The 63,388-nt window shown below is 38.6% G+C and overlaps 3 protein-coding genes and 2 pseudogenes across 3 annotated transcripts; 1 reads left to right on the top strand and 4 right to left on the bottom strand.

The window, feature by feature from the left end:
* Positions 1-21,204: 21,204 nt before the first annotated feature.
* On the bottom strand, positions 21,205-22,877 carry LOC132277424 (uncharacterized). Its single transcript, XM_059779285.1, has 3 exons — positions 22,738-22,877; positions 21,691-21,742; positions 21,205-21,627 (listed from the first exon to the last, which is right to left on the bottom strand). The coding sequence occupies exons 1-3, from the start codon at positions 22,875-22,877 to the stop codon at positions 21,205-21,207; spliced, it is 615 nt and encodes a 204-aa protein (XP_059635268.1).
* Positions 22,878-24,347: 1,470 nt separating this feature from the next.
* On the bottom strand, positions 24,348-24,866 carry LOC132277423 (uncharacterized). Its single transcript, XM_059779284.1, has one exon. It carries the CDS (start codon positions 24,864-24,866, stop codon positions 24,348-24,350), a length of 519 nt encoding a protein of 172 aa, XP_059635267.1.
* Positions 24,867-27,196: 2,330 nt separating this feature from the next.
* Positions 27,197-29,197, bottom strand: LOC132277422 (probable disease resistance protein At1g61310; annotated as a pseudogene).
* Positions 29,198-30,206: 1,009 nt separating this feature from the next.
* LOC132277421 (small ribosomal subunit protein uS2-like) lies at positions 30,207-30,918 on the top strand (annotated as a pseudogene).
* A 17,860-nt stretch (positions 30,919-48,778) lies between these two features.
* On the bottom strand, positions 48,779-49,722 carry LOC132278686 (calcium-binding protein CML38-like). Its single transcript, XM_059780533.1, has one exon. It carries the CDS (start codon positions 49,515-49,517, stop codon positions 48,912-48,914), a length of 606 nt encoding a protein of 201 aa, XP_059636516.1. The 5' UTR covers positions 49,518-49,722; the 3' UTR covers positions 48,779-48,911.
* Positions 49,723-63,388: the final 13,666 nt, after the last annotated feature.

Here is a 63,388-nt window from a genome sequence, read left to right as displayed (position 1 = left end):
ATTGTTTCTCACTTAAAAAGTGATGTAGATGTCTCTATGTTTATAACCCAACTTCGTATTATGTCTCATCTTTCTCTCACCCCACTGAATCTCTCTCTCTCTCTCGACTCTCTGTTGTGTTCTGCAGACCTTCTCAAACCTTTCTAGGTTGTAGATCGGAGCTCAAGATCATCTTTTCAGTTTTGATTCCTCTCTCTTAGATTTCGAAGGTCAATATTGGACTCTCTGATGGTTGTAATTTTTCGGTAACACAGAGCAGAAGATTCATATATATATATGTGTGTGTTAATCTGCGATGACATTTTGAACTTTTTGATGAGAGGAATCAAAAAGAGTTTGATTATGGGTGTCCCAAATTTTTTTTCATATTGATAAATGAACATTGGTTGTTTGGGTGATGATGGTAACACAAGGACCATTAATATCTTTTCATGCTCATAAGGGTATTATGATCATTAAAATAATAGTGTGCGCCACGTGGGTCACTTTAATTCCAAGATCCGATCGGAGCCTCACCGGAGTAAATTGTAACAAAAATACATAGTTGATGGGTCAGTTATAATTTTAGAAGTTCAAGGATTAGTTGTTGATTTCCCCATAGTTTAGAGGTGCTTTTTTTTTTATCTTTTACCCTATATTTTATAACAAATAAATCTGGAGAGATATGCGAGAGAAAAAAAGAAAAAGAAAAAAGGTGGAATCTGTTGGCAAGAAACAAGTGGAACACCTTACCCTTTAACCAAAAAACAAAAACACAAGAAATAAGTGGAACCATTCGTGTCAGTCTTTGACCGTCAACAATTTCCACGTGTGCACTTAAATAATACACGACCTTTTCATTTTAAATTCGAGTTTATCCATCCATAAGATTGGAAAAAAGAACATACCTCCCTCTTTCTTTCCCTTTAGAGAAATGCTAAAAGACTCGACTACTGTTCACCCGATATTAGCCGACACACACTTGTCAAATGCAGATTGGTATAACTGGGGAGACGATTTTTCCCTTTCTTGACGCAACTTTACTTTCTCTCATCTCCCTTTTGATCCTCTTTCTCCATTCTCTCTCCGGTGGAGAATCCTTCATCTCTCTCGGACTTTTCCCTTCTCCCTCCCTTCTCTCTCAGTTAATCACAAGTTTTTTTTTGCTTTCTTGTGAAGACCCATTTCTTCCAAGTTCATCATCGCCGGGATTTCACTGTCGGCAACCATAAGCCTCCGGCCGGTGCTTGTCTTCTCCATCGTCGGCGTCTCCGTTGCTGATCTGCTTTCTTCTCCATACTTAGACTCGCCAACCTTGATTGTATCGAAACCATCAAACCGTCATGGTCGAGGACCAAACTCACCTCCACCACGGTAGACCCAGTTCCGCCTTTGCTATCCAAACCAGAGGAGACCAACACAATTCCGGCGATGAAGTGAGATGATGGCGATGCCGCGATGAAGTGAGATTATCTCGTCGGCGATGAAGTGAGATGATCCCTCTGGTTTCACAGAATAGTTGGGTCGGCGATGAAGATCCGGAGATCTCGATCTTGTCGTGATGGAAGTGGCGGTGGCGAGCAAGAGATGGGCTGTGGTGCTGCATCGATTGCGACTCGCGGCGGCGTGATGGCAGTGAGTTTGGGCTTTGGAAAACGGTAGAAGCTTACTGTGAGGACGTTGATGGCGGCGCCGGCGAAGAGGGAGATGGCTGGGTCCGATTCGGTCATGGAGAGCCGGTGAAATAGATCCGGGTCTTGGACTTGCAGCGCGGTATGCTTGCGGCAGCGATGCCCAGTTAGATGGTTCGGATGGTTCGCTGCACCGGCGAGGAGCAACTGGAGATGGGCAAGCTTAATCGGCTGTGGATGGTGGCTGGAGCTAGTGAACAACAGACGAGGGAGAATGAAAGATGTGAGTTTGATTCTTACAGATTTTGTAGTTTGCAGAGAGAGAGGATGGGTTTACCGATGGTCGCGGAATTTTAGCCCGAAAGATGGGTTCGTTGCTGATTGTTAGAGAGAGAGAGGAGGGAAAATTGCCACGTTGGACAGCCACCTACGCAGTTAGTTTTGTTCGGGTAAATAGTGGTCGGGTCGTGTAGCACCGCTCTTCCCTTTAAGCCCGAAGCTTCCCCTACGCGCTGCAAACTCAGCATCTTATCCCTGCACACAAAAACAACAGGCGCCCATTTCTCTTTTTAACCGACTTAAACTACCAACCATATTTTCTTATATATACACATACAACCATTTTTCTTTTTGACTAGAGGAGTGTTCTTTTATTTGAACAAAACGAGAGCATCTCCAATTCAATGCTATATGTGCTATCATTTCTAAAATATAGCAAGTGATGATAAAAATGGGTTCTTCAATTTCAATGCAATGTTATATGGAATGTCGAATTTTAACTTTGCCAAAATTTATGCCATTTATCGTACAAGAAATAGCTACTGCTATTTCAGAAAAAGCAGAGAGAGAGAGAGAGAGAGAGAGAGAGAGAGAGAGCGATGGAAACCGAAAGATATGGGTTTTGATTTTTTGAAGAATCTGAAATGATAAGCCGATATGGGTTCAGAGAGAGATATATATATATATATATATACATATATTTAAAAAAGATCATAAAAAATTTCACCAAATAGGATTTAGTTTGCAAAATAAGAATTACAGACCTTGATTGGTTGATTTAGAAAAAAAATTAAAACAAAACCAATACGTAAAAGTTAGCAGTTGCAGAAAGAGAGGGGGCAAGCTTAAGAGTTGAGAGACAGCTATCGAAGCTTGCGAACGGCGAACCTGAACTGGAACAGTGGGCGATGGGAACTGAAAGATATGGGTTTTGAACTTCTGATTCTTGTTGATTTTATAGTTTACAGTTGCAAAGAGAGAGGGGGGGCAATTTCAGAGTTGAGAACGAGAATAGAGATGGAGGCGATTGGGGAGGCTAAAATGATTTGCCCTAAAAATATATATAGCGATTTGGGAGGCTGAAATGATTTGCCCTAAATATAAATATATATATAATCAAATATATATAATATACATATATACATATATAATATATATAAATTTTCGAAAAAGAAAAAAAAATTATATTATAAAAATTTATATAATAATATAATCAAATATATAAATTGATTTGCCATAAATATATATATATATATATATATATATATATATATATATATATATATGGTCTTTTTTTGATCAGATATTTTAGATTTTTGATTCTTTTTAATTAAGTTTAATTTTAGTTCCCTTCTAATGTCTACAACTTGACTTAGAATGTTCCTAATATTAACATTACGGATGCAAATATGAATGGTGGGAATGGTAGTTGAAACCTCCTTTCTCACATTAATCTTTGTTTCGTTAGATAGAAATAGATGAAAAGAAAGGAAATGAATTTTTTTTTTTAATATTTTAAGAGTTTGATTAGTAGAAAAAATAAAATAAAATAAAATTTTGAGAAAAATTACTTTCCAAAACTACCTAATTTTTCAATAATATTTTCTTCCAAAAAATACAAGAAAATTTTGATTTTTTGAGAAAGTTTTGTGAACTTACAATATTGCCCTTTCTTTTATGGTAAGTTGCATGCTTTTCAAACTATAAAATAGTAATTTTATATAATTTTATTGCAAAATTTTCATGCTAACCAAATTAATGTTGGAAACTTAATTTTCTTTCACTTCAATTCACTTTATTTTACTTTCACTTTCCACCACTAGTTTCACTTTATTTTTAATTTTGTTTGTGTTATATTTGCTAAGGTAATACATTACATTATATTACATGAGTGACGTAATATAATTATTAAATAACATAGGTAAGGAAAAGAAAATTTTGCTTGAAAATGGAAAAGCAACCCAATTTACAATTGCTATACAAATGTAAGTTTCCATCCAGTATTAACATTGTCCTTTTATTTTTTTATTATTACTATTTCTTGGTGAGAGAAGTACTATTAAATCCGATTTTTTTTCTTTGATTTTAAAGGGTTCCAATTTATTTATTTAATTTTTTAAAAATAAAAATATTATATATTAAGAAATCAGGGTATAAAACTCAAATGGTGTCTCCTCCTAGTCCAAAATAAAAGTTTAATGGTTTGAGTGCCTAAAAGACAATAATGAGTAAGTATTTAACAACTAATAAATAAGTGTGAGACTGCAAATGTACGCACTCCTGAATTGAATTAACATAGACCATACTACAAAAGTTCACTACTGATCCATTGGATGGACAAGAAAATCAATTACTACTGTACTGGAACAATCATATTGTTGAGAGACAACAAGTCACGAAAACATACTAACGAATTGATACTAAACTATTATATTTCAGCTTATTTATTTATTATTATTATTATTTGGATTTTCAGTTTATTGTCTTGCTACATTGTAAGCTGAATCACGAAAGCAAGTTGTGATTGGTTATTTTTTATTTTTGTTTTTCACATTTCATCTCTTGTGTTTGGGGCCAGCAACGTAGCAGCGTTGGCATAATCCGGGAGGTAAGTTCTTAAGGTATGGCTTTCAAATTGCATTTTTAACTTAAATAGTGCATATATTGTGAAGTCCATACACGTATTCTTAAAAAAAATATATATATTTATCTCAATATAAACGTCACATGGACGGGCCCTTTTCTCATTTATTCAATCTCTTGTTAACAAAATGGCCTTTTTTTCATATATTGGGCCTCTGTTCATTGGACAAATCCAAAGGTAAGTGCGCAATCTATCGTTAACAAAATGGTAGATTTTTTCTGGTCCTTTCTGTTTTTGATCTCTGGGTTTTCCCAAAAGATAATAAGTGGTTAGGACCAAAAAAAAAAAAAAAAGTGGGTGTTTGGGACACAAATTGTTCATGAACTTCAACATTCATTAGCAGTGAAAAATGTGAGGAACAAAGAAATAATATTATTATGTGATCGAGAGTGCTATTAGCTACATCGGCAGGTACCTAATACACGAGAAGTTTTGGCACAAAGCTTTATTTGGCCTATACATTGCAACAACGGTGATAAAAATGATCTAAGAGAGCTAAAACTAAGAAGATCAATAGTGCTGCTATAATCTGTAACAGAAATCAATTGTGGCAGGCTGGTAGCAGTAACAGCATAAATGACACTTTCGCTTTCCACTTCGGCTTCGATATCTGCTCTCTGGAGGAGACTACAAAAAAATAAAAAGCAAAATTGTTATTAAACAAAACACACGCACCCTTAAGCTTTGCAAGTCAGGACTATTGTTGAAAAAACTTGTTTATTGTTTAATTCATGGAAGAAGCGAAACTACGTCATTTAATTTGATTAAGAAACCACTATTTATTAAGTATATTATTTTATAAAAATATTAAATTAAAAAAAAAATGTATATAGAAATTATTATTAATGTATTTGGACATATATATAAAGTAGCTAGTAATATATTAGTATATTTATCATTATTGTTAACATTATAATTATAACTATTTTGATCAACGGGAAAAGGGGGAACAAAAAGAAGCAATTAACCATAGAGAGATTTTTACGGACTGGTGAAATAAGGTAACGTCTTCTTCCTCAAAAGTATAACGACAATTGTTTGAAAAGAGGAGAGAAAACATATTGAGTTTCTTTATTCTCCCATTTTAAGTCATTCCACCACTTTTTATTATCTTGAATTGATTGTGAAGATTCAAGAAATTTTCTTTCTCTAAATTGACAGAGTTTCATTATACTTCAAAAATTTCGATCCCTCTTTCCTTCATTTTTCACCTATTTATAGATTGTTTACAATGTTCTAGAAGATCCATAATTAACTTCCTCCATTAGGCCCATCATCGAGGCTTTTATATCCATTGATCCATTCGTCTTTCAGGCCTTCAGCTTCACTCTTCGACATTGGGCTTGCCTCATGACAGCTTGATTTGGGCCCATGCCATTTGTCTGGCCCATTCTTCATCATTTAGGTTAGATCCGGCCCATGCCGTCTTTGGTATCCTCATCTGCCCCCATAATTACTCCCTCATTAATTAGGGTGTGAATATCAATAGACCTAATGATGACTTGACGGCTAATGATGATTCAACGACTCGAGACGATCACGTGGGGCATCGAGCGGTCGGCCTCGGAATTAATGTCTTTGAAATTTGAATCTTCTTAACTCTCTGACGTCTCGGTTAACGGGACCACTTCCCCTTTGTAAACCACTCTTCATATCCACATCTTCCCTTGTCGTACCCCCCACAAATCATTGTCAATCGATTTCAGTTTGTCCTTTCAAGGCAACTTGGATTTTTCTAGTCAATCCAAATACTCTCTGGCGAATCCAGTGAAAGGTTCTTCTTTCTCAATCCTTTTGCAACATCCCTCACTGATCTTCATCTTCTCAAGGTTAGTTCTGTTTTTTCTTCTTAAAGTATTTGCACATTTTCCCCAAGGATCATTGTACACACAAATTTTGTAAGTCTGCAATAGAAACAAAATATGGAGCAAATAATATAATTTTATTAATTTGAGAAACTGAGGTACAATCCTCTGTGATATTCTTTACAAAAGAAAGAACTGGTCCTCTGATTAAATCTCCTTTTTTTTTGTTGGTTGGTTGGATCCAAGGGCTGCACAGGCTTGATCTTGAATCACCGTGGAATTTGATGAAGAATGGCACGTCTTTGGCTGTACTTGTTGTTGATCATCGTGGAATTTGATGAAGAACGACACGATTTGATGTGCTTGGTGTGCTTCGCTTTTGGGTTTGGATGTTGAGGATGAGAGTTTCTGTATTTCTCTCTGGAATTCTAGATTTTTGAATTCTGAATTTGTGTACCCCTTCCTTCTTCCTCCAGGCTTCTATTTATAGGCTTCTTGGATTAATAGGATGATGACACGTGTCATCTCTTGATAAGGATAAAATTATAACTGAGCCGGGCCGGTTATATTGTGATAATTATCCTTAAAAATAATTATTCCAAATATTTTTTATTTAAGAATAATTATTCTTTTTATTTAACCATTTGGGCTGGGCTAATTAAATAATTTAAGTGGACCAAGTGTGGGCCAATTAAATAACTTAATTAAATATTAGGCCCATATTTAATGGGTCCATTTATTCAAATCAAAGTCCACTAAAATTTTAGTGTCTACAAATTGAAGTATCCAACTTCCTTCTTCCTAACTTTTTTTTTTTTTCCTTCCTAATCCCACTTCGGAAATTTTACTTTCCAAATTATATAAATCCCTTGCCTATATATATATCTCACCCAAGTCATAGGATTTTGACATCAATTTCAATCAGCTCTGAAGGACTTGTAAGATCCCAGCCTCTAAAGATTGTGTGGGATTGCGGCATCTGCTTAAACACATAGGTATGACTGTTCTTCTTTTTTTTTTTTTTTTTTTTTTTTTTTTTTTTTTTTTTTTTTTCCTCCTCCACGCTTCCTGTGTTCACGGGCATGAATCATTGTTCCCGAGCTCAAAATCCGATCTTCACCGTTCAGATTTTAACACATTGAGTTGTAAATCTCTCATCCAAATTTTAGCTCGATCGGACCACGGACAAAACGGAATCGGACATCTGATGAAATCTGGGCAGAATAGAAAAAACCTGCGTTTTTCTACCAAAATCCGGTTACTGTTCACGGGCACGAATCACTGTTCCCGAGCTCAAAATCAGATCTTTACCATTCAAATTTTAACTCATTAAGTCGTGAATCTCTCTTCCAAATTTCAGCTCCATCGGACCACGGACGAAGTGGAATCGGACGTTTGATGAAATCTGGGCAGAATAGAAAAACCTGCATTTTTATACCAAAACCCAGCTACTGTTCACGGGCACGAATCACTGTTCCTGAGCTCAAAATCTGATCTTCACCGTTCAGATTGTGCGTCACTGAGTCATGAAGCTTGCCTTCAAATTTCAGCTCGATCGAACCATGGACGAAGCGGTATCGGATGTTTGATGAAATCTGGGCAGCATAGAAAAAACCTGCGTTTTTCTACCAAAACCCGGTTACTGTTCATGGGCACGAATCAGTGTTCCCGAGCTCAAAATCCGATCTTCACCGTTCAGATTGTGTATCATTGAGTAATGAATTTTTTCTTCAAATTTTAGCTCGATTGAACCACGGACGAAGCAGATTCAGACGTTTGATGAAATCTGGGTAGAATAGAAAAAACCTGCATTTTTCTACCAAAACCCTGTTACTATTCAAGGGCACAAATCACTGTTCCCGAGCTCAAAATCCGATCTTCACCGTTTAGATTGTGCATCACTGAGTCGTGAACCTCTCCTTCAAATTTCAGCTTGATCGGACCACGGACGAAACGGGATCGGATGTTTGATTAAACCTGGGCAGAATGGAAAAAACCTGCGTTTTTCTTCTCTTTATTCTTTTACTTGCGGCTAACTTCTCTCTCTTTTTATACTAACTTCCTTAGGGTTTTCTTTTCCCTAAAGGCTGGGCTTTGGGCTTTTAATAAAACCCACTTGGACTTTCCTCCATATAGAAGGAAATAAACCCAACAAAGAGATCATTTTTTTTTTTTTTTTTTTTTTTTTTTTTTTTTTTTTTTTTCTCTTCTCCACGTTTGCTGGAGATCAAATTTATTTTTTTTATTTTTTTTTTCACGCTTGTTGGAGAACTATTTTTTTTTTTTTTATTTTATTTATTTTTTTTCAGGACTTGATTGGATATAACAACTTGATTACACCAACCGTATCAGAAATTGGAATCTTCCTTCTTCACAACATTGATCGAGCTTCAAAATTTGTGTCTTATTCCATCATGGTGGCATTCAAGTGTTTTATGAAGCAAAATGTGACTATTTTAGAGAGCGAAAATTGTCGAAGAAACCAAGGAACCACATTAAGCGTATTCGTTTCACTTCTTGGTCGCGATGCCATTCATATGCCTGATCCTGAGAATAAACATTGTTCTTCTCATTGGACACGCAAGGCTACAGGCGACCTTACCAACTTTGGTCTTGATCACATTAATGAAGAATCCCTTGTCTCGGAGGCCTTGATATTAAATTCTCCACTTCATGAAAGAATAGTTGAGGAGAACCAGTTTTCACTATTGGGTCACAATGTTCAAGTGAAGAAAGTGTCATGGAGTATTCCCTATACACTTTCTGCTGAATTGCCATACACCGAATTATATTGGGAATGGTTAGAAGATGTCTTGGCGCACTTCAATGACTTCTTATTAAAACAAAATCTATATGGTTATGGTGCTCTATTCGCCTCCCTGTTTTCATATGATCACTATGAAGAGGTATTCAAAGCATTCCTCGAATGTTGGTGCCCAGCCACTAATACTCTTCATTGTTCTATTGGCGAGCTATCTATTTCCCTTCGAGATTTATATGCGCTAGGCAGTCTCCCCCATCAAGGAAGAATTTATGATGAAGTCATTCCGTGTGCAGATGAACTCTCGAGAGCTGGCAACAACAAACGTTCTCTCCCCTTGAGTTGTCAACATCTATTTTTGGCTTTCCACAGACTCCGCAAAAAGTACAAAGGACAACAGAATGTGAAGATATCTGACTGGATTAGTTTCTGGTTTCAAGGTGCATCAAGGCATGCCAATCCCTCAAAGAGAATGAAAAAAAATAAAGTTTATCGTCCAAAGGAAACTCAGAACCCTTCCAAGTAACGGTTTTATTTTATTTTTTTATTATTTTATTATTTTTTATTTTTTATCATACTGAACTTAGAATGAATTCTAAGCTGCCTACGTACCCCCAAACGAGGGATCAAGTCATCACGTAGTTCAAAAGGGATATGATTTTTTTTTTTTTTTTGGGCCGTACACAGTTTTAGCTCATGCGGGCCAGGAGCATAGTGTAGTTTAAGCTTGTACGATCAGGAGTATTGCCTTCTTGGGTTGTAGCGCTTCAGGAACTTGCCATTATTGGGCCCCACTCTTACTCGGTCTTCATCAATAATGAGATACGCGCCGTTAGTATAAACTTCGCGAACAACATATGGTCCATCCCATTTGGAAACAAATTTATTTCCCTTGCGATTCATGACAATTGGTCTATGAACAGCTAATACTAAGTCTCGAACTTGAAATGACCGAGGTCGAACTTTCGTATTGAATGCTTTAGAAAGTCGAGCTTGATAACACTCTAACTGTTGTTGAGCTTCTAATCTCTTCCCATCCAATGCATCCAGTTCTTGAAGACGTAAGATGACATTTTCTTCACTTGTAAGGCCTTCCTGTATGGCAATCCTCAACGAAGGGATCTGTTGTTCCAATGGAAGAACTGCTTCTACGCCATAGACAAGAGAATACGGAGTTACTTGAGTAGGTGTACGATGTGTAGTGCGGTATGCCCACAATGCTTCTTCCATTCGCTCATGCCAATCTCTCTTTGTCTGGTTGACTACTTTCTTCAATAACTCACAAAGAGTTTTATTGAATGCTTCCGTGAGACCATTTGCAGGGGCATTGTACATGGAGGATTTACGTTGTTTGAAACCAAACTTCTCACAAAGGTCAGTTACCCAACTATTTTTGAAATTCGTCCCATTATCAGTGATAATGTATCGAGGAACACCATATCGATAGATAATGTTAGACTTGATGAAATCAACCACTGTTTCCTTTTTCACATGTTTATAGGGTGCAGCTTCTGCCCATTTGGAAAAATAATCAGTGGCAGCCAAGATATACAAGTGGCCCTTTGAAGATTTTTCTAGATGACCCACTACATCTAAACCCCATGCATCGAATGGCCATGACATCACAGTAGGGTGTAACGGCTCCGGTGGTTGGTGTATGAAGTTAGCATAGAATTGACAGGCTTGACACCTCTTCGCATACTCCAAACAGTCTTTGACCATGGTGGGCCAATAATAACCCATTCTTTTGACATGAAAATGAAGTTTTGGTCCAGACTAATGGGCTCCACAAATCCCAGAATGTGCTTCCTTCATTGCATGGGCGGCTTCATCATTTACGAGGCAGCGAAGGAAAAGGCCCCCATATGAACGCCTATACAACGTATCATTGTAATAGATGAATCGAGGTGCTCGTCTTCGTATTTTAGTCTTATGGCGTATGTCTTCGGGAAGCTTTCCATGTTCTAGATAATCAATGATAGGGAGCCTCCAGTCTTCTTCCTCTTGTGTCCAGCAAGAAACCAAATTACTTTCTTCACATTTATCTTCCAAGACTTGTGGTAAGACCCATCGTTGACATACAGGAACATCAACCAGGTCCTCATCAGTTAATGCTAATGTTGTAGCTAAATTTGCCAAAGCATCCGCTATCCGATTTTCTTTCCTCGGAATGTGTTCTAGCATGACACTATCAAACCGTTTCAACAAACGAGAGGCATAATGATAGTACGGCACTAGATCATCTTTCTTAACCTCATATTCTTGAAGAAGTTGGTTAATCACCAACTTAGAGTCTCCATATATTTCGAGATCCGTGATCTTCATCTCATTTGTCATTTGAAGGCCGATGATCAAGGCTTGATATTCAGCTACATTATTTGAGCAGTTTTCAGCGAGTGCAAAAGAGTATGGAATAACATGTCTTTGTGGAGAAACAAACTACGCTTGTTTCGGCCCCGTCTGATCGTGCTGCCTTATCGAAAAACATCATCCATAGAGGGAGGATATCCACAAGGAAGACTTCTTCATCGGAAAAATCTTCAGAAATTTCCCAATCGGTTGGAATAGGATGGTCAGCTAAGAAATCTGCTAAGACTTGTCCTTTCACTGTTTTTCGTGGCACATAAATAATTTCAAATTCATTAAACAAAATTGACCACCTCGCCAAGCGTCTGGAAAGGATCGGTTTATACATGACATATTTGAGAGGATCAGCTCTTGCAATAAGATGTATCGTATGAGCCAAGAAATAATGCCTCAATTTCTTAAAGGCAAAGACAAGTGCGAGGCATGTTTTTTCAATTGGAGGATAATTTCGCTCCGTTGGGGTGAGTCTACAACTTAAGTAATACAATGCATTTTCTTTATGTTCTTCATTATTCTGAGCAAGTAAGGCACCCAACGATTCTTCTTGCGCAGCAATGTAAAGTATGAGCGACTTTCCAGGTACAGGTGCTCCCAATACCGGAGAATTGAGAAGGTACTTTTTGATGCTATCAAAAGCATTTTGGCAAGATTGGTCCCAGATGAATGGGGCGTCTTTCTTCATGAGTTGGTTAAAATGCTGACAACGGCCAGCCAAATTTGAGATGAACCGACGAATGAACGCAAGTTGACCTTGTAAACTTCGAAGCTCATGCAAATTCTTTGGTGGTGGCATCTTTTGAATGGCCTCAACTTTATTAGGATCAATCTTAATACCACGATGACGTACAACGTATCCCAGGAATTTCCCTGAAGTCACACCAAATGCACATTTAAGAGGATTCATCTTGAGTTGAAATTTTCGGAGGCGATTAAAAACTGTACGTAGATCCCGTAAATGATTCCTTCGTTCTTTCGTCTTAACCACCAAGTTATCAGCATAACATTCAACAATCTTGTGGAGTATATCATCGAACATCCTTTGCATGGCGCGCTGGTATGTTGCTCTCGCATTTTTGAGTCCGAAGGGCATAACTTTGTAGCAATATATGCCTTTAGGATTGCGAAAGACAGTTAGTTCTTCATCTTTTGGAGTCATTCTTATATGATTGTACCCAGAGTAACAATCCATGAATGAGAGAGCTTCATGCCCTGTGGTTGCATTTACAGTGAGCTCGGGGATGGGAAGAGGAAAATCATCTTTTGGGCATGCCTCATTCAAATCACGAAAGTCCACACAAATTCGAATCTGTCCATTTTTCTTCTTTACTGGAACAATGGTCGAAATCCTTGTTGGATATTTGACCTCATGAATGAACCCTACTTCAATCAATTTGTTGAGTTCTTCTTCTATCCTCGGAACTAGCTCTGGATGGAAGAAACGTTGAGACTGCTTAATCGGACGTATCCCATGTTTGACAGCGAGATTGTGCACTGTAATTTTAGGATCAAGATCGGGCATCTCTTTGTATGTCCAAGTAAAGACATCCTTGTACTCAGACAACAATTGAAAGTAATCATTTTCTTCTAAGGGGCTTAGGAATGTACTAATGAAAACTGGTCTGGGTTGATCATCAATCCCTAAGTTGATTTCTTTGAGATGATCAACGGTAGCCTGCCCCCCGTCTTTTAGTGTTGGTGGAGCTTTCTCGATGTCATCTGGTTATTTAGCGTCAGGTTCCTCTTCAATAGTGATGTGGTATGAAGTAACACAAGATGATTCGCCAATGTCTTCCACTTCTTTTGCATGATTAGTGAATACAATGGTTCGCCTTCTTGCTTTTAATGTAACATCATTGGTGACATCTACCTCTGTTTTACGTTTCATTCGCGAGGGCACTAGGCTCTGAACTTCACTATTGTTCACCACGTCAATGCTTGTTTCCTCTGACTTCCCACTCTTGCTACTTTTTAGCGGTGCATCATTGATAGTACCAATTTGAGAAAATACTGACTTTCGAGGTTGAGGTTGTGGAGATTTTCTTCCTTGGTCATGAAAGCTCATTCTGTTAAAAATAGAGGCACGAGGCAAACTACTGACATGAGAACTTGAAACATTTGATTCTTGGCTTGACAACCTGTTGAATACAGATATTCGATCACATGGAGCTCTAATACGGTCGAAGACCGATTTTTGATTTATAGTCTGTTGATCTTGTTCATCCGCAACTTCTTCAAACCCAATGTAAAAAGTGTGTGACTTCTTATCCTTTTTTGTGATGTGAATTCGAAGTGGCTCAGAAGGTACGAAACCGATACCAGACTTGGGTGGAATGATTTTATACCCTTGATCTTTCAACTTCTTCTGTGTCTCATTGAGGCCATGCATTTTCTCACCGGTGACCTCTGAATTTAGTTTTCCAAGGTTTGCAGGATTTGTAGAATCATACTCCGATTTAGCCATGAGTTGGTATGCTTTAGGATCGAATCCTTCATCAGTCCTTTGTTTTGGAAGTGATCCATGATTGACCAGAGATTGAGAAGGCCGTATGAACCCTTTTAACGGAGGCTTGGATGGCAAAAACTTTTGAATCTTGGTGAGAGGAAGAGTTAACTCTCCTTTCAGTTTTTGCATATCTTCTTTCTCTTTGGTTTGTGACATTTTCAATTTATATTCCTTGGTTTCAAGTATCTCAATGACAGGTGACTACCCTTCTTGTCGTTGAGATTTTGGAACATACTTTAAAATAGGTTTCGTCCGATGTGCTTTTATCGAGACCCTTCTTGTTTTAGCCACCTTTACAATGTCTGTCACTGAAACATCTAATGGATCAATTAACGCTTCTTTTGTTTTTGTAGATTGAACCTCTTGTGTAGATGGATGGCTTGGGATGGGCAGTTCCGAAGGTGTATCAGGATCGATATAGAACTTGGCATCGGCAAAATGAGATTCTGCTTCGGTAAATGGTTTATGGTCCGCCACAACTATTTATACGCTATTCTTGTAGAATTTGAAGCACTGATGAAGAGTCGATGGAATGACACCATTACTATGTATCCAAGGCCTTCCTAACAACAAATTGTAGGACGTCTTTGCATCAATAACATGGAATAAGGTTTCAGCTTGGAGCTCGCCAATAATTAGTTTTGCTCGAATCATGCCAATAGCTCTCTGTCCTCCTTGGTTAAAACCTTGAATAATAAGACGGCTACGAGATAACTCGTCGACTGTGATGCCGAGATTTTTTATTGTAAATTTTGGCATGAGATTCACCGCTGATCCACCATCAACAAAAATTAGAGTAACTCTTTGTTCCTTTATGTAACCGGAAATAAAAAGAGGACAATTGTGCGGCTTCGAACCCAATTGAAGATCTTCGTCAGTGAAAATAATTGGTGCATAACATGAATCTAGCATACCTCTAATTACTTCATCATCATCGGACTTTTCAATGATGGCAGCGTCCTTTATATGATTCTCCACAGTCTGGGCTTCATCTTGATCTGTGATATTCTCACCATCAGGGCCCGTTTTAATTGAAACCATGTAAGCTGTCACAACTTCGTCATCTAGATATCCTTCTGGAAAGAACTCATGCAAAATAATAGGCTTTTGGATCCTTTGGCTTATAGAGGCGTGTTTGGTTGACTGTGTCTTTTTGACCCATTTTTTTGTTATGGCCAGACTATTTATGATGATATTGAAGTTTCTTCTTCCTTTGCCCCCTGTCAGAATAACTAGTCTGAAAAGTGTCAGCTCGTTGCTTCCGTGGTTTCTTTCTTGTCACCAAAGTCTATCCTTCTTCATCATCCTGAGGAAAGACCCTTCCAAAGGTTAAAACGTCAAGTGCACTCCCTTTGCCAAGAGAAATGGGGATTGGTTCCAATGAGCCGAATTGGATGGTTGTGCAACACATCTCAAAAGTTGAAGGTTGAGAATGAGCACTCCCCACGACAGAGGTTGTCACAGTAGCAGTAGTATGATTTGAAGTTATAACTTCGTCCATGTCCAACAAGATTTTTCCTTGTTTTGCCAGATTCATCACCACCTCCTTGAAGATAAAACACTTCTCAATTGGATGACTGACAATACGGTGGTATTTGCAGTATTTTGGATTGTTGACAAATCCCATCTCTTGAGGGCATTTGCATTCAGGGAGTTCTATAACTTTACTTTCAAGTAAACATTCCAAGATGCCAGGGACATCAGAATCAGGGAAGGGGTATTCCTTCTTCTCTAACTCCTTTAGCGTAGGACGCTGTCTTTCCCTTTCTTGAAATTGGCGAGGCTTTTTATCATCCTTCTTGTCATCTTTAACAGATATCTTGATTGGGGTGGTTGAGATAGCCATGGAATCTTTAACAGTGGTCTTTGACGACTTATCGCCCTTCTTCTAGTCTTTTTATCCTTGCGTGGTTCTATGGCCACGGGACTTTTGCCTTCATGGGATTTCATACTGATCTCCATGTCATGGGCACGTGTCGCCAATTCTTCAAATGTGCGAGGTTTTATACCTTACAGAATATAAAGAAGGCCCCAATGCATTCCCTGCATACACATCTCCACAGCAGAGATTTCTGACAATCGGTCCTTATAGTCAAGACTGAGTGCTCTCCACCGATTAATGTAGTCGATTATAGGCTCATCCTTCCATTGCTTCGTGTTAGTTAACTCTATCATACTAACAGTACGACGAGTGCTATAGAACCTGTTCAAGAATTCTCGTTCCATTTGGTCCTAACTATCAATTGTCTCTGACTTTAGGTCGGTGTACCACTCGAACGCGTTTCCTTTAAGGGAGCGGACAAACTATTTAACTAGTAAGTCCCCCTCTGTCCTAGCATTGTTACAAGTCTCGACAAAATGGGCAATGTGTTGCTTGGGGTTACCTTTTCCGTCAAATTGTTGAATTTTCGGAGGTTGGTATCCTACATGCATCCTCATACTGTCGATTCTCCTTGTATAGGGCTTTGAGTACATGAGAGTGCTCTATGAGACGCCTCCATATTGGGCTCGGATTGTATTCGTTATCATATCTTTCAATTGTGCGATAGATAATCAAGAGACTGAATAAGAATGACTTGTTTGACTAGCTGCCTGTTCTGTCACTGGCGTCTGGTTTTGATTAGCCACCTGTTCTGTGATCGGCGTCTGTTTGGGGTCCTCCATGCAAGTACCTTGCGCGGTAGAATTAAGATTCTCCGTCGGTATTGCTGTGGAAGATATAGGATTCCCAGACGGTGGTGGTGTGAAAGTTGCATGATTCCCAGTTGGCGGTGGTGTGGAAGATGCAGGATGCTCAGATTGTACTGGTGATTCACCGAAGGTCTGAACTTCCAATTTGTTCATCAGCATAGCGATTTGTAAGTCCTTCTCTTCAACAGTCTTTGTGAGGTTCTCAATGGCACGAGACATAGTTGCTAGTTGTTCCTCCACCGTGGCAACTCCAGTCATCATAGCAGCGACCACATCTGAGTATGATAGACCTTGAGAGTCAACGTTTCTTGAAGTGATTGAATACTCCGAAGTCTGACGTGGTGACTCTGGGGGTGAACTGACACTAGAGCGAGCATCATGGATGGAATGAGGTGAATCTGGTGGCGGAATCTCCTCTGGAATAACGTCAGGGTTCTTGACATGTTGGGTTTTCACGTTTGCCAGCTTTGCAGGATTGGTTTTCACCAAGTCTTGCTGATGTTTGGATGAAGCCATCGCCTGGGACTTGCTACGTGTCACAGGGCCCGCCAAGGTACTTCCATCACTTGATTTGGCTTTCGTGCCACTTTTCATGGTGGCTTTGGCGTCGACCTTTGCGGTAACGATGTTTTTTTGGGCTTTCTTCTCTGTCGGAGTCTTAGGGGGAGCCATAGAATCTGATAAAAAAGAAACTTGATGGTAGGAGAAAGAGATGAGAGGCAAATGAGGTCCCACCGGGCGTGCCAAAAATTTGTACACACAAATTTTGTAAGTCTGCAATAGAAACAATATATGGAGCAAATATTATAATTTTATTAATTTGAGAAACTGAGGTACAATCCTCTGTAATATTCTTTACAAAAGAAAGAACTGGTCCTCTGATTAAATCTCCTTTTTTTTTTTTTTTTTGTTGGTTGGTTAGATCCAAGGGCTGCACAGGCTTGATCTTGAATCACCGTGGAATTTGATGAAGAACGGCACATCTTTGGCTGTGCTTGTTGTTGATCACTGTGGACTTTGATGAAGAACGGCACGATTTGATGTGCTTGGTGTGCATCGCTTTTAGGTTTGGATGTTGGGGATGAGAGTTTCTGTATTTCTCTCTGGAATTCTAGATTTCTGAATTCTGAATTTGTGTACGCCTTTCTTCTTCCTCCAGGCCTCTATTTATAGGCTTCTTGGATTAATAGGATGATAACACGTGTCATCTCCTGATAAGGATAAAATTATAACTGGGCCGGGTCGGTTATATTGTGATAATTATCCTTAAAAATAATTATTCCAAATATATTTTATTTAAGAATAATTATTCTTTTTATTTAACCATCTGGGCTGGGCTAATTAAATAATTTAAATGGACCAAGTGTGGGCCAATTAAATAACTAAATTAAATATTAGGCCCATATTTAATGGGTCCATTTATCTAAATCAAAGTCCACTAAAATTTTAGTGTCTATAATCATAATTGTCAGCATCATGCCTATAGATTTGGATATTCTACGTATGAAGCTCCATCTCCCTCCCGATATTCACCTTAGAGAATGTCCCAAAGATGTTAATGTCAGAACTGGTGCCAGTCTTCTTCCCGGCGAAGTCTTGTTTTCCCTTCATCACCTCAACAATATTAGATTCCCTTTTCACCCTTTCTTCTGTTATGTGTTCAATAGGTTGAAACTTTCTCCTCTTCAAGTTAACCCTAATTTTCTTAGGGTTCTGTCCGTTCTGTTACTTCTGAATCGTGATAGAGGCCTAGATCTTGACTTGGTTGATCTTCTCCTCTGTTACAAGGTCAGCAAAATCAGGCTGGAGGATGCTTATTACCATCTTTACCCTTTTGAAAAGAAATCCATCTGTACAGACAAGCTTAATTCTGAAAAGGGGTGGAAAAAGGGCATTGTTGGCGTTCGAAGTGCTTGGTTTGCTCCGGCTGCCAAGGACTATCTTATCCCTACAACCTTCAGCGAATGCTCTGTGTTTTCGTATAAGAAATTCAAAACCCATAAGGCAGACTGCCCTTGTGAAATTTGCATTCCTCGATTCTGTTCGTTTCTTTGCAATTCTTTAGGTATCCCGCAGTATAATGAACTTAGTTATAACATTTACAAGGATAAGACCAATTACCTGAAGGAGTACGTTTTGAATGACATCCCTTCCTATTCTGAACTCCTCACATCTGAGAATTTAAGTGATATATCTCTCCTCGGCACCACAATGAGCCAGCTTCGGATTCCATCCTTCAGCAGGAGGAAGGATCCTCCCAGGGTAAATGCTGCTTCCGCGGCTTCTTCTTCTCCAGCTTCAGCATCTTCATCTGCCACCACCTCTAGCACTACCCCGAATGTGGTGACTGTTCTCCCGATCATCACCACTCTACTTGTCAACCAGAACTCCGTCCTTCAAGCTCGGAGTACCACTGCCCCCATTGCATTCGTTCAGGATAAAGAACAGGGAAAAAGGCCTCAGCCTGAAAGCGAAGGCAGCCCTGATGACGTTCCTCTGACAAGGAGGATTCATACCTCCGGGCTAGGTTTGCCTATCCCTTCTCAAGTTATGCCAACTGCTCCTTCGGGTCCTGCAATGCCGCTGGTTCCTCCTCTGGAGAGGCTCCGTGGACCCCTAAACTAGTCCGAGCTGATGGATCGGTAGTAAAGCCGAACGAGACCATGTTCAGGAAAGGTCCAACAGCCATGGCTTATTACAAGAACATGTGGTCTTCCAAAGACATTGAGGTTGCCAAATCTCTGTCTCAGAAGGAGGTCTTCAGCCGTTTTCCCCTTGCGGCTATGGAGGTAATTCCTCTCCCTTCTTTTTGTTGCATTTGAAATGTTTTTTCATTGTAATTCCTCTAGACATGCGTTCAACTTAATTAGTACTCATGTATTATTTTACAGACTCTCTTTGGTATGATGGCCATGCAAAAGCATGTCGAGGCTGCCAATGCTAAGGTACAAAAGTTCGCTAAAGACGTTGACGTGGGTCACAAAGGGAACAAGATCATCAGCACCAAAAATGCTGAACTCATGGTGCAGCTAGATAAGGCTGAGAAGGAAATGGATGGTCTAAAGAAGGAAATAGACTCCCTTCAAGACGGAAAAGACGCCCTTCTGAACCAGAACAGTGTCTGGCAGACCGAGCGTGAAGCGCTCAAAGCCGAAAGAGACAATCTTCAGCGCCTGCTTCATGATGAACAAGCAGAGCGTATGGCCTTTGAAAAGAGGGCTCTAGATGAGCGTAATGCCCTGCTCGGTGTCATCGGCAGACTCAATGGAGGGATGATGGCTCTGCACAGCTGTTTCTCCCGTGTTGGGGCCCTCAGGTATGTCGAAGGATACCGAGAAGGTTTCAACGATTGCCTTCCAGCTGAGGGTCAGACAGTCTCAGGCACAGGCTCAGATGATGTTGACAAGGAGCTGGGAATTGATCCTCTAGGAGTTTATGCTGATCCAGACCCCACTCCTGCTGAACACATTTTTGAAGAATGTGATGGGATTGCCTCATCTGGAGTTATCCATGTTCCTCCTCCCGTTCAGCCTTTAGACATACCTCCTCTCTCTATTGTGGTTCCCCTTGTGACTACCACTGAAGGTGGAACTCAGCAGACTGAAGTGGTGATTCAGCTTGACTCCCCCCCTCACAGGGATGCCATTACCAATGATGGGGAGGGGAATACTAACCATCCTAGGGAGGCTGCCGAGGGTGAGAGGGTAAACGAGGAGACAAATAGAACTTGATTGTACCCGTCTTATGTATATCCTTGTAATCTTTTAGCTTATAATGAATGAAATAATACTTTTTGACTACATCTAATCTGAATCTCTGCATCATTTGGTAGTACTTAATAATAATTTTTGTTTAACACAAGTGTGTGGCCTTTGGCTTATAACACCAACCATTTATCTTTTTCATTACTTCTAATAAGTGCCTGGCGCTCGGCAAGAATGCCACTTGCCACTTGGCCTTCTTTTTTTTTAATTATTTTTTAGTAAGTGTTTGGCGTTCGGCTCGTGGTGCCAGTTGCCACTTACTTTGCTTAAGTGCCTAGCGCTCGGCTAGAATGCCACTTGCCACTTGGCCTTTTTTTTTATATAATTATTTTTTAACAAGTGTTTGGCGTTCGGCTCGTGGTGCCAGTTGCCACTTACTTTGCTTAAGTGCCTGGTGCTCGGCTAGAATGCCACTTGCCACTTGGCTTTTTCATTATTTTTTAGCAAGTGTTTGGCGTTCGGCTCGTGGTGCCAGTTGCCATTTACTTTGCTCAAGTGCCTGGCGCTCGGCTAGAATGCCATTTGCCATTTGGCTTTGCTCATACTTAGTCACCTTGTTTAGAAGAAGGCGATACTTTTTTTTTATAAATCTTTTAAAGTTTTTGCTCTCTTGCAAGTATACAATTGAAGGTAGACATTGATTAAACTGAAACTCAATTTTTATTGATAATATCTTTTTAAAGAAGTGGCATTCCAAGGCTTGTTTACCAGCCTTCCAGCCATAGTCTCTAAGACATATGCCCCCTTTCCGATAACCTCTGCAACTCTATGCGGACCTTCTCATGGTGACAACATTTTCTTAATAATATCGACTTTTCTTTTCAGAACCAAATCACCAGGTGCAAAACCCCTATCCCTCACCTTTCTGTTGTGACTGTTCATAAGCGTTTGTTGATATGATGTGAGCCTTATTGCTGCAGCATTCCTCTTCTCTTCAAGCAAGTTGAGGTAGAATTTCAGCATATGGTCATTCCGCTCTTGATTCCACGCTAAACTACGAATGGTAGGAACTTGGTGTTCTATTACTGCCTCAGTACCATATGCTATGGAGAATGGGCTTTCTCTGGTCGGTCGTCTTAGAGTCGTTCTATACGCCCACAGGATATTCGGGAGTTCATCTAACCACTTCCCTTTCTCTTCTTCAAGCTTCTTGTTTATACAAGCAAAGATCGTTCTGTTTGTGATTTCAGCCTGACCATTCACCTATGGGTGGCTGACCGCTGCAAACTTTTGATTAATTCCATATTCGTTCAGCAACTCCCTCACCTGCTTGCTATCAAGGTTAGTCCCATTATCCATTACGATTGCCCTCGGCACACTAAATTGACAAATGATATTATTCCAAATGAAGCATCTCACATGGGTCTGAGTCATACTCGGGTACGGTTCTGCCTCCACCCATTTGGTAAAGTAGTCTGTTGTAAGCAGAACGTACTTGTTTTGTTATCTGGTGGTCGGTAATGGGCCAACCACATCCATCCCCCATTGCACAAAAGGCCATGGTTTGGCCATTACATGCAAATCTTCTCGTGTTAGTGGATCAGTGGTCCGAACCTTTGACACTTATCGGACCTTTACGAAAATTCTTCTGTATCTCATGCCATGTTTGACCAAAAATAACCCTGTGTCATCGCCTTGTGTGCTAGAGACCTTTTTCCTGAATGATTGCCACAAACCCCTTTATGGATAGTCCGCAGTATCTGCTAAGCTTCTGCAGGGGTTACACATTTTAAGTATGGTCCTAAATAAGACCTCCTGTAAAGTTGGTTGTGCACTATGGTATACTTTGCGGCATTCGATCTGATCCTTCTTGCTTCATCCCTCTGTTCGGGCAAAACACCATCCTGTATATATGTAATAATTGGATCTATCCAGCTCGATTCAGATGGTATAACATTCACCTGCCAAGGATTCGAACTGGACGGTTCCTCAAGGATAGATGGCTAGCGTAGTACCTCGATTGGAATTACCCTTGCCAGTGTTTCACCTGAACTTGACGCACTACAAGCCAACCGATCGGCATCTTCATTATGCTCCCTCAGCAACTGAATGAACCTGACCTGATCGAAGCTTCTAACCTCTTACATAACGGCAGAATGGTATGCCTCCATTGTCTTATGCTTTGTTCCATACTCTCCAGTCACTTGCCGAATTATTAATTGCGAATCACTGAAGGCAACTAAACTTTTAACCTTTAGCTCCTTAGTCAACCTTAAGCCAGCCAGCAGCGCTTCATACTCTGCTTCATTGTTGATTGCTTTGAACTCAAGCCTAATCGCTTGGCTCAGTGTAGTGCCTTATAATGTTTGTAACTTGATCCCGATTCCTACCCCCATCTGATTTGAAGAGCCATCAACAAAGAGCTGCCATGAAGATTCTTCAAGGCATTCATCTGGCTCATCTACATCACATTCCAATAAGAAATCAGCCACAACTTGCCCTTTAATAGCCATTCAGGGTTCATAAGCTATGTTAAAAGAACTAAGCTTTATTGCCCACTTCGTCATTCGTCCGGACAAATCAGGCTTATGCAGGATCACCCTTATAGAAAATGTGGTCAGGATGACTATAGGATGAGGCTCAAAGTAATGCCTGAGCTTCCTTTTTGCATTTACCAAAGATAGGATTACTCGTTCGGCCTTCGAATACCTTCTTTCTGGCTCGGTCAATGTTTTGCTTACATAGAAAATCGGGAATTGCTTACCCTCGGCACAGCGTATCAGCACACCACTGGTCGCAATGTTAGAAACTCCAAGGTACAGGAAAAGCTTTTCGCCTGGCACTGGGCGTTCAGGATTGGTGGGTTCCGCATATATTCTTTCAGCTTGATCAGTGCTTTCCTTTGCTCATCCCCCCAGGACCATTTTTTATGACCCCTGATTGTATCAAAAAATGGTTTGCATCGGTCGGATAACTTAGAAATGAATCGACTTAGTGCCGCTATGCGTCCGGTGAGAGCTTGGATCTCTTTGATAGTACTTGGTTTAGCATTTTTTAGCAAAGCTTCCGCTTGGGCTGGACTAACCTCAATTCCTCTGTTGTTGACCACATGGCCAAGGAATTGCCCGGATCCCACGCCGAACGAGCATTTAGTTGGATTCAGCCTCATTCCATACTTTCTTAGCACGCCGAACACTTCCTGTAAATGTTTTAAGTGATGGTCCTTCTGTCTACTTTTGAACACCATGTCGTCGATGTAAGCCTCTACTATCCTGCCCATTTAATCCTTAAAAATTTTGCTAACCAACCTCTGATACGTGTCTCCGGCATTCTTCAGTCCAAACGGCATAACCTTGTAACAATAGATCCCTCGTTCGGTGACAAAAGAGGTCTTTTCCTTATTGCCTGGGTCCATTGGGATTTGATTGTAGCCTGAATATGCATCCATAAAGGTCAGTCGCTCATACCCGGTTGTTGCATCCACCATTTGATCAATCTTTGGAAGTGGAAAACTATCCTTCGGGCAGGCTTTGTTCAGATTAGTGAAATCAATGCAAACTCTCCATTTTCCATTCTTCTTTTGCACTACAACCACATTTGACAACCAGTCCGGGTACTATACTTCTCTAATGAACCCAGCCTCCAGAATCGATTAACTTCATCTGCAATGATCTGGTTGTGCTCCGAGGTGAACCTTCTCTGCTTCTGCCTCACTGGCTTGATGTTCAGATCTACATTAAGAGAATGGAAAGAAACTGATGGGTCGATCCCTGGCATGTCGAGATGGCTCCAAGCGAATACATCGGCTTTCTAGGAGAGGAAATCAACCAATTGATGTTTTTCTTCCTCGGCAAGCCTGGAACCTACCTTCGTGGTCTGATCTGGGCTTAAATGATCAATTTGAACTTCAACCAGTGGTTCCTCAGTTAGCACCAGAAGTGCCTCCTCTCCGTTCATGCTGAGGGGAGGCTTCTGTATTGTTATTACTCATCAGCAGATTGGGTAGGAGCTTTTCCCTTCCCTGTAGCTTTTAGAGTCACCAAGTAACACTCCTTTACTGCGACCTGATCTCCATGGATATCTATCACCTTGCTCCCATCTGGACTTATGCATCTCATCACTTGATGTAGGATCGATGGGACTCTTTGTACCCTATAGATCCACCCCCTCCCCATCAGCAGATTGTAGGAGGGATGGATTTCCACCACCATGAAACTTTCGACAAGGTTCCTTTCAGCTGCACGGACCATCAACTCCACTGTGCCGATCGGTTCTACCCGTTTGCCATCAAACCCCAACAGTAGGTTTCCAGTAAACTTCAACTCCTTTGGATTGATTTCTAAGCGATCAAAAGTGACCCTTGGCATGATATTTGCACTACTCCCCGGATCAATTAGCACTCTTCGTACTAAACACTCAGCCACTGTCAAACTGACAACCAAAGGGTCCTCATGAGGAATCTGAACTCGCATCAGTTCTATTTTATCAAACCTTATCGGCATTGTTGAGCTTTGTTGGTGTAGAGTGTTGACACTGCCTATTCGTTTCTTCATTTGTGCTTATCAAAGATGTGTTCGGGTCAATTCTTCAGACTCTTTGGCTCATTCAGGTCGACCATGAATGGCATTTATAATCCGAACAGGTTGAGTGTTATGGTGATTCGGCTTTTGATTTCTTTTGACTTGCTTAATTGGTCGATTATGCTCTTGGGTTGGTCCTTGAACATACCCTGCAAACTCTCCCCTAGCGATCAGCATCTCCACTTGTCTCCTTAAGTTCCTACATTCATTAGTCTGATGACCAAAATCACTATAAAAAGCACAATGTTTAGATTGATCCCTCTGCTCAAGAGGTTGTCTAATTGGTAAGGGAGGGCGAAACTTATCTTTATTCTCTTGGTATAGTCTTGCCAGTTTAACCTTGAGTGGAGTAATCAAGTCATCCTCCTTAGGTCTCTTCTCTGCCTTCTAGGAGGTCTGACACTGCGTAGGAACTTGTATCTGCCGTATTTTTGCTTTGAACTTCTCTTCTGTGGAGATGATAGATGTCTTCCTAGCATTAGCTGCTTCTTCCTCTTCCAGGCGTACGAAACCATTAGCTCTCTCATTCAGCTCGTCCATTGTCTTCGGCATGTTCACCACCAGACTGGTATGGAACGGTGTCCCTCGGGTCATAGCTAACTTGAACGCCTGAACTACTGTGGAAGGATGACACTCTATCACCATGCTCTTGGTTAGGTTAAACCTGGTAAGAAAAGCTTGGAGACGCTCATCGTCATGCTGTTTCATGGTGAACAGGCTAGAGATATCTTTTGCCGGGCGCTTATTCCCATAGTATTGGCTTATGAACCGCTCACACAAGCTACGGAAGCTGTCCACTGAGCCCCTCAGTAGGTTCTTAAACCAGTTGAGCGCCGGTCCAGCTAAGCTTGTAGGAAAACATTTGCACATCAAAGGATCATTCTCTGTGTTCAGTGCCATCTTCAACTGAATGTGATATACATAATTAATCGGATCGGTCGTTCCATCTAACAGAATGAAAACAGGCATGGAAAACTTCCTCGGGCTTAGAGCATTCAGGATATCGTCAGTAAACGGCGAATCAACCATCCATGCTGCTGAACGGAGGGCCTCATTCTCTCTTTCAAACCTTGTGACAACTCTTTAATCTGTAGATCTTCTTTCCAAACTCCTATAATCCTATGTGGCCATTGAAGGCCAATAAGGTGGATTAAACGACCTTTCCTCAGTGAACTCTTTTTGCCATGGTGAGTTAATCTTGTGACAATCAAACTCCATATCCTGTTCGCGGTTGTGCCTTTCCTGATGCGGATTGAAAGTTATATTTTCATCCCGCCTGATATGCTCACGATGAGGATCGAGATATACAGATCCTTCTCGATCCTCAGCTCGACGAGCGTTTGGCGGTAAATTCTCCATCCTAACCTCCTCGCGGTGGAGATTGACGTGGTTATCTCCTTCTTGCTCACCTTGATGTGTGTCATCAGGTCGCACGCCTCTTTCACCCACCGGAGGCAGTCGCGACGCAACCGAAACCTCTCGGCGTTCTATTCTAGCTCTCAACTCTGTATTTTCTTTTCTCAGTGCCTCGATCATGTTCATCAGTTCATTAAGCTTCATCTGCTGGTTATTCTCCACTGGATTTGAACTCTCTTCTCTGATCATCATTCTAGATTGTAGCAAAGTCATCAACCGCAAATTTCTGATCAGATCTGAGTTTTGTCAATGCTGACGCTCTAGATTTGGATTCTAGCGTAGCTAAATTCTGATCGTGATTAACTAGATCTGAATTGCTCCGACGATGAACTTGCCAAATTCAACAATTTCAATGACTCTCGACCGCACAGCTCTCTAAAACAAGCACAAATCAGAACTGCGTAGATCGAACGCCAATTTCTCGAGTCACAATTTCACCGATCTTAATTCTGCCTTCAACGATCAGGCTTCATCTTTAAGTGCTATACCACTAGATCAAATCAATCTGAGTGAATCATCAATGAATTCTCTTCGATTCCTACGGACAGCGCCATTGAAGATGCAAGAAATTTTCTTTCTCTAAATTGACAGAGTTTCATTGCACTTCAAAAATTTTGATCCCTCTTTCCTTCATTTTTAACCTATTTATAGATTGTTTACAATGTTCTAAAAGATCCTTAATTAACTTCCTCAATTAGGCCCATCATCGAGGCTTTTGTATCCATCGATCCATTCGTCTTTCAGGCCTTCAGCTTCACTCTTTGGCATTGGGCTTGCCTCATGACAGCTTGATTTGGGCCCATGCCATTTGCCTGGCTTATTCATTATCATTTGGGTTAGATCCGGCCTATGCCGTCTTTGGTATCCTCAGATTGTAGAGTTCCTTTGCCGCTATTGGAGTCAAATGGGAGTTTGTTAAGCTCCGGACAGCCAACCACATCAATTTGGATGAGAGAGGGAAATGGCAGTGGATGACTATAGATGTTCTTTAACTCTGGTAAGTACCGCATAATCAATCTTTGTAGCCTTGAAAATACATTCAAACTTCCTTCCCTACCTACAATATCATCAGTACTACTGCAATTCTCTGCATCTTTTATTACTTTTTCCTTTGAATCACAACCAAAAATGAATAATATTTGAAGGTTTGGCGGGCCAATTAGCCATGTTAGATCCTTCAAAACCTTGCATTGTTTGATAAAGACTTCCCTAAAGTTTTGGAAGCTTCTGCTTTCTGCTGCATCTATTATTATATAATCCCACGGATTATTATTATTGTATGTGTGAGGAGGTACTGCGCTTCTCTCTCCTTCCTCCCACCTCGTTGACAACTTCGCTTCTAAATCATCACATTCATCAATTTCAAGTTTTTCTAGTCTCTTTAGATTCTTCTATAGAGAAGACAATTGCAGTGCACTTGAGCCTCTGCATACTCTTATGCATAAACCAAACGTGCAACTTCGTAACTTTTCAGAACTGAGAAGTTTTTGGAGTGCCAATTCACTTTTCACCGTCAAACTTAAATATTGTAGGTCATTCAAGCATTCTACTTCATCCAATAACAATTCATTACCACCAAAAAGGATACTTCTTTCACAAATTTCCTCTGATGGAACACCATTATATTGGATCTCCAACCTTTGCAGAATCAAAAAACTTGATATGACTTGCGGCGCGATTATATCAAGTTTACTCATATAATTTAGATATAAATACTTCAAATTTTTCTTTGATTTAAACTCAGTTGGCAACTGAGTTATACCCGTTCACGAGAGGTCAAGATGTTGCAAAGAAAACAACCCAAAAAAGCTTGATGGTAACTTCGTTAGATTATAATTGTGTGACAGGTCTAAAACTTTAAGAGGTGGCATAAACTGGAAGAAGCTATCAGAAATGGTTATTAGACTATTAGAACAAAGATTTAAAGTCAAGAGATTGGGACATTTAGGAGTTTCGCTTAATTCCTCAATTGAATTCGTCGACAAAAATACTCATTTGGCCTTCTCCCATTTAGAAATAGGAGGTGCTGCGGTCAGCTCACGATTTCATCCTTGCACTAAATATTTCTCATTCTTCTTCCCATCATCCAAAATTATCCACAGTGCCATGTCCTGAATCACATCATGCATGTTGACACAATTGTATAATTTGTAATCTCTTCCATTTAACAACAAACATGCAAGCTTCGACCTACCAATAATATCATATGCCAGCTTAAAAGCCTCATCAATGTTATCACATTCATCATCAAGAAACCCCTTACCTATCCAAAAATTTATTAGACTTTCAACATCAATATCCCAATCTTCCGGATACAGAGCACAATATAGGAAGCAAATCTTAATTGCTTCATTAGATAAGCTATCATAACTGAATTTTAAATGGCAAAGCACGTCGTCTTCCATACCTGGAATTTTGAATGTAGATGATTTCTTCAAAACACCTATTGCATGATTCCATTCCTGGGGAGTTCTCTTGCTTGCCATGGCTCGTCCAATCGTAATTAGCGCCAGTGGCAACTCGGCGCATTCTTTGCAAACAACTTTTGCGAGCTTCTCTATTTCAAGGTCAGAATTAAGGATCTATTCTCCCACCTTATCTTTAAACAAATCCCAGCCTTCCTGCCATGCCAAGCATTCTACTTTAATGCTCTTCTTAGCATCCATAAGACTGCACACTTCTTCAGATCTGGTGGTGAATGCTATCTTCGCCTTATTTTGATTGCTTGGAAGTGGTACTCCGACTTCAAGTAGATCAATCCTTCCCCATATGTCATCAAAAAGAAGGACAAATCTCTTCATTTTCAATAACCCAAAAGATATCGGCTTATTTCTCATCTTGGCTTTTATTTCTCCATTTGTCCTCAAGAAAACCTAGGCCCTGCTTGGATTGATTCTCCCAAAACAGTTTTCTGTTTTCATAGTTGCAAAAACCTGAAAACTCCAAAATTGGTCTACTTGGTTCTGTTTTTGAAAAACTGAGATAAATGAGTTTACGTTTTTGGCGAACAACTAAAAGATGTTTTGAGGGTTTTCTGAGAACCGTTTTCATTTGGGAGAAAACACGGAGAACAGCTCGAGTCACTTAAGTGAGTGACGTTGATTTCTTTCATTTATAACATCTAACGCTCTTTCTATCTCTTTTTCCTTCTACCGTACATCCTCACACTGTATCAATCTCCTCTTGCGCTATCATCCTCTCTCTCTCTTGTTTTGCAGATCTCCTTAAGAAGCTATGGCAAATTTTGTTGGTTGATCGGATTCTATATCGTCACCAACCTATGGGAAATCCAGCAACATTTCACAAAACCTCCACTCTCTCTATCTCTATGACTTCTCTGATCTCTTAGTATGATTTCTCTCACCACTCTAGTCCAATTGAGAATCGAGTTGAACTCTTCAGGTAATCATTGATCCTTCCCTCATCTTTCTCTCTCCAAGAATTTTAAGGCTTTTCTTCAAAATAGAAGAAACTCTTTAAGATTCACTTTGCCCGATTTCTTGATTTTTAGGGCTTTTATTCAAAATAGAAGAAACTCTCTAAGATTTACTTTACCCAATTTCTTCATTTTTAGGGCTTTTCTTCCGGATGTGCTTATCTAAATTCCAATACTGACTTTAGCTTCTATTAGGTTTTAATATCTATATTTGACTCTGTTGTTGAGCGTATGCATGAAAATGGTACCCCTACCACCATCAAAAGGGATTCATGAATGATACGGGATTAGTCACAAGATCTAGTTATCCTATATGCTAGTTGTCTTGTTCCATTGTTGTTTCCTTTTTTTTTTTTTTTTTTTTTTTTTTTTTGTTTGTTTTTCCTCCTGTTTAATCATTTATATTTCAATGTTCAGGAGTATATATAATCAACCTTGGAAAAACATGGGAGAAGCTTTATATAGCGGCCAGAGTTATTGTTGCGATTGAGAACCCTCATGACATAATTGTTCAGTCTGCTAGGCCCTATGGTCAGAGAGCTGTCTTAAAGTTTGCCTAATATACTGGTGCTCATGCAATTGCTGGTCGCCATACTCCTGGAACATTTACTAATCAGCTTCAAACTTCATTCAGTGAGCCTCGTCTCCTCATCCTTACTAATCCACGAACTGATCACCAGCTTAGAGATTCTTTCAATTTTTTTACATGCATCATCGTGTGATTGATTGTTGAATTGATTCTTTGTACATAAAAAATGTATTAAGTGTAGTCTAAACTGCTGCACTTCTTCATAGGCCAATGAACTAGTAATTATCCCCAAAATTTTAGAACTGATGAAACTGGAATTATTCTGTGTTTACTGTCCTCATAGTGTAAAATTCTTGTGTGCTATTGTTCTTAAATCAATACTATTTACCCTTTTTGATCCTGATTTGATTTGTTGTAATGAATGGTTGGAACCTATTAAAAAAGCTGCTCTTGGGAACATTCCCACCATTGCCTTTTGTGATACTGATTCCCCAACGGGGTATGTTGATATTGGCATACCTGCTAATAACAAGGGGAAGCACAACATTGGCTGTCTGTTTTGGCTATTGGCGAGGATGGTTCTGCATATTTAAAGAAATAAAAGAGTGTATAATAATATTTTTATTTATTTTCTTAGTTCAGAAAACTATTTTCAAAAATTCAAACAACCAAGTAGTTTTATGAGTTTTTGTTTTTCGGAAACTGTTTTGTAAATTCTCTTAACCAAACGGGCTTGAAATCTGAAAAAACTAAAAACTGTTCTCTAAAAATTGTTCTTGAGAATTGTCTTTGAGAACAGTTTACATAAATCCATTCCAAGCATGGCCCTAGTTTTTTTCCAATTTTATCTTGAACACTCTCCACACTACTTGTAATGACCCAGTTATTTTCATTCCTTTCCTTTTTTTCAAATTTTATGGATAAATTTTTTTTGTTGATCTTTTCTTTTCTGAGTTCGGTTTCTCATTACTAAGTGTCGTCTTGAGATCTCGGGGATGGTTTCCGAGACATTTTCCTTTGGATTGACAACTTGCTTAAAGGACCGCGTCATTTCCACATTTTCATTTTTCGGACATTATTCACTTTTCGTCTTTTTCATTTGTCACCTTGTTGGCATAACCTCACTTTTCGTGTTCGGAGTTGAGTTTTGACTTCATAAGTTTTCATTCCAGTTGATTTCCTCGAAACGCGTAGCTTTACTTTTGGAGAAAAGCTCGCTGGTTGTTTCCTTTTCCTGCAGGTGTGTGGATGAAATGATTTTTCAGAAACATTTATGTTTCTTGGGATGTTTTCATAAATATCTTTTGAAGATATTTATTTTAGGGGTTTTTTAAAAAATATCATTCCGGCCAGTTGCGCAGTTATCCTTTTGTGTAGGGACCTTTGTGCCATTAATGAAAGTTAATTGAAAAGTATCTTCTTGGGGCTTGGATCCTCGTACAGGATTCATTTTCACTTTTTATCGAGTCGTACCCTTTTAGAAGTTTCTTGTGGTCGATCTTTCCAGTTTTAGGGTTTTCGGCCCCGGTTAGCACCAAACTTGTTTGGAGCATATTTCTCTGCTCGGGACTTGGTTTTTGACGTCGTTTCTTTCGTCGTTCATTTTTTTTCATTTTGTTCTTTTTTGTTCATAGAGTTTTGCCATTTGAGCACATCTGCTCAAATTTCACTTTTCCGGACCCGGCGGGGTCCATTCGGGGCACTTTTAGGGTTTTTCTATAAATAGGAGTCTCAAAAATGAAAAATCAGATATTTTCATCTCTTTCCCCTCTCTTGGCCAGTTAAAGCTCCTCCCATGGCTGCCACATTCTCTCTCCTCTTTTGGACTTCTTCCCTTTAGTAAAAAGTGGTGATGCCTTAGTGTTTAATGTCCACCTTGACGAGGCCTTTGATTCCAATCGATTGAAATCCTGTTTTGGCCATTTTTTGAGTTTGGGTTTGAAGCCAAGTTTAGATTTTGGTGTGACCTCTTTGGGGTTTAATGATTACCTTGTTGTCCCTGACAAAACCTAAAAGTTTTGTCGGATTCGGAGCGGTTTCATTTCAGTGGAGATTTGAGATTTTATCTCAAATTGAGGTAAGGGATGTCTTAGGTTTATATTAATGTTGTATTGATTATTTTATAAGCATATATAACTTGTAAGCATGCCTTTGTTCAAGTTTTATAATTTAATTTAATTATTTTCTATGTATAAGATTTAATTCTCATAGTTGTTTATAGCTTAAAATTAAATTGTAGCATGCTATTAAATTAGGCCTTGATATGTTTGTTAACATATATTAAATTGGGAGTATTTGAAAAAGTATTGCAAATTCTATTTAATAATTTTCTTTTATGAAAATTTAATTCACATGGTTGTAACTAGCATGAAATCAAATTATAATGTGATATTAAAATAGGCCTTGGTATGTTCTTTAACCTATGTTAACTTAAGAACATTTGAAGTTATTTTAAAATCAAGAGGAAATTAATTAATTAGATTAATAATTTTATTTTAAGTGTTTTTTATTAACTTCATTGGATTTTTAACTTGATATCGTTGATGACCATGCTATGTCGCGGGCACCAACGTTTAAAGATGCACTAAGAGTGTGAGTGTGCAATGTGGCCACGTTTTCAATTTATAAAAGCCACTACTACCTCTAACTAAAAATATAGCTAGGGTGAGTAGGGATCGTCCCAAGGGATTGTGAGCGTGTTTGCAATGGAAACAATGTATAGGGTTAGTAGGTCAAATGATCAAAAGATGGTTTGTTTGATTGATTAAACTACAATACAATTGAAATTAAAGCAAGTAAAACGTAACAATTTAGAATGTAGGGAAAAAGATATAGAGGAGAGGACTTGGGGTACTAGAGCTCACCACTGAGCTTGACTTCACTAGACACTAGCAATTGTATATCAATAGGGAAAATTGAATTGTAACTTGTGTGTGTGTGTGACATTAATTGAAACTAGGCATGGATGGCAAATAAGTATAGATTGTCTAGCCAATTTAAATAGAAAGCACAACCTATCAAATGAGACCAAAATCCATTCAATGAAACCACAATTTATGCACACACAACTATCTAGAAGCATATACTATTTGCATTAATAAGTATGGAACACCAAGAACAAGAATAAATTGTCCACCTATCTAAGAAGTTAAAGCCATTACACTACATCTACACTAAAGACATGGAAATTAAACTAAGTAAGCTAAAGGTGTGGCACAATCCATCAAGAAACAAGTGTGAACCATCAAATAAATTACAAGAGTATTCAATTAAGCATTATATTTTGACCATCTCTAGATTAACTTCATTCATACACATAGACATGCATAAACTCCACTAAATCTAGAGAAAAAACACATGAATCATCCATTCTAACATACATAGACATATGGTTAGAGATAGAGAATTAATTAAAAGCATTAAAATCCATACACATCAAATAGAAACCACAAGATATGTATATAAATCCAAGATCAAAACATTTATTACAGACAAATCTCCAAGAATATACAAAACACTAGGTCTAGGAAGCAAACTTAGGGGCTACTTTAGCCCCAAGAAGATGTCTAACCACTCATTGAAGTAGTCATCCAACTTTCAAGGGCTATCTCTATGGTAGGCATGACCTCCTTCTTGATGGAAATCCTAAAAGAATGGATGAACTCCCAAAGATGTGTAAAAGCTCTCTAGTCTCTAGCCTCCTCTCCAAGATATGAGATATGATATGTGTATTGAAGATATAAAGATCCTTTGATATGAATGGCTCAAAATCCTTACATAGGAGGCTCAAGTGTCACACCTAATGGTCTGGATTCATGCACTAGGGTCCTTGCAATGATTGCACCATGAGCCAACTTTTAATGAGCTGGAATTTATTTTATTTCGGACTTAAGGAGGTTTAATCGATCAAACTGTGTTGAGATCAATCGAACTGAGGTAAGATCCATCGAATGTTGCAGAGATCGATCATCCTTGGCGGCACCTTTTTGAATAAAGACAAATCTCTGAGATATTTTGGGATATTTTGGGAAAGAGACAAAAGTGGTAGGTGGGGTGGTAGGTGTGGATAAGATCGAATAATTTCGATCGATCGAAAATAAGTTGGATCAATCGAACATGTGGAATCTTTTGGATAAGGATAAAGACTTTGATCCATCTTGAAGTGTCCAGATCGATGTTGCTCTGATCGATCGAAGGAATGTTGAGATCGATCAAACTTGCTAATTTTTCACACTTTACTTCATTTTGCTTCCACTTTGTTTCTTTCTTCCATTCAGTTTGGGATTGCTTCTTTTAAGCTCTTATTTAGCTGAATTAACTTATTTTTGGGATAAGTACCTAAAAAGGGCAATAACATGAAATTAGTCTAAGACGGAAAAATAAGATAGATAAAGGTCCTAGAATACCAAAGCTTAAGGGGTTTAATTGTGCACTTTTCAGCGCTCATCACACCCCAAAACTTAAATATTGCTAGTCCCTAGCAATGAACTATGAAGTAAAGGAATGAAATGAACGACTATACAACAATGAACTAAAAAGCAATAAATGGATAACGCCACTTTCGTAAGGAACACGATTGCATTTAGCATATGCAACAAGCCTTTTAAATCCCAAAACTAATGGACGAGTGAAGTCTCATGAGGGTTTCCAGAAATGATACCCACAAACGTTAAGCTCATTATCACAAAAGAGGCACCAATATTGTAAACAAGCATTGGGAGAAAACTACCTCAAGTATGCAATTTTTCAACCATTTTCAAGTAATCTCCCAAAATTTCAACATCAAGCAAACAAGTATGGTCCTCCACACATCAAGAAAATAATCATCCAAATCAAAACAACTCTAGAATCCTTTTTGAGTGGACCGGCATCAAATATGTTGCTATCTAAGCCAAGTAAAGAAATGATCACATCCTTACCCTCAAACTAGCACACAAATCTAGTATCGATCATCAAGACAAAGAGTGGACCTTTTATTAAAGCTTTATTGTTCTAGGTGTGCTTATTCGTTTCACTCATTTTTTTTTTTTTTTTTTTTTTTTTTTTTTTTTTTTTTTTTTTTTTTTTTTCTAATCCTAAGGATCAAAGATGGAAGCGTAATGCAATATGTTGATCTATTAAGCTTTCTAGCGATCCATGAGGTCGAGCGTTAGGTTAATGACTCCCAAACCAGATAGTTTTAGGGTACTAGGTGTTCAAACACCCCTGAGGACTTACAAGATCAAATTAATTAGGCTACAAATCAAAAACAACCTCCATCTAATCATTTCCCACTTCTCACCTTTTGGGAAAAGTCCTCACTTTTTAGTGCTTTTGTAACTTTTTTTATTTATTTTTAGAACATTCAATTATTAACCTAGAGTTTGGGCCCTCCACCTTTCGGCGTGAGAAATTTAGTGCTTGATGAGGCTAGAATCCCGCTATTCAATGAAAAGGGTTTGTTATCCACCTTTATCAAAATAAAAGCTTTCAATGCACTACTAGTCTAATTGGGCTATAACCAATTCAATAATCAACAAAGCATGTACCCCACAAATGAATGCTAGTGTGCGCCTATGCTAGTGTAGAATCTTAGAGTGAATCTCAAAACAATCACAAAATCAGGATGATGTGGACCACAAGTGCAAACATGATATCAATCTTTCAAAAAATTTACTCCTAAATGGCATTCACAAGGCATACAAAGAGTATCGGACTCTCAAGTCAAGCAATTTTTAAATTTTAAGCAATATAATCCTCAAAAGATCAAAATCATAGCTAGTTATGGATCAATTATAGAAAATTCCTCAAATACACAAGTCATGCTTAAAATTTTGAATTGAAAGCAAATACTGCAATTAACACCCATTACCCCCTAACTTAAATGGCACAGTATCCTCAATGTGCAAAGAGAACAAAAGGAAAGAGTATACCAGTGCAACTAAGGCAAAGAATGGCCAGGACGCAAATATCCAAAGTGGGTGGTATAACCCCCTCCCCCCCCCCCCCCCAAACTTGGAATTGACTGCGGTCCTGAAAAGATGGCACTTGGATAAAACTCATCAAATAACAAAGGGATAATAACAGTGTACAGTGGACATGCAAGTGTAAATGGGATAAGAAATGAACTAAGGAAAGGAAAAAGGATGGTCCTGAAAAAAAAAAATTTGGGAAGCACTCTTTCTCACTGAAGTCACTGGGATGTACTTGATAAATGGAGTCGATCACAGATAAATGTATCAATATAAAATCTAGACATCCAAAAATATCATGCATAGAAAAAGAGAAATAATGTATAGCACATCACAGTATCAGGGCCAACAGACTGGCCGCAAAAATATCATATTAGTAGCAATGTAACAGTAATGTATCACAGATATATCAAATGAGGAGAGTAAAGAGATAGAGAAATCAGGGAGAGGAGGTAGGGCGAGCAGGGTGTGATCCCCGGATATCTCTAGATATGTCACGCAGCGCAGCTAAAACATCTGTACGGAGAGTAGAAATGTCTACTCTAAAAGAGACTACTGTATCCTCCAATGACTCGACACGTTCTCCTAGGCCGAGTGTCGGAACTGGAGCCTCAGGTATGACTGGATCATGAAACTGTGGTACATCCTGATCCTGCTCCTGGGAATGAACTGGCGACCCAGCTGAAGAGTGATGCTGTAACTCCTCTGGAGGCTGCTGCTCCAGGTCTATATCCATATGTACTGCAGCCGCCGGTGCGTCTGCTAGATTGTCCGCCGCTGTTGCTGCCATCTCTGCCTCCTCAGCATTTGCAGCCTTCTATGCTGCTAACATAGCGTCCTCCTCTAAGCTCTTGATAAGAGCATTGTAGCTCTTATTCTAGTCCTTCTTACCATAGTAGTAAGCCCCTGACTCAGAACGCTCCTGTGGATAGAAAGGGTAGCACTGGTCCCGGAGGATCTGAGTAAAAAGATGAGCAAAGAGGAGATGCTTAGCCCGCTTGGGCTTGGCCTTGTTGATATAGTCTGTGTATAGCTTCATCATAACACTCCAATAGAGTGCAGGAATGGAGAACCAGTGCCCAGTGTAGAATGCATAAAGGGCTGCCAAAAATTAGAACGCCTCTGGATCTTATGCCCTGCCATAAACACATTTCGGTACAAGACTGAATAAAAAAACCATAAGTCATCGGGCATATAAGTCCTGGTGACGAAAGTCTCACCAATTGCGTAATGGCCAGTGAGGGCAACGGCCATGTCTGCATCAGAAGGCCTCCTCAGAATAGGATAATCAAGACCTGGAGGGCAGACATGGGGGCACCAAGAAGAAGTGGCCAAAGTGTCGACTGTGATGATGATAAGGTGGCCATCAATAGTAGTCCGCAGCTCTGACAGATTACCCGGGGCCGACCGGAGGTTCTGGAAGAACATCCTAACAAGCCGCGGGAAAACAGGATAAGTAACTAGCGCAAGAATGGCTAGAATGCCACGCCGCTCAATGTCGTTAAAAGCTGCCCGGGTCAAGACTGACCGGGAGAAGAAAACTATGTCAAATACGGACTTATGGGATATAGAAAGGCATCTAAACTTCCAAATAGGTTAGTCTCGGACCTGGCCAGGCTGTGCCGGTGGTGGAGAAGGAAAAGATATATGCTCATCCTCATCAAAATGGGATGAAGATGCAGAAGTGGTAGAGGCAGAACGGTCAGACTGAGCCGGAGCTGGCTCCTCATACTCCTGTAACTGCTTATGCTGCTCAGCCTGCTCAACCTGCGTTGGATCTTGGGCATGAGAAGGCTCAGTTGGATCCTTTACTCTCTGTCGGACTCTCCTCGGATACTGTCGACTGGAGACTGTCTTAACCCGTGCCATGGCCTACAAAATAGAAAAAGAAACATTTGCAAAATAAGTCAGTAACAGATAATAGAGAATTGAAACACAGTATATAGAAACATATATGTCAAATAAGATAGACAACTCAGAGTAATTGACATGAATCTATGTAAGTGATGACGCAGCCAAGTAAACAATGACTAAGTGAAGCATGCTAAACAGTGTAAGTATAGAATGCATCCAATGTGGAAAACACAGGCTGGGCATCAATAAAATAGCATGGAACACTATGGATGGTGTGTGAAGTGTACATATGCAAATCTGTGAAGTTCGATCGATCAGGAAAATATGAGATCGATCTTTCTCAAATCGATCAGGACTAAGTTCGATCGATTTTTCTCTGATCGATCAGAGAAAACTTCAATCGATCGAACTACTGTGAGAAATTCAAAAAGTCACAGATCTGTGACGTGGATGACATGGGGGGTACCCAAGCAAGCTTGTGATTCCCCCTACACCTCAATCAACACAAAAATAGTCACTTGAATAGGCACGTGACCCCCAAAATCAGATTTAGAATGAAAATATATACAAAAATATATACAAATTATACATATATATATACATGTGCTTCATCAACTTCAAAAATGGAAACATTCAATCATGGAAACTTAAGATCTAAGCATGGAAAACATCTAAAACATATGATTAAAGCTCAAAATCCAAAAATACCAAATCGGGGAGAGAAGTGGATCGAGAGAGAGAGAGAGATGAGATCTGAGATGAGGGAGAGAGATTCGAAGCTCTGGAAGCTCACTGGAGATTCGCCGGAGGTTGGGAAGAAGGGTTGCAGTGGCCAAAGGGAGTTAGGGTTGAGATCGATGTGTAAATCGATTAAAATGACCATTGGCTTCTATTTTTAAAAATTGTTCCCGATATGTTCGATCGATCTGGAAAAATCTCAAATCGATCAAACATAGACCGATCTTGAAGAACATAGATCGATCTAAGCTCAAAACGATACAGTATTTTTGAAATTTTTGAATTTTAAATATATTTATATTATATATATATTTTTTCCTTGGATTTTTGAAAATAAAAATATTTTTGGATTTTTTTGAAAATATTTTTTTAAAATAAAATAACATAAAATAAAAATAAATATAAAGGAAAAATATTTTTGTATTATATATATATATATATATATATATATATATATATATATATTATTTTTTTTAAATTCCTTAAAACTAAAAATATTTCTGAAATTTTTGAAAATAAAATAAAATAGAATTTGAATATATATATATATATATATATATATATATATATATATATATATTATTTTATAAATAAATCAAAATTCAAAAAGGGCAGTCAAAGTCAAAGTCAAAGTCAGTAAATGGACACAGATTGATCATTCCAAGATCGATCTGGAAGATACTTCGATCAATCGAATAAGTAAAAACCTGCAGACAAGTTCGATCAATACACAGAGAGGCCTTTTTCATGGGTTTCAAAAAAAAATTCAAAGTATAGAATGAAGATCGTTTTAAGGAAAATTTCGATCGATCTTGGAGCACTTAGATCGATCTGAACTGAAGTTCGCTCGATACACATAGAGCTGAAATATGCAGGAAATTCTCGATTGATGGGACTGAGAGATGATGGATGCAGGGAAGAATGTTCGATCGATCGAACCTCTTTCGAGATTGATCGAACAAGTGCAAAATACTTATTTTCAGAATGAAAGTGCATGCATTCTCAATCACAGTTCCTAGCCATGTTTATAAACCCAAAATATATCTAGACGATGCAATAAATGAAAGGTAAAATAAAAATGAGGAGGAATAGGGTTGTAAACCCTACAAAGCATTGCTAGTCTTTAACGTCTCTAGCAAGACGTTGGGCTTTTTTAGCCTGGATCAAATATTTTGTTATGCATCCCCTCCTTAACGGGGTGAATGGATTTTTGAATCCTACCTAATAAATGGTTCTTTAGAGAACTTGTTGGATTTGATTCAAAAGACATTGATGGTTCGTGGTCTATGCAACTCTTGGGCTTCCATGCCCTTTCAACACAAGGTTTTGAAACAACAATTCTTGAATTCAAGTTTGAAGATGAACTCTTAGAACTTCCACTTCCAAGTAAAGACTCAACTTTATCAAGTTCATTGGCTATGCATTTTTCAACAACACACACTTCTTCATGCTTGTTTATTGAATTCGGGGTTGGATTAAAGATGTTCAACTTTACCTTCATGTGGCCAAATGAGATTTTCATTATCCCCGTCCTACAATTGATGTTGGCATTTGCGGTTGCCAAGAAGGGACGTCCAAGGATAACGGGAATTTGGCTCTTGGGATTCGGAACCGGTTTCGTGTCTATGATAACGAAATCAACGGGGAAAAAGAACTTATCAATCTTAATCAAAACATCCTCAATGATACCCCGGGGCTTTTTTATTGATCGGTCGGCAAGTTATAAAACCACCGACGTCGGTTTCAAGTCTCCTAAGCCCAATTTGACATATACTGAATATGGAAGAAGGTTAACACTTGCTCCTAAATCTAAAAGAGCCCGATTGATGACATGGTCACCAATGATGCAAGATGTAGTAGGTGAACCGGGGTCCTTAAACTTTGGGAGTGCGTTATGTTGCAAAATGAAGCTCAATTGCTCGGTCAAGACCACTTTCCTTGATGATTGGCTTTTGTTCTTCCTCTTTTGGGTGTAAAGATCTTTTAAAAATTTGGCATAAGCCGGAATTTGCTTAATTGCATCCAAAAGCGGAAGATTGATCTTCACTTGCCTAAACACATCAATGATTTCATTAGTCTTGGTTTTTTGTTTATTAAGAAAAATGGATCCTTTCAAGGCATCCAGAAATGGAGCTTTAGGCTCAAAAGCTTTTTTAAAACTTTTCTATAAAGAATCTTTAACACAAGAATTTTTCAAACTGTCACAAGAATTTTTCAAATCATCTTTCAAAACTTTGTTCAAATCATTTTTCATTACTTTTTCAATAAAGGGGTTATGCACATGCAATGAAGGAGGAATATGATGTGAACCGGGACAGGTGTCAACTTTTGGTTACACCGGTTCACTCTCTTTGTTGGGCATACTCACTTGGTTGTCCACAATTCTCCTACTTCTCAAGGTTGTCACTACATTGACATGTTCGATTGTGTGACCTTCCAATAAAGAATGAGTCTCTAAAACACATTGTTGCTTTGGTGGTGCATTCAAAGGCATCTCCCCTTTCTCTCTAGCATTCAAAGTACTAGCTATTTGCCAGACTTGGGTTTCTAGCTTAGTAATGGATTGGGAATGAAACTGAAGCAATTGAGTGTTCGCCTCTAGAGCGCCTAGAGCGGTCAACACTTTCTCCTCAAAAGCAGGACTCCTAGAATTTCCTTGGGAATACGATGATTGGTTAAGGAAATAAGAATTAGAGAATTGATTTCCATGTGATGATTGAAAAGAAGATCTACAACCTTAGGAACCTTGGCTTTGCATCGGTGGTGGAACATACTTTCCTTGAAAACCACCTTGGGGAGGGTTTGAGCCTTCCCCTTGGCTTTTCCAAGAGAAGTTTGGATGGTTCCTCCAACTTGAATTGTAATGAGTGCCATAGGGATTATTCCCTTGGTTGACAAATGTAGCATTGACTTGCTCATGGTTTTCACTTGGCATATGTCCATGGGGACAATTGGAAGTAGAATGTAAAACACTTGAACAAGTTAAGCAAGATTCATTAGATGCACGATGAGAATGGTTAGGGGAGGAAGACATTTGATTCGCCAAAGTTTGGTTAATAAAAAATTGATCAAACCTTTGAGATAAGGATTTCATCTCGGTGGCTATATCATTGGAATTGTCAACTTGATATAAGCCAACATTCTTCTTTCCACCTAGATTTCTACCATTTTTAGAGGATAAAGATCTATGCATTGAATTCTTACTCATACTTTCATATAATTGCCACACATCATCCTTATGTTTGTCAAGATAAGAATCACCCATAGATGCATCAACCATACCCTTGTGACTCTCCCGTAAACTTTCAAAGAAATATTGAACTAGTTACCACTTAGGTATGTCATGATGTGGGCACTTCCTAAGCAAGTCATTAAACCTTTCTTATGCCTTATGAAACATTTCCCCATCCCCATGAGAAAATTCACGAATAAAAGTTCTCATAACATTTGTCTTTGATACCAGGTAGTACTTCTTCAAGAACTCTTGTCGCATTTCTGCGCAATAAGTTATCGAAAAAGGCCTAAGATTGTTAAACCAATATTTTGCCTTGTCCTTAAGGGGAAAAGGAAAAAGTTTGAGTCTTAACACTTCTTCTGGCATGTCTATATATTTCACGGTGGAACACATTTCAAGAAACTCATCCAAATGCTTATAAGGTTCTTCACTTGGAAGTCCATGATAGTTGGGAAGTATTTGAATAGTTTGTGGTTTAATCTCATAGTGATGTGCTCTAAATGGGGGCAATTGAATACATGTAGGTGCATTGTATTCATTTGGCACATAATGGTCTTTTAAAGCAATGGGATGATTCACAACTGGTGGTGCCACTCGAACACCTTAGTTGCCTTGCATAATGGGAGGTTGTGGAGCAAAAATTGGCTGAGGCATTCCCAATGAAATTTGGCCTTGTTGTTGTGGTGGGATGAATAGTCTAGGCATGCCTAATGGTACTTGAATATTTTCATGATGCACATTAGGGTGGAGGATGCCTTGTTGGTCTATGTGACCAAGGTCCTCCACATGGTCGTCATTTAATTCCTCCATTGGTGAAATTGAGTGATGAGAACTATCTCTTCCCCTAGGATTACGAAAAACCGATTCAAGATGTAAATTAGGAAGGATAAGAGTATGATTTAATGACCTACGACCATGCATGCACTAGCAAATCAATAATAAGCAATTAACAATCACTTCGCCCCCACAACAAATTAATCAACAAACATTCTCCACATACATTGGTCCCATACTCCCATGTTTGAACAATATGCAAAGTAAATTGCCTCCTCGCGGGCTCATGATTTATCTATGAAATGAAAAACTTGCCACCACGCGGGTCGACGATTTAACTAGAGATTGAGTTAGATCTCACAAAGGGTCCTTAAGCAACTTTAATTTAACTTTCAAGTTTCAACCTTGCTATGCTTTGCAAATTTCAGATTTTAGTTCCTTTTTGTTTTTGCTTAGCTTCATTTGGCTTCCTTGCTTCCTTTGTTTAACTCTTTTAGCTTAATACACCTAGCCAATCAAGAACAAACACAATAAGTAACAAAAATGAAAAAAAAGAAAAGACACGATTAAAAGAGTACTAATTCCTATTTGTTTCCAAAGAAATATGGCGTTGCCAATTCAATTCCCCGGCAATGGTGCCAAAAACTTGGTGGTTGTCGCGGGCACCAATGTTTAAAGATGCACTAAGAGTGTGAGTGTGCAATGTGGCCAAGTTTTAAATTTATAAAAGCCACTACTACCTCTAACTAAAAATATAGCTAGGGTGAGTAGGGATCGTCCCAAGGGATTGTGGGCGTGCTTACAATGGAAACAATGTATAGGGTTAGTAGGTTGAATGATCAAAAGATGGTTTGTTTGATTGATTAAACTACAATACAATTGAAATTAAAGCAAGTAAAAGGTAACAATTTAGAATGTAGGGAAAAAGATATAGAGAAGAGGACTTGGGGTACTAGAGCTCACCACTGAGCTTGACTTCACTAGACACTAGCAATTGTATATCAATAGGGAAAATTGAATTGTAACTTGTGTGTGTGTGTGACATTAATTGAAACTAGGCATGGATGGCAAATAAGTATAGATTGTCTAGCCAATTTAAATAGAAAGCACAACCTATCAAATGAGACCAAAATCCATTCAATGAAACCACAATTTATGCACACACAACTATCTAGAAGCATACACCATTTGCATTCATAAGTATGGAACACCAAGGAACAAGAATAGATTGTCCACCTATCTAAGAATCTAAAGCAATTACACTACATCTACACTAAAGACATGGAAATTAGACTAAGTAAGCTAAAGGTGTGACACAATTCATCAAGAAACAAGTGTGAACCATTAAATAAATTACAAGAGTGTTCAATTAAGCATTATGTTTTGACCATCTCTAAATTAATTTCATCCATATACATAGACATATATAAACTCCACTAAATCTAGAGAAAAGCACATGAATTATCCATTCTAGCATAGATAGACATATGGTTAGAGATAGAGAATCAATTGAAAGCATTAAAATCCATACACATCAAATAGAAACCACAAGATATATATATAAATCCAAGATCAAAACATTTATTACAAACAAATCCCCAATAATATACAAAACATTAGGTCTAGGAAGCAAACTTAGGGGCTACTCTAGCCCCAAGTAGATGTTTAGCCACTCATTGAAGTAGTCATCCAACCCTCAAGGGCTATCTCTATGGTAGGCATGACCTCCTTCTTGATGGAAACCCTAAAAGAATGGAAGAACTCCCAAAGATGTGTAAATGCTCTCTAGTCTCTAGCCTCCTCTCCAAGATATGAGATATGATATGTGTATTGAAGATATGAAGATCCTTTGATATGAATGGCTCAAAATCCTTATATAGGAGGCTCAAGTGTCACACCTAATGGTCTGGATTCGTGCACTAGGGTCCTTACAATGATTGCACCATGAGCCAACTTTTAATGAGCTGGAATTTATTTTATTTCGGACTTGAGGAGGTTCGATCGATCGAACTGAGGTGAGATCCATCGAATTCTATAGAGATCGATCATCCTTGGCGGCACCTTTTTGAATAAAGACAAATTTCTGAGATATTTTGGGATAATTTGGGAAAGAGACAAAAGTGGTAGGTAGGGTGGTAGGTGTGGATAAGATCGAATAATTTCGATTGATCGAAGATAAGTTGGATCGATCGAACATGTGGAATCTTTTGGATAAGGACAAAGGCTTGGATCTATCTTGAAGTGTCCAGATAAATGTTGTTCTGATCGATCGAAGGAATGTTGAGATCGATATAACTTGCTGATTTTCCACACTTTACTTCATTTTGCTTCTACTTTGCTCCTTTCTTCCATTCAGCTTGGGATTACTTCTTTTAAGCTCTTATTTGGCTGAATTAACTTATTTTTAGGATAAGTATCTAAAAAGGGCAATAACATGAAATTACTCTAAGACGAAAAAATAAGATAGATAAAGGTCATAGAATACCTAAGCTTAAGGGGTTTAATTGCGCACTTTTCAGCGCTCATCATGTTCTTTAATAGATATAAATTTGAGGCTATTTGGAATTGATTTGAAATCTAGAAAATTTAATTATTCTTATTTAATTAAATTCTATCCACTTGTTCCATGAATTTAATTATGTTTTAGAAGTTGTTTCTAGGTTTAAATTATGGACTTGGACTTGTTGTATATTCACTTGGTTATGTTTTGAGTACTGGATAACATTGTTGTTATATTTATATTCACGAGAATATGTTTCCATTATTGAATATATATTGTTGTCCTATGTAATGAATTGCACACTTTGAATTTAGCATTTTACATGTCATAGTAGTTATAGACTTAGAGCTTGTGTTGTGTGTTTCCACAATTAGTTGTGCATGATAGATAGCTTATATCTTGTATATACATGTTGATATTTATATTGTTGTACAATTTGTTGATTTTGGAAACTTGGGGCATCGTTGTTATGACTATGGCTAGGGCATGGTTCTAGTACGGGGGATTGTCCCTCTACAAGTCGAGTGCGTACATAGGGAGGTTACTCGTGGGCTAGTAACCCTAAAGTAACCACGTTGTTGATCTGATCCGGCGTGATGTTCAAGTATATCCATTTTGTTTGATTTCACATTTTATTTCAAGTGATAACTAGATGATGTTGTAACTTGTTATTCCTTATTTGATTTCCCATTTTAAGTTTCAAGATGTTGACTTTGAGAAATCATGCTTTATGCGTAAATGACCAAGAGTAGATAAAAAGGTAAAGGTGTGGCTGCATCCCGAAAAGGTCAGTCTTCAGATTCTTTGGTTTCACCTCATAGCCAAGGCTCTTCCCCAGCAAGGACCAGTTGTAAGCGTCGTCCAACCGTGAATGGTTCTATCCTTGGTTCGTGTAAGCTTGATGGGAAGAAACCTAAGGTTTTAGCGGTTCTTCCTCCGGACGGGCTGTATAATGATCAGTTTTTGTTTGGTGCTACGGGTACTATTCCACCTGGTGCGCATTATGGGGATTCTGGTTACTTCGACTCTTCTCCATCGCAATATTTTGCTACACAGTTGGCGCTTTTGGTTGGGACCACTCAGCCTAGGGCTACTAATTCAACTGATCTTTTGTTTATCCATCCTAGTGGTACCTTGTTTGGTGGGTTTTGTTATCTTGGTGTTCTGTTGGGGTGTTTGGTTATGGTTTGTTTGTATTTGGTGGTTTCTTTTTAGATGCCGTAGGGCTTACTATTGCCAGGAAAAAAAAAAAAAAAAAAGAAGTGGGTCATTTCATTTAAGTAAAAAAATAATGAAATTCAATTTTTATGGCTTTATCTCACTATATTTATTCAGTTGAATTACCGAACAAGCATTATTAATTTTGAACTTTCTATTGTTCATTGATGCATTATAGAACAAAATATGTTATTTATATTTTTTTTTTTCCCTTCCTTTTGCGATGGTCAATTTGGAAAAAAGTGACATTTAATATTGTAAGTTAGTGGTTAAGTTTTTCTCATTTAAGGCTAATGAGCTAAACGTTCGACAAACATTTTGACCTCGGCTTGCCAAAAGTTTGATTCGTGTTCATTTATTTAATAAACAAACTAATCTCAAACAAAAATTTCATATTCGATTATTAAACAAACCAAACTCAAACATATCTTAGCTCGGCTCGTGTGTTCATGAACATGATCGTGAACAAACTTGTTGAACGGCTTGTGTCGAGCTTGAATATATATATATATATATATATATATATATAGACTATTTTAAGATGGCTTATTAGCCAATAAGTTTCATTTTCATTTATAGTAAGAAGTGCATCCCAATCGAACAACATAAGTATTAGTATTATTGCAAAAAGACAAAAAAATTAAATGAACAAATAAATAAAAGGATTACAACCAAAGCCCATCTCCATTGCCCAGCACAGCGTAAACCCTATCTTTATTACCTTCTCTTTCTCACTCACACACAACATAGTCACAGTCATGTATAGCTACAGAAATCTATGCACAAAAAGTCTGTAACACAAAGGGTAAAAGAGAGGTCAAATCTAAAGCTACAGATCTTCCTATATGTAATGTTCAGGACATGATTGACTGATCTTCCTATATGTAATGCTCAGGACATGATTGAACACGCTTTGAACAAGTTCAGTGTCTTGGATTGCAAACAAATGGTACAACAAATTCTATTTTTTTTCTCAAATCATAAAAATGGAGTGTTCAATTTAGGGCTTATTGATTTGAAGCACTCCTCTCAATTCGAATTAAGCCAAACACCCTTTCACGAAGGTGAAGACCCTTGCATCGTCTGCAACTACTCATCTCTCTCTTCTCTTTCTGACGTACAATCATAAATGAGCTCTAATCGAGCCGTTTGAGCCTGGTCAAACACCAACGAGTCGAGTTCGATCACGACTAGTCAAAGCTCCTTCAAACTCGAGCCAAGCTCGAGCTCCACTCTGAAGTAGCCGAGCCGAGCTTGAATATCCCAAAGCTCGACTCATTTGCAACCCTGCTCCTGTTGTCTTAAAAAGTCTCGAACCCTCGCACCTACTAACTTCTAATATGACATTTTTGTCATAAAATAAAATAAAAAATAAAAAATAATTTTTTTTACAAGTTTGCATAGTGTGTCAATTAACCTCCCACAAGCATTCCCAAAATTGTGATTTCCAAAAATTTAGATAAATATCCAAACTGAAAAAATTAAGCTAGTATTTAACTCCTAAGTAATTAATTTATATAAATCCTCAGTAATTAATTTATTTGTAAAATTACTTGCAAATAAATGAATGTAAAACAAATCTGGATGATTTAGAAGAATCAAAAGTATAGTACATGTATAAATGTGCAAATTATGGTGATTGGAATCAGTGCATCATGATGTGAATTCCTCAAATTATGGTGATTGGGATCAGTTCCCATGTCTTATTTCTATTGTATGGTTTTGACTGTTTGTCTGGCGTGACTTTGACTGCTTGTCTGGGAACACTAAACTTGCATTTTTGTCCTATATTTAGGTTCCCTAGTGGGTCATTTCATTTAAGTAATATTAATTGAACTCAATATTTCCCATTTTATCTCACCATATTCATTCAGCTGAACCAGCACATCAAAACCATTTGCTTGTTTAGGTGAGGAAAGGTAGTCATACCAAATTATACATAAATAAGACCACTTGTTTTCTTGATTCTTTTCAAATTGCTCTTACAGAACAAATATATATATATATATATATATATATATATATATATATATATATATTTCTCCTTCTTTTTTTTTTGCGATGTTCAGCTTGGTAAAAAAGTGATATTGTAAAGTGAATTGAAAGGTTGCATCTGCTGTGCCAATTAACCTCCCTAAAAGCATATCCCAAAATTGTGACTACAAAAAATTTAGATATATATCTAATCCGAAAAAATTAAGCTAGTATTTAACTCCTCAGTAATATATTAAAGTAAAATTACAAATAAATGAATGTATTTAGAAGAATCAAAAGTAGAGTACACGTATATATGTGCAAATTATGGTAATTGATGGATCAGCGCATCATGATGGTGAATTCCTCAAAGTTAAGGACACCATCACCATTGATATCAAACATACTGATCATGGAATTACAATTCTCCACAGTGGACGACTTCCCGAGTCGAGTCAGCATCGTCTTCAGGCTCCTGGGTGTAATACACCCAGTCCCCTCCATCTCATACATCTTAAAGGCCTCTCTCAGCTCCTCCTTCCTCTCTTCCTCTCCCCCATTCTCCATCAGCCTCCTGAAGTCCTCCAACCCCAACATCCCGTCTCCGTCCGAATCCGATGACCGGATCGCCATCTCTGCCTCCTCGTCCGACAGCTCCCCTCCCACCGTCCTCACGCAGGTCTGCAACTCCTCCGGTGAGATCTTGCCGTCCCCGTTCTCGTCAAAGTACATGAACACCCTTTGCATCTCATCACTGCATTCATCATCAGCAGCAGCACCAAAAGTCGTTCTTCTTGGTGGACTCGACTGAAGCGAGCGCTTTTCCGGTGACTTTCGCGACGATAACTTACGACATAATCTTCCGAAAGCAGACGAATCAGTTTTGATTCTACCACTCCCTACTTTTGGTGAGGATATTGAAGACTGGAGTGTGGCTTCTGATTTCATGTAATCAGCTATTGTATTGAGAAAGTATACGGTACAAAGAAAACAAGAGAGGTGACTTGTATAAGAATGAGTTTGAAGAACGTGGTTTTATATATATGAGCTTAGGATTGAGCTGCTGAATTGATTTTATAAGTTGTGTGGATATGTGTATATAAAGGAAAATATGGTGCGCGTAGAACAAGTTGTTTTGTTGTGCGGGGATAAGATGCTGAGTTAGGAGCGCGTAGAACCAAAAGGCGGTTGAAAAAAGAAAGAGAGTGAAGAGATATACATACACATAAACGTGGGACCTTTCACACGTGGAAATTGGTGGTCAGTGACGTTACACATATAGGGTATGTTCTAGATTAAGGTTAACGGTCAAAGACCGACACGTATGGAAGACGGTTCACTTGTTTTTGGTTTTTGTTTTCTTTCTTCATTAATGCTACCTAAGAAAGCACATTTTTTTAATATATTGCAAAGCTCTCTTTTACAAGGATTTGAAAAGTTTAGAGACGTCTGACAAAAGGAAATAGACAACCGACGTTAATATGGTTTTAAAAATATATGATATGAAGAAATTATGCATAATATATCTATTTTATCTTTATACCCTTTTAAAATTGCCCAGGTAACTAGAAAAAGTTCCTTCAGTTCTACCTTTAGGTTTTAAAAATAATACGGTCCTAAAAAATTGGACAAATTAGAGACAACACTCACAAGGCTTTCATATTGTGTACTTAGATAGAAGTGTGCATCATATATTGGTCAATTACTTTTGTGATTTCATTGACCTGATACATGTATCATTATTCTTGAGTGATGCATCATATTAGTGTATGTTAACTATATTTTTGGACAAAAATAACCATGTTATTGTCAGAAACCAAATTGTTCATTAATTGGAGAGAAATTACATCATTCTAAAAGGACAAAAATACCCTTCTGCTAATGGATCACAATGGATTATGTGACTCATTTTTCAAAGTTAATTATTATTTCTTTTAGTAGCAATTATGACTCTCTTACTATATTATTATTTCTTTTTCAAAATAACCTTTTATATTGAATTTTTCACATGAGCATTAGCAAAACCCTATATAGCATGTCAGAACACAAGTTTAACATCAGATATTACATTTCAATTGTAATAAAAAAAATCCTAAATAAAAAATTAAAGTAACCCAACTCTGATCTGAACAAAAAAACAAAAATTATATATTTACAATCATGAAAAATAGAAAAAACACAAAATAAAAAAAAAAATCAATATTATCTCCATAAAACAGTGAAAAAAAAAAAACCCCTAAAATAGCGATTTATAAACAATAAACAAAATATTCAAGATGTAAACCCCTTCGAATATTAGAAGAAACCCTAAAATGATCAATCGAAATGTGACAAATAAACAAATAAACATGATATAGGGTAAATATAATTTATTGAAACCTAAAATGACAAATAAACCATAAAAAAATGAAGGGAATATAAGAGGAGGAGTAAAACAGTAAGTTACACTCACCCACTCCTTTCCAAATTTTTCTTTTAAACAATGGTTACTAAGGATAGCAATGGGGCGGTTTTCTCAATCCCCTATCCCCGTTAAAATTTGGCACCCCCAAAACCGCCACATAACTGATTACTTTTTTACTCATAATCCCCATAACTGCCCTCGCCCTATCCCCACTTGCTCTGCCTCTACCCCGCCCCGCCACGCTTTAGAAGATAAGAATGAGTAGGGTTTATTTAGAAGTATATATATAATATAATATGATATTTATATATACAGGAAGGCTCTCATGCGGTCTAAAACAATAGACTTTTCAACGGACCAAAACTCCATTAGTCAATTACACTTTATTACCTTATCAGACTTAACCATAGTTAATAATGTTAACTTTAATAGTCAATTTACCATAGTTAGCCAATACCTTTATCCAATCTCTCTACTCCTTAATCTCTTCCATCTTCCTTGTAATCTCAACCACTACCGCTATATCCATGCTATCACAGCCACCATCTTCACCACTACAATTATGAATCAATGATTGTATCTAGCACTGTGAAGATCATATGAAGTTATTTTAGCATCTAGAGGTGGCATTTTATAGGATAGAGCTCTCAATATGTTCTTTTAACCGAGTAATGCAATCTTAGTTATTTCCGATTATAAATTAAGTATCATTCGAAAACTAATTTAAGGATTGTCCCACATATATCTAGAGTAAAGGGAACCAATTGGCATATTGGAAGTATATAATAGATTAATGGCATGAGAAGTGACACGGCTGTTATACTATGCCAAAATGTGTATAGTGAGAGTGCGAATCAAGAAAGCCTTTTTAGTCAAGTTTAAATTTATAAAAGCCACAACCACTACTACTTCTAACGTAGCAAGAGCAAGTAGGGATCTTCCCAAGGGATATGCAAGGTACTCCGGAATTAATGTTGTATTAGTAGGTCGAATGATCAAATATGGGTTTGGTTGGTTGAATTACACTAATGATTCAATTAAAAATATGCAAATTGAGATCAATCTAGAGATTAAGGTAAAGAGAATGAGAGAAAGGTCTTGGGGTATAGAGTTCACCACTGAGCTCAACTTCACTAAACATTAGCAATTACCAATTTAAGGGGAGTTTCATGTTGTAAAACAAGTGTGTGTGGTGGGATCAAATTATGTCTACCAATTATAATCAACCCTTACAATAACACAAATCATTGTAAAATAGAGCTATTATAGGGGTAAGTCGAATCACAAGGACTGCAAATTTATGGTAACTAAGTTCTTTAAAATCACTTGGTTTGATGATAGAGATGTAAGGTTTTGTTTTGTTTGTCACTTGGTATTTGGAATTAAAGATTGCATAAAACAATAAATTGAAGGAGAGTAAAAGGAGGGAAACTTTGGTAGAGAGGGCTAGGGAAGTGAGTCAATTACCGACCCTATAAACATGCTAGCTTGTGATTAACTGGGGAATAACATAAATATATGACCATGATATATAACAACATAAAATTGCTTCATTATCTTCAAGAAATTCATGAAATCAATAGGCAAGAATAATCTATCAAAGTTTTACATGCTTGAACTACCTAAAATAGGGTGTAGCCTTAGACATGCTCATTAAGCTAGAGATTATCAAACCCTCAATCAAATGATAAAAACTAAGAATAGTCCATCAAAGGAAGGCCCTAAGGTATGGACTATCAAACTTCTTAAACAACATGCCATTAAAATCATTTCACAATCTCATTTTCATTGTCACTATGAAAATGCAAGCTATATGATCATGAGAGAAAATAATGTAAGACAAGATAATAAACTCAAAATGATCATTTATAAACATTAATATCCATTACAACATGTGTATAGCTCTAGATTATGAAACTTGGCCCATACGTATATTTTATACCCTAAATTAAACCGAAACTAAGGCATGCTTACAAGGAAGGGCTTCATGACCGCCCTAGAAAGGAAGTTAGTTACCTATAGAAGCAAAGGAGGAAGGAGAAGAGGTGATCTTACCCTCCATTTTCGCACCTAGGAGCCACAATACACACACACCCTCAAGAACTCAATATTTCTCTCTATAAATTCTTACAATATGAGATATGTTTATTACATGGTTTAAACCTTTTATTTAGCAACCATAGCCTTCCAACCACTCTAAATTCATGGCCCAAAATCCCTAGAGAAGTGCAGAGCAATCCCTTGAATTAAGGGGATAACATTAGGTGAAATGAAGTTACTCACGACCTCTTGTCTGTAGATAGGTGGGCGTCCGCAACGCAGGGCGGGCGCCCGCATGGTGTCACGGGAGCTTTGGTGCGGCATTTGGGGGGGCCCGCAAGGTGTGGCGGGACCCCGCATTTTTCCAAACTTTCTGGACGGTTTGACGAGCGCCCACAGTGCTCCTGAGCTCCACTGCTTCTTGAAATGATCTTTGCTCGGTCCAATGACGCGATCATCGTCCTTAGCACTTTTTGCAGGGATAACCATGAGTTCAATGAATCACTGGCTTGGCCAAAATGAAGGTCCCGGCCACGGCATGCTTTGAATCTTCAAGAACTCGTCAAAGCCTTACTTTTAACTATCTTTGGGGAACCAACCTAAAAGTAAACACAAACATGCAAATGAAGCTAATATATACAATATGATCAACTAATGGACTTAACTAATGCAAGTAAGGGTGCTTGAATATGCATTATTCGGCGCTTATCACACCCCCAAACTTACATTTTGTTAGTCCTATTGCAAAACCAAAAATGAAGATCTTAACAAAATGACAACATTTGAAATGCTATCCACATACATCAACCATGGTGTAAGAAAATACACATAGTTCATTTGTAACTTAGAAAAGATAGAATATTGGAGACGGAATTATTTTGCAGACTACCTTGTGTATATGAAGCCTATAACACAATGGCTAAACATATTTCAATTCTTATGCATCACATCATAGTCTATATAAATACTTCAATTGTCATCTCTTTAATAGAAATCAACTCTAACTTCAATGAAAGTGAACCGGATTCCTAATATGCAGCTTTTACCTTCTTTTTCCAATTTCAAAACACAAGTCTTCAAGTCATTAAATTTTCCTTTTAAATAAGGTCTCTGAGGCATGATTTATTCAAAATACAAAATTTATTTATTTTATTTTATATACATATTATGGTCGTGCAATACCGAAGTCCCTTAAGCTTTCTAACCAACCCATGTAGCAAGTGTTAGACCAGCAACTCCCAAACCGGATGGCTTTAGGGTGTTAAGTGTAAAGACACTTACAGGGTTTAATAACTCGAGTTGGCAAGGCTACGAACTCCAACGAACCATATTTATTTATTTTTATTTCATGAATGACCGTGTAATGCCTAAGTCCCTTAAGCTTTCTAACCAACCCATGTAGCAAGTGTTGGGCCAGCAAATCCCAAACCGAATGGCTTTAGGGTGTTACGTGTAAAGACACTCCCAAGGCTTAATAACTCAAGTTGGCAAGGCTACAAACTTAAACTAGTCATTATCATTATTCATTTTTTTTTTTTTTTTTTTAGATCAATGCCAAATATATCCATTCATTAGGGTCATCAATTCAAATCAACTGAGTTATGATCAAGATAAATTAGGTTACATGCCTCACAATTAAGTTTTCGGTGTGCATCTGTGAAGTGTGAAGCATAGAAGAGTATGAAATCCGACGAAAATCTAATTGAAGCATTTATGCAAACCGATTTGAATCAACATGATCATTTCAGATTTTTCTTTATTTTCAAAACTATCATTTGCCTCTATACACAAAGTATTCACATGCTTCAATCTCCAACAAGTTCCAAGATTACAGAATCCTTGCTTCCCAAAAACATTATTATTATTATTATTATTTTTATCAATTCACATGAACAATTTAACACATGCAAACAAAAATGCATATAAAAATAAAAAAATGTATACCAAAAATATACCCCCAAACTTGAATGTCACATTGTCCTCAATGTGAGAAGACAAAGAATGACTAATGAAAAATAAAGAGGGTAACAAGAACAATATTACCAAGTAGAGGAGGAAAATCCGTGGCGGTGTGACAATATGCCACCATGTGAATTCCAAAAACCATGCCCCCAAACTTGAATCTAAGAAGAACTTGTCAAGAACACATCTATGCACAAAAAGTATCATAAAAATCCAGACAGAGATAAAACTAAACAACTACAGTTTATTTAACCACAAATCGAGTATCTATGCAAAATAGAAAAAAGAATTGTAGTTATAAGTTCAAAATAGGAACTAAAAGTAATGCCAAACGTGGCCCAACATAAAGCAAAAGAGTATTACTGAAAATGAAAATAGGAACTGAAAACAGGAAATCACTCTATCATCGCCGTAGAGGATGAGCCACCGGCGCTGCCTGGGGGTCGGTCAATCAAAGATTATAGCATGGCCTGCAATAGCTGCTTTCCCTCCCTAGTCTCCTTATGAAGGTCCCTAAGGGTGCCTTCCATGGTCTCGACTTGTAGCTAAATGGTATCAAGATGGGTGCTGAGAGAGTCATAATCGGCACGGGACATAGCAAGTGATAGTGGCGTACAGGTGCGGGAGCAGCCGACACAGGAGCAACAAGAGCAGCGGGACCTCCCTAATCAAACACACCATTAATGCGGGCTTCACGAGAAGTCTTAAGCTGGACAGTGCTTGACTTCCATGCACCAAGGTCAAAAAGAAATACCTCAGTGTTCCGCTTTTCTCCCTGGGGAACCATGAACTTTTTATTCTTAAGCAGCTTAGTGACCAAGTACGTAAAAGGAAGTGCCCAAATGAGGGCATTGTCCAACTACGTCACAAAAAGATCATTGTAGACCTTGAGAAGCTAGTCCCAGATGAGCTGCGGGACACAAAACCAATGTCCCTTCTCAGCGACATAAAGGGTGTGCAGAAAAACCCCGTTACGCTCAGAGTGCTTAGGAACGGGAAGGACATTTTTGGTAAGGACAGAGTCCAAGAACTACAACTGGCATGGAAGGAATACCTTATTCGTGCTTGATTTGCGATTACCAGTATACATGTTATGACATATTTCCTCGTCTATTTCTGACAATTTCAGCTCCTCGGGGGGAGCATCGTATAAAGGTTGGTCCTCGTCATCCAAGGGAGATGCCAATGGATAGTCTAAGGCCGTGGCAAGGTCATGAAGAGTGAATGCAAAAGGTGTGCCATCAATGGTGGTCTTAATGACCTCCGGCTCCGCGCATGAGTAAAACATGTTGGAGTAAAATTGGCGAATTATATGCTGATAGAATGAGCCGATGCAAAGTTTGAATAGAGCTTTGAGGCCGCGGTTCTTCAATTCCTTGACTGCCCATGCTGTTTTCGGGTTCTCCTTAAACTCGTCCTTAATGACGAATTTTGCTTCGGTTTCAATGGGCCACTCAACCCAATTTGGAATAGGAGCTTCCCCGGATGGTCCCTCGGATGAGTGAGCATGCTTAGAGGAGGTTTTGGGCACTATTTGGAAGAATAAGTTGGCTTTGGCAATTCGTCGAACACCTGGTGTGCAAGACAAAAAAGGAAGAGGGCCAAGGGATGATTAGAGTTAAGAAAACCCAAAAATTTTTGTCCTGCAATCAATACAATACAAACCCCAACACATACAACACCTCTACACAATGATTCCTATCCTCCATTAATATGAAAATTGAAAGAAGGAGAAAGATAGAAACTTACCCAAGTTGATGGAGAAACCAAACAAAATCCCTCTTACTTAGTGGGAGATGGATGGAATGATGAGGATGACAGATGTGGGTTGGATAGAAGGATGATGGAGATGGGAGAAGAAGAGATGGAAGTGAGAAATGAAGGGTTGGGAGGGCAAGGGAGAGAGAGACGCCGCTGGAATAAGAGAGGGGGAATGATATAATTCAAAATGGGCCTTGGAAATGGGTGTAATAATGTAGGCCCGAAGCTTGGCAGGTGCCCGCATCGCAGGGCAGGCACCCGTGGGATGCCACTTGCTTGTAGATGCGAGTGTCCTTGGCACTCGGCGGGACCCCGCAAGGATTGGCGGGCGCCCACATTTTTGGAAAGTTGCTGCCTTGGTATTTTGGCCGAACGGAAGCCGGACCAGGGTCGAAAAATTCTCTAATTAGAAACTTAAGCTCTTATAGACCCTAGACACCTTTTATAACCCTCAGAACGGGATTCAGAGCTCATTTGCAAAAGTGCTAATTTTGGGGTCCAAATTTCCCGTGATTTTTTTTTTTTTTTTGAGAAAATTGCCGAAATGACCTTGAAAAATTCTAAAAATGGTACCGAGACCTTAGAATGACTAAGTAAGCCTAAAGTGACCTTTAGAACGTAATTCGAGACAGTTCCAAAAAAGTTCACCTTTTGGATACACTTAGCTAATTTTTGAAAAATCTTAGCAAAGGCAACTTGAAAGAGGGAAGCTTGGAGTTGGAATAATTGCTTCCCAAGAGTGCTAAATTTAATGTTGATAGTTAGACGAACCATGATGTCGCATCAATCCTCGTAAATTGGGTCCGTCAATAGGACTTTCTCTACTTTTCGAATCGGGACTATGCCATCAACATAAAGCTTAAACCGTTGGCCATTAACCTTAAAGAGAGATCCATCGGTAGAATCTTGAAGTTCAATTGCACCATGAGGAAAGACGGATGAGATAACATATGGACCATCCCACCGTGAACAGAGTTTACCTGGAAAGAGTCGTATGCGAGAATTGAAAAGCCAAACTTTCTGTCCAGGGGCAAAAGACTTGTTGACAATGTGCATGTCATGGAATGCTTTAGTCTTTGCCTTATAGATTTTGGCATTTTCATACGCATCATTTCGAATTTCCTCAAGCTCATTGAGCTGCAATTTGCGGGTAGAGCTGGCTTGCTTAAGATCAAAGTTGAACCGTTTTATGGTCCAAAAAGTACGGTGCTCTAATTCGACTGGGAGATGACAAACTTTTCCAAAGACAAGTCGATATGGTGACATGCTGATGGGCATCTTATACACTGTCCGGTAGGCCCAAAGCGCATCATTTAGTCTTAATGACCAATCTTTGCGGTCTGATCGAACCATTTTTTCTAGAATATGCTTGATCTCACGATTAGATACTTTCACTTAACCACTCGTTTGAGGGTGGTAAGGTGTGGTAACCTTATGAGTGACAGAGTACTTGAGAAGGACATATTTAAGATAGTGCATACAGAAATGAGAACCTCCATCACTAATGATGGTCCTAGGCGTACTAAATCGACTGAAGATGTTCGATTGAACGAACTTGACCACAACTTTATGATCATTAGTTTTGGTAGCCTTTGCTTCAACCCATTTAGACACGTAATCCATCGCTATGAGAATATCACAAAAGGGTGGAAACAGTCCCACGAAGTCAATTCCCCACACATCGAAAATTTTTATGATTAAGATGGGGGTAAGGGGCATTATGTCTCTTCTGGACATGGATTCGAGCTTTTGGCATCACTCACATGACTTGCAAAAATTATAAGCATTCCGAAACAAAGAGGGCCAATAAAATCCACTTTGAAGGACTTTGTCAGCAGTTTTCTTGGCACTGAAGTGTCCTCCATATGCAAGAGTGTGGTAGAAATTTAGGAAAGTTGAAAATTTAGTTTTGGCAATGCATCGCCGGATGATCTGGTCCGGGCAATACTTGAATAACTCTGGATCTTCCCAAAAGAAATTTTTGACTTTGAAGATGAACCGGTCTTTCTCTTGTTTTGACCATTTGGATGAAATTTTTCCTACCGCAAGGTAGTTGACAATATCCATAAACTAGGGGAGATTTGAATGAGAAATCTGAAACAGTTGCTCATCCGGAAAGGAATCACGAACTGCAGCAAATTTAGAAGATTTCTCAATAAGTAAACGAGAAAGATGGCCAGTGACAACATTGTCTGTCCCTTTTTTGTCCTGAATTTGAATGTCAAACTCTTAGAGTAAGAATATCCATCGAATTAGATGGGGTTTGGTCTCTTTCTTGGCGAGCAAATGCCTTAGAGAAGCATGGTCTGAAAAGATAATGACCTTGGATCCAAGAAGGTAGGAATGGAATTTATCCAAGGCATACACCACAGCCAGTAACTCTTTTTCAGTGGTGGTGTAATCCAATTGAGCATCAGAGAGAGTTTTGTTAGCGTAATAGATAGAAAGCGGGAGCTTGTCCGCACGCTGGCCCAAAATCGCACCCAATGCATAATCGGATGCATCACACATGATTTCAAATGGAAGAGACCAGTTAGGTGGTTTCATGATTGTGGCTGAAGAGAGAAGAGTACGGAGCTTCTTAAAAGCTTCCAAATAGGCTTTATTAAAATTAAAGGGAATATCCTTGGCAAGAAGATTACATAAGGGATGGGATATTTTGCTAAAATCTTTGATGAAACGGCGATAAAAGCCGACATGACCAAGGAAGGAACGGATTTTTCGGATAGAATTTGGAGGAGGAAGGTTAGAGATTAATTTGACTTTAGCCTTGTCAACCTTAATTCCCCTTTTGGAAATAACATGCCCCAAGACAATGCCTTCTTGGACCATAAAATGACTCTTTTCCCAACTTAGAATCAGATTTGTCTCATTGCATCTTTGAAGCACAAGGGATAGATTTTGGAGACATGAGTCAAAGGAAGATCCAAAGATGGAAAAATCATCCATGAATACCTCCAAGAACTTTTCGACCATATCGAAAAATATGGACATCATGCATCTTTGGAAAGTTGCCGGTGCATTACATAGCCCAAAGGGCATGTGTCTATAGGCAAATGTTCCAAAGGGACATGTGAATATAGTCTTCTCTTGATCTTGGGATCAATTGCCACTTGGTTATAGCCGGAATAACCATCAAGGAAATGGTAGGAGCTTTGGTCGGCAAGCCTTTCTAGGATTTGATTAATAAATAGAAGTGGAAAATGATCCTTCCTAGTGGTAGAGTTGAGTTTCCAGTAGTCAATGCACACATGCCACCCGGTGGTGGTGCGTTGTGGCACGAGCTCTCTCGCTAAATTTTTAACAACGGTGAGGCCAGATTTCTTGGGAACAACTTGAGTGGGGCTAACCCACTTGTTATCAGAGATGGGGTAGATAATTCCCGCATCCAGTAGCTTAATCACTTCTTTCATGACCACTTCCTTTATATTTGGATTCAACCGGCGTTGTACCGCTTTAGAAGGTTTTGCGTCGTCCTCCATATGAGTGCGATGCATACAAATAGAAGGGTCGATTCCTTTCATATTAGCCACTGCCCAGCCAATAGTTTCTTTGTGCTCTTGTAGCACCGCTAAGAGGCTATTTTCTTGGTCCTTTAAAAGGTCCGATGCAATGATGACTGGAAGAGTTTTATTTGCACCAAGAAACACATACTTGAGGTGGACCGGGAATGGTTTTAACTTAAGTTGTGGTGATGATTTCAAGGAAGGGATCAGAGGAGTAGTGGGAAGTTGAGGAAGTGGTTCTCTTGGCACTTTTTAAGGAGGAAAGTCCATGATAGCACCAATGTCGAGCAAAGAATTTACTTCTTGGATGGATTGATTGATATCAAAGTTTGCAAAATCAAAGTGAGACATGCAAGTTTCAAGAGGATCCTTGCTTAGAATGAAGGGGAGAGATTCATTGACCACTTCATCGACCACATCAATGAGAAAACAATCATCCTCTTCGGAAGGATGTTGAGTTGCATGGAAAATGTGGAGTTTGACTTGCATATTTCCAAAGGCGATATCCATCACCCCGGTTTGGCAATTTATTGAAGCATTAGCCATAGCTAAGAAAGGCCTATCGAGGATCACGGGAATTGATGAGTGCTGAAAAGTGCGCTTTTAAACCCCTTAAGCTTGAGCATTCTAGGACCTTAATCTATCTTATTTCCCCGTTTTATTCTAATTTCGTGATATTGCCCTTTTCAGGTGCTTATCCTAAAAATAAGTCAATTCAGCCAAATAAGAGCATTAAAGGAGTTAACTCAAGCTGAATAGAAGAAAGGAGCAAAGTGGAAGCAAGATGAAGCAAAGTGTGGAAATGCAGCATGTTCGATCGACTCAGAATTTCTTCGATCAATCTAAAGTTCATCGATCTAAACAATTCAAGATGGATCCAAGCCTTTGTCCTTATCCAAAAGAATTCATCAAGAGTGATCGATCTAATATTTCCCTGATCGATCGAAATGATTCGATCTTATCTACACCTACCGCCCACCTACCACTTTTGTCTTCTTCCCAAAAATATCCCAAAATATCTCAAAGATTTGTCTTTATTCAAAAAGGCACCGCCAAGGATGATCGTTCTCTGCAGCATTCGATGGATCTCAGCCAAGTTTGATCGATCTCAACACAGTTCAATCGATCGAACTTCCTCAAGTCTGAAAAAAAATAGATTCCAGCTCATCAAATGTTGGCTCATGGTGCAATCATTGGTGGGACCTTGATGCATAAATCTAAATCATAGGGGTGACATTTGACCTACCTATATAAGGATTGAGAGCCACTTTTAGAGCATAGTGGTTATTCATAACTTATTTTCTCTTATCTTGGAGAGAAGGCTAGAGATTAGAGAGTTTTGCACATTTTGGGAGTTCTTCCATTCTTCTAGGGTTTCCATCAAGAAGGAAGTCATTCCTACCATGGAGATAGCCCTTGTGTAATACCCCTAGTTTTCAAAAGGATAGAATTGGAAATTTAATTTTATTTTTCATTGATTAATTGATTTAGTTATGTGTTAGTTTACTTGATTATTTGTGTAATTATTTTTAATTGCATTCATTGTTTAATTTAATTAATTAATTGTCGTAATTATGGATTTGATTGTTTTATTTAATTATTTTAATTGGATTAATTTTGTGATAGTTAATTTAGTTAGTTCTCAATGTGACTGTTATATAGTTTTTCATTGGGTTTATAGTTTTCATAGGTAGCCGTCATTGATTGTAACATAGGTTTACATGTGGGCCGGGATATATATGGATTAGGGTTTAAGGTCTAAACCTATATATATGTATAGTACAGTGGATTAGGGTTTAAAACAACATAAAACAAAATGTGGGTTTTCTTTAGAACAGAGATACAGTGAGGTATTGAGAGACACAGAGGAAGATAAAGAGAAGAGGTTTATGTAACGACCCGGTTATTTGCCTCCCTTTCCTTTTTCTTGAAATTTTACGAATGAATTTTTTTCGTTTAATTTTCTTTTCTGAACTCTATTTCGTGTCGCTTAGTGTCATCTTGAGTGCTCAGAATTAGTTTCTGAGACTCTTTCATGTGAATTGACAACTTCCTTTGAGGACCGAGTCATTTTCGCATTTTTCGTTTTTTGGACATTATGCGCAATTTCGTCTTTTCCCTATTCTGTCATTTTCCCTATTTTGTCTTATCACCGTTTGTCAGTTTTTGGCACAACCTCACTTCTCATGCTCGGAGTTGGTTTTTGACTTCACGTGCCTTCATCTTGAGTGGTTTCCACGAAATATGTATCTTTACTTTTGCAAGAAAGTACTCTGGTTGCTCCCGGTGTCCATAGGGGCATGGATGCAAAGTTGTTTGAAATTATTTTCTTTTCTTGGGGTATTTTTCGTAAATATCTTTTGAAGATATTTTATTTTAGGGGTTTTAAAGAAAATATTTTTGGAAGATATTTTCATTCTGGGCCATAAGTGCAGTTTTCACTTTTTGGAGGGGCCATTGTGCAATTAATGAAAGTTATTGCAAAATGTCTTATTTTGAGCCAGGATCCTCGTACATGATTCATTTTCATATTTCGTCGAGTTATGTACTCTTGGAATTTCCTCCTGGTCGATGTTTTCCAGTTTCAGGGATTCTGGCCCTAGTTTTCATCAAACTTGTTTTGGGCATAACTTTCTGCTCAGGACTCGGTTTTTGGTGCCGTTTCTTCCGTTGTTCATATTTTATCATTTTGAATCTTTTTCATTCACAAAGTTTTGCCGTTTTAGTGCGTTTGCTCAAATTTTACTTTTTCAGACCCGGCGGGGCCCGTTCGGGGCACTTTTTGAGATTTCTATAAAAGGGGGGTGAGATATTTCATTTTTGATCTTCTCCCCTCTTCATGCACGACCTGGAGCTCCCATGGCAGCCCAAGGGGTGCTTCCATCTTCTCTTTCCTCTTTTGGTTCACTTTTCCTTGATGGAAAGTCTTCGGCCTTAACGTTTGTTGTTCCCCTCACCGTGCTCTATCTTTCCCCCTTATTAGAATCCAGTTTTGACCATTTCTTGAGTTTGGTTTTGAGGTCAAGTTATGATTTTGATGGGGCTTTCATGGGGGTTATGTTCACGGCGTTGTCCCCGACAAAACCTTGTAGTTTCGTCGGATTCGGAGCCGTTCCATTTTGATGGCATTTAAGATTTTGATCTCA

Source organism: Cornus florida, unplaced genomic scaffold, assembly GCF_030987335.1.
Source record: "Cornus florida cultivar Cherokee Brave unplaced genomic scaffold, ASM3098733v1 CherokeeBrave_3.0.0_Hap2_Chr10, whole genome shotgun sequence".
Classification (NCBI taxonomy): Eukaryota; Viridiplantae; Streptophyta; class Magnoliopsida; order Cornales; family Cornaceae; genus Cornus; species Cornus florida.
This window is presented reverse-complemented; position numbering and strand designations above follow the sequence as displayed.

Excerpts from the sequence above, each read along its gene's own strand:
- LOC132277424 (XM_059779285.1), bottom strand. The coding sequence starts at position 22,877 with ATGGCTATTAAAGGGCAAGTTGTGGCTGATTTCTTATTGGAATGTGAT. Across the intron at positions 21,743-22,737 it reads GGGGTAGGAATCGGGATCAA|TGTGCCGAGGGCAATCGTAA; the intron begins GTTACAAACATT and ends TTGTCAATTTAG. Across the intron at positions 21,628-21,690 it reads CTAACCTTGATAGCAAGCAG|GTGAATGGTCAGGCTGAAAT; the intron begins GTGAGGGAGTTG and ends AGCCACCCATAG.
- LOC132277423 (XM_059779284.1), bottom strand. The coding sequence starts at position 24,866 with ATGCCGATAAGGTTTGATAAAATAGAACTGATGCGAGTTCAGATTCCT.
- LOC132278686 (XM_059780533.1), bottom strand. The coding sequence starts at position 49,517 with ATGAAATCAGAAGCCACACTCCAGTCTTCAATATCCTCACCAAAAGTA.